Source organism: Xenopus laevis, chromosome 3S (assembly GCF_017654675.1).
Source record: "Xenopus laevis strain J_2021 chromosome 3S, Xenopus_laevis_v10.1, whole genome shotgun sequence".
NCBI classification, from domain to species: domain Eukaryota; kingdom Metazoa; phylum Chordata; class Amphibia; order Anura; family Pipidae; genus Xenopus; species Xenopus laevis.
This window is the reverse complement of record NC_054376.1, coordinates 131,395,700-131,467,788: the sequence shown is the minus strand read 5'-3', so window position 1 is coordinate 131,467,788 and position 72,089 is coordinate 131,395,700. Positions and strand designations below refer to the sequence as shown.

The following is a 72,089-nucleotide window of genomic DNA, read 5'->3' as shown; positions in this document are numbered from 1 at the left end:
AAGGTCGTGGTACAAGGCGTAAGACAAAATTGTAGTCAGAACAGGCCGGGTTGGGGCAGGCAGAGAATAAACGTAGTCAGGCAGACACGGGTCAAAACCAGGTAGTCAATCAGAACGATGAGGCAGAAGAAGTAGTCGAAATTCAGGCAAGGGTCAGGATACAAGAATTCAGAATAGTCAATAGCCAGGCAGGGGTCAAAACAGGATACAGTTCAGGATCAGGAACAGAAAGCTCAAAGCTTAACACCCCCAGGATAAACCTATAACGGGCAAGGTCTAGGAGCCTTTTACAGTGCTTTGAATTTCATGCCATTGCGCGCCTGCGTCATTATGCCAGCGCGTCCATGTCTATTTTAGAAACGAGATGCGGCCGCGCGCCCTAAGTAACAAACATGGAGGAGGAAGAAGCATGGCGTCCCCGCCGAACCACTGGACTACCAGGGCAATTAGTTTTTATTACAAAAACTTGAATCAATCTGATTTTTTGAGTTTTTGCCAAAAAACACTCGGATCACCAACATACCTTGACCTTGAAGCGATGAAGTCTACCCACCCATTTATTCTGATCCACAGAAACATGTATCTGCAAAGGAAATATTGTACTTTACATCTGTTAAGAAAAAGTATAACTAAGCTCAAAATTGATCATTTTCTCTAAAAACCAGGTGTTATAACAGATTTGCATCTTCATGCTATTCAGGTTGTCAGTTGTTGTGTGCAGGAGAATCATCCATAAAAACAGAAAGGATAAAGCAGGGAGTAAAAAGTTAGGGAATCGGCAGAGTTCATAGTAACTAGTAGCAGGAATATAAATGTTCTAGTCTCTCTTGATCTACATGATAAAAAATATGTTTCCTCATATAACGTGTGGAAGCAGAAATTCCCCATCACGTGACTCACCAGCAGGACAGACACCATTAACTTCATTGCTCAAACTGATTAAAACCAATTTTATAAATAACAACAATGAATAGTTTATGGAAGCAAAAAATTAGACAAAAAAATGACAACTGTATCACAAACCCACTGTCTACTTCATAATGAAATAATGAGTTTATATGAACCCCCCTATTGTGTCTCCCAAAATATTTAAATGAATCCATAGCAGTGTTAAAATAGGATGTTTATTTGAATAGAAAAACAACTTGTACAATGACTAATTATCAGATTTCCACAAGGATTGGCAATTAACCCAAATACCAGAGTCTCCTGGAGATTTCTCAGTAGGTTTCTCAGCTGTTGATGTTACTGACACTGGTTAATAAAAGGAGATCTGTTCTTCCCTGTCCAGTCAGTATCTGGGGTGGTTCTGGTAGGTGCAAATCAGGTGAGTATAATATTCCAAGAACATCTTTCCTGTAAAGTGATTTCATTGGAAAGAAATGGTTGGGATTGTGTTGAGAAAATGGCATAAGAAATGCAGAGCAGGTTACACATTGGGAGAAGCTCATGGATATCTTCCTATGGTTCCACAGTATCTGGGGTGGTTCTGGTAGGTACAAATCAGGTGAGTATAATATTCCAAGAACATCTTTCCTGTAAAGTGATTTCATTGGAAAGAAATGGTTGGGATTGTGTTGAGAAAATGGCATAAGAAATGCAGAGCAGGTTACACATTGGGAGAAGCTCATGGATATCTTCCTATGGTTCCACAGTATCTGGGGTGGTTCTGGTAGGTACAAATCAGGTGAGTATAATATTCCAAGAACATCTTTCCTGTAAAGTGATTTCATTGGAAAGAAATGGTTGGGATTGTGTTAGCAAAATGGCAGGAGAAATACAGAGCAGGTTACACATTGGGAGAAGCTCATGGACATCTTCCTATGGTTCCACAGTATCTGGGGTGGTTCTGGTAGGTGCAAATCAGGTGAGTATAATATTCCAAGAACATCTTTCCTGTAAAGTGATTTCATTGGAAAGAAATGGTTGGGATTGTGTTGGCAAAATGGCAGGAGAAATACAGAGCAGGTTACACATTGGGAGAAGCTCATGGACATCTTCCTATGGTTCCACAGTATCTGGGGTGGTTCTGGTAGGTGCAAATCAGGTGAGTATAATATTCCAAGAACATCTATCCTGTAAAGTGATTTCATTGGAAAGAAATGGTTGGGATTGTGTTAGCAAAATGGCAGGAGAAATGCAGAGCAGGTTACACATTGGGAGAAGCTCATGGACATCTTCCTATGGTTCCACAGTATCTGGGGTGGTTCTGGTAGGTACAAATCAGGTGAGTATAATATTCCAAGAACATCTTTCCTGTAAAGTGATTTCATTGGAAAGAAATGGTTGGGATTGTGTTGAGAAAATGGCAGGAGAAATGCAGAGCAGGTTACACATTGGGAGAAGCTCATGGACATCTTCCTATGGTTCCACAGTATCTGGGGTGGTTCTGGTAGGTACAAATCAGGTGAGTATAATATTCCAAGAACATCTTTCCTGTAAAGTGATTTCATTGGAAAGAAATGGTTGGGATTGTGTTAGCAAAATGGCAGGAGAAATGCAGAGCAGGTTACACATTGGGAGAAGCTCATGGACATCTTCCTATGGTTCCACAGAATCTGGGTTGGTCTTCCCATAATTCAGAGCTATTTGGATAATGGCTTTCTGGTTAAGGGATTCTACACCTATATCTATGTTCAAGCTTCATTTTATGCCCCTACTAAAGGGAGAAATGGGGGTATGATAAAGACTTTGGAGATTTTCAGGGAAAGAGCATTTAATTCCAAATATGTAAAAGGTCTATGTAATTACTTATTTACCAGTATTTTATTGCTAGGATGGGTGAGTAGACAGGTGATGACAAACACAAACCTTCACTGCTCAGTCAGTGTCTCCGTTTTGTTGAATAAAAGAGTTTAAAGGAGAAGGAAAGGCCTATTTATTCTAGAGCAACACAGAACGATCGGCTTCCGGCTTCTTCTTTCTTCAAATTCCGCGGGGCAGACACAATCACAGTAGAATGAAATAGTGACTTCTTTGTTCTGCTTTTTGTGCTACTGCCCATTCATAGTCACGAGAAGAAAGAAGAAGCCAGAGGAGGTCTCACTCCGAGGTACTCACTGGTATAACCCCCGCAGCAATGCAGTTTTCTGCTGATAGGAAGTAAGTAGATACAATCACTTGGGGGTGCCAAACTTTTGGCATCCCCAATTAAATAAGCCTTTCCTTCTCCTTTAAAGCATTAATATGAGTCTTCTATCAATAAGACTATTGATTCACATGTATTGCTATTTGATATCATTGACCACTCCTCCCTTTCTAACTGATCCGTCACTGTCTGATACTAATGGAACCTCATCCCCAGTTGCACCTAATCACTAGTTTTATCTACTTCAGAGTCAGTTTATAATATATATAGTAGTATAGTATAATAGTATAATTCCCACAGGTCCCATGGATGCAGGACCAACTTCTATTTATAATACTCCCAAAACCCAGTAAACACTGATCTTACTCAAGAGACACAATAAATGCAATTCTGTGTATAATGCTTTGAGAACAGAGCCGGTACCAGGAATAATCACACTGGGAGAGCCTATGATTAAATGTTTATGACACGAAACGCATAAGGCTGTGGACACAATAAGCTTTCTTCACTTTTTTCACTATTTGCCTGGTGGAAGTTTGCCTTTTTTGAGTGTCTGTTCTCAATTGGTTATTTTGGTTTGTCCGCTCCCCGTACGGAGGGCTTAGGGCGGTGCACTTGGGTCACTTCCACTTTGTGGTGAGTAATCATTTTACTGTTGGAGACCCTAATACCATAGATGCACCAATCACACTGGGATACCCCTGTGTTACACCCCCGCACATACTGCTGAATAAATGCTAAATAAGTGCCAAGTTTACAACTCAACCCACAACTTGGTACATAGAATGTGAATTTCACTAGTAAACAATATCATCGCTAGTGGTCGTTCACACTTCATCACCAGGCCAACGGTTTTGCTTCATTAAATGCAAATTTTAGTGAAGCAAAGAGTTTGCTTTGTCAAGTCAGACCAGTCAATCTGATAAAACAAGGATTCATCTTCCTCAATCTTATGTCAGTGACATCATATCTTGTATGCCAGAGATGCGTTAAAGTTGCAAAAAATGCTGGTGACTTTTCCTTTTTTAAAGTGGGATTTCCGTCAAATGTCCAAACTATTAAAAATTTATGTGTGAACAATTTTTAAAAAAATTTTGAGGGGCATGCAACTACATTTGTTTTTGGATGAGCTCATGTCTAGGACATTAGAGGATCTCTTCTGCCTTTATTATGGCTCATTGGACACGGCCACTTCAAGCATTTGCACCAAAATTAATAAATACCCGTCCTATTCGAATGAACCTAAATGCAAGAATGCTAGCCAAGTTTCGCTTGGCAGAACCGAATGCTAGTGAAAATTCCCTATGAAATGCTCGCCCAGCAGAAGTAGTATTAGCGAAAATTCACCAGCATTTGGCTGCTAAGACGCATTTTAGTGAATAAGCGTAGTGGTAAGGAATTTGCGCCTGGTGAAGTGGTGCAGAGTGTGGCAAAGTGGTCGCTGATGACTATTAGCACTTTAATGAATTTGCCCCAAAGCTATACATGTCTGGATTACAGTGGATCCTCTTCTCTCCACCTGATACGGCCTAAAGGTACAAACATAACTGTTTATTTCTCAGTACTGGGACAGGAAAAATGTAGTTTGGAGGTCCTGGTTTGGAGTCTTTATTCAAAATGTTCCTATCTAGGTGGGTGACCGAATTGCTCATCTGAATGAAACCTGAATGACCTACCAACCTGATCCATTATGGACATTTGTTATTTATCTGCTCATTAACTCTTGTTGGCATATCCCCAGACAATGCATGAGAAGAACCAGACGTTGGTCACTGAGATCTTTCTCTTGGGATTTCAGAATCTCCACAACTTCAAGATTCCCCTGTTCTCGCTGTTTCTTCTGATTTACATTATGACAGTTTGGGAGAACGTTCTTATCATAGTGTTGGTGTCCTCCAGCCGGAATCTCCAGTCCCCCATGTACTTCTTTCTCCAGCAGTTGTCCCTGTGTGATCTTCTGGAGTCCTCAAATATTGTCCCCCTCCTTCTCCAAACTGTAATTCATGATGGAATCACATTGTCCTTTTTTGGTTGTATGATGCAGTATTATTTTTTTTCCACCACAGCATCATTTGAGTGTTTGCTTCTAGCAGTAATGTCCTATGACAGATATGTGGCCATCTGTATCCCACTGCGTTACTCTTCTATAATGTCCCACAGGGTTTGTGTTACATTTATTTTTGTATCATGGGCTCTTGGGTTTGGCCTTACAGTGATTACAGTGGATCTTATTGGGACACTACAGTTCTGTAACCAAAATACCATCAATCATTTCTTCTGTGATTTCTTACCACTTCTTGAGCTTTCCTGCTCAGACACTTTCTCACTACAAATTGAAGTATTTTTTCTGTCAGTTCCTTTGGTTTTTCTACCATTTACACTCATCGTTATATCATATATGTGTATTGGCCATGCAATCCTAAAGATAGTGTCCAATACTGGGAGACAAAAAGCCTTCTCCACCTGCAGCTCCCACTTGGCTGTGGTCTCCTTATTTTATGGGACTCTAACTGTTGTTTATGAAGTTCCATCACAAAGGCAATCACAGACAATAAGCAAAGTTCTGTCTCTGTTGTACACTGTAGTGATTTCTTTAGTTAACCCACTGATTTACAGCTTGAGAAATAAAGATCTAATTATTGCCTTTAAAAACCTCAAAGTAAATTTAGTCAACCTTTTGGTAAGGTAGAAATTAGGATTCTCTCAAGTATCTTCTCTGTTCCTGAGTTATATTCTTTGTGTATTTGTAGATTACCGTATATACCCGAGTATAAGCTGACCAGAGTATAAACCGAGGTACCTAATTTTACCTACGAAAACTGGGAAAACTTATTGACTCGAGTATAAGTCTAGACACAACTACAGCCCTGTCTCCCAGCAGCGCACATTCTGCCAAAGTGACCCCCCCAGTGATCAACCGGACTTCTTTGCAAAGTTGATGGTGACAGAGAATTGCCAAATGGATTACTGTGTGCATTGTCCCACTGTCCCACTACCATGTGCAGAGGGTGCTGTGTGATATTGCCATCACTGTTAATCTTTCATATAACCAACAGAGGGTGCTGTGTGATATTGCCATCACTGTAAATCTTTCATATAACCAACAGAGGGCACTGTGTGATATTGCAGTCACTGTTATTCTTTCATATAACCAACAGAGGGCGCTGTGGGATATTGCAGTCACTGTTATTCTTTCATATAACCAACAGAGGGCGCTGTGGGATATTGCAGTCACTGTTATTCTTTCATATAACCAACAGAGGGCGCTGTGTGATATTGCAGTCTCTCCCCAAGGGAACTGTTGGTATAGGAATGATTAAAAGTGTCTGCAATCTCAGCTACTGCCCACTGACTTGAGTATAAGCCGAGGTAGACTTTTTCAGCACATTTTGGATGCTGAAAAACTCGGCTTATACTTGAGTATATACGGTAAATCTTTTTACACTGTATATCTATATATCACTTTGAAAATTACCCATAATATCTAGTTTAGTGTTTTGATGCCTAGGGTTACTTTCTTGTTGCTGAGATATTAATCACCTCCATGTGCATTATAAATCCTGCCCTTGTGATGTGCCTTATTATCTATTTTTTATATATCGCACAACATTTGTTGTGTCCATGGAATGTAGGAAAACACACAAGTAGCTGCTGGAGTATTTGCTGTAATGCTCAACAAGCAACACAATAAGATAAAGTAGCAGAGAAAAACAAGCAACAGATTCAGCATAGAGCTTCATACAATAGACTCTAGTAACTAGAACAGCATCAGCAAATTCAACAATGATATATGTGCACCTAGTTTACAATTCTCTTCCAGTTCAAGACTTATGGTGGATGGTAGAATCACTCAACATCATAGTCATAACAAAAAAGAAACAAAGCCCAGAGCTGAAGACATGCAGAAACTCATTTCTTTATGTGAAGTATTGTGACCAATGGTTGATGGTCTGATACGAGTGTCCAGCCATATAAGAAATGATTAAATCTTTTCACACTCCAGAAAAGCTAAGGGCTTCCTTGTCTAGTTGTGTTCTTCAACTAATCTGAAAAAGTCACAGTTTTTTGGGGTCAAATCCAAAAAAGTTGTAGGTTTTGGCGACAAATCCGAAAAAATCTTATTGATTTTATTGAGTCTTTTCCTGCACAAGAAATTTTCGTGAAAATGTATTGATATATAGTGGGGGAAAGTCTGTGCGGATTTGGTTGGAGTGGTTTTCAGAAAATAGTGAGAAAATGTCAGATTTTGGTAAATAACCCCCTAAGTCAGTTGTTGTCATTTATTTACATTCCGATGCAGAAGTCGTTTAAGGAGGAGCCCTGCTGACAATCACAATATATGGAACTGTCAAGTATATGTATCACTTGTCTGGTCATCTAATTTGACATATGAGACCACAACGTGTCCTGGTACTTGTATACTCACCTACCTGCAAATTGTCAGAAGTGCAATACTATTAATAATGCTTATATGGAACCTGGAGGGAGCAGGGCTGGACATAATAACACAGCATGGTTCTGGGCTTAACCTAGAGCAACATAGAGTCGCCGTCTCACCTCTATCTCTGCCTCACTACAAGAAAACAAAACAGGAGTACAGTGGAGCTCTATTATCCCCTGGTGTCCCTCCAATGTATTGCTGGCTTAAATTATACAGCTGCTCACACCTCAATCACATCCACCACCTCCACTAAGGTGTCCAAAATAATATAAACCCCCCTCCCCAATGCAAAAGCCTGACACAAACAAATATCTTTGTCAAAGGCACTTGGTGGCTGTTGGCATTGCCTTTAATTTGTAAATCTGCTTGGGGCGGAGCCAGGATATGAACATGATCAGACATGTGGAGCCGAAAAATTAGCGAATTTCGCGCGAAATTCGCGAAACGGCGGAAAATTCGCGAAACGGCGCCGGCGTCTCGTTTTTGACGCCGGCGCCCGAATTTTTTCCGCGGATGTTCACGGGCGTTTCGCGAATTTATTCGCTGGCGGCGAAACGCGCAAATTCGCCACGAATTTGCGCCTGGCGAATAAATTTGCCCATCACTACTTATAAAGGCTCTGTGAATTGTTTGAATGAATTAGAGAGCAGAGAATACGCAATGTCCAAGGGGTGTCTGACTATGGGAAGAAACACTAAATGAAACTCAGAGTATAATATTATAAGAAATGATAGAATATAATTCCTGTTTATAATGGGGAAGCAAAGCTTTTGTATCCATTCAATGTGTTTGGGAAGACTCCATCATAATTACTGAATGTTAAGGGAAGGTAGGAATTGTTCATACCAAGAATAGGAGAGTAAATGGGGCAATAGGATGAGCAGACAGGCACAATTGCTTTATAAATATTGAGATATTGGAATCATTGGAAAAGCCATAAGGGATTGAATATCCTACACCAGGGATCCCCAACCTTTAGAACCCGTGAGCAACATTCAGAAGTAAAAGGAGTTGGGGAGCAACACTAGCATGAAAAATGTTCCTGGGTGTCAAATAAGTGCTGTGATTGGCCATTTAGTAGCCCCTATGTGGATTGTCAACCTACATTGAGACTCTGTTTGGCAGTACAACTGGTTTTTATGCAACTAAAACTTGCCTCCAAGCCTGGAATTCAAAAATAAGCTCCTGCTTTGAAGCCACTGGGAGCAACATCCAAGGGGTTGGGGAGCAACATGTTACTCACAAGCTACTGGTTGGGGATCACTGTCCTACACCATATAAGCTGTGCATCAATACTCTTTGCTCTTTCTCAGGGGACACTAGGGGGTCCATTTACAGACAACCGACTTGTGATTTTTTTCCATGAATCATGAACAATTTGTGGTTTTGCTGTATTTCTAAAAAAGCTCTAGAATTCAAAATTCATTAAGTGAAAAAACCACAAAAGACTTCAATGCTAGACTTTGCCAAGAACAAGTTGTTGAGGTGCTATAGAAGTAAATGGAAGCTGCTTTGATCCTATTGGGTCATTTTTAATCCAATCAGAATTTTAGAGGTTTCTGAATTTTAATCGCTACGAATTGTTTACATTTGTATGTTTTACCATTTTTTTCATTCATACTTTTATATTTGGAACTTTTAATAATTTCAATGACAATCCTGGTCTTAAAGTTTGTGAGTTTAGTTGTGGTTTCAAAAAACCTAAAATCACTATAATTCCACCTTTAATAAATAGACCTCTAGTAGTGAAAGCAGCCAAACATGGAAGTTCTCACTCAACTGGTACTTCAATTGACTTGAATCTTGCCAGCCAATAATATGTAGGTATAACTTTATCTGTAAAGTGCTGTTAAGGAGCTGCATCGCTGTACAGTGCATAAAAGTACAATTTATATATATATATATATATAAAAGTATACATGGGGGAGACAAATCACATAATATAGTGAATAAAGTACCCCCTCTTGTAAAATATAAGGATATTATAAGTTACCGAGGAGTCTCATGACCATATAAAAGTACGAGGCTGAAGGCCGAGTTATACAGGTCATGGAACTCCGAGGTAACTTCTAATATCCTTATATTTTGCAACTGGGGGTACTTTATTTATTATAATACACAAGTTTCAGTGAGTCATGTGACAGAAATGACATCAGAACTCACCGTTTATAACTGATGACATCAGAACTCACTGTTTATAAGGATATAATTTACAAGATATTCACAGCTTTTGTGTATTATAAATATATACAGAATCATAGGACAAAGAGCCTAATATCAAAAACAGAAGCAGGAGAGGGAAGTGCGAGCACATTCTACTTTAAACATTCCAGAAACAGACTCGACCTAACTCCCATCCATGAATTTGGCTAATTTACTAATAATTAAACTTGAAAAAATTGGATTGAAAAAAACCCAGAGTTTTCTTATATTTCATATATTTAGATTTTTTGAGTGTATATGCTTAAATCCCTCTGATTTATTTTTGAGTTTATAGGCTTTAAAATCTTGAAAACTGAATTCATTGCATTTTCAATGCCATTGACTTTTACATGAATTTGAGAGGTTTTAGATGGAGTATTTTAAATAAATCTCTAAAAAAATTCAACCAGCAGTTAGGAATGGTATATATAGACTTTAAGGGGCACATTTACTTAGCTCGAGTGAATGATTAGAATAAAAAAATAAATAACTGAATTTCAAAGTTTTTTTTGTGGCTACTTTGACCATCGAATTGGCTACTTCGACCATCGAATTGGCTACTTCGACCTTCAACTATGACTTAGAATCGAACGATTTGAACTAAAAATCGTTCAACTATTCGACCATTTGATATTCGAAGTACTGTCTCTTTAAAAAAAATTTCGACCACCTACTTCGCCACCTAAAACCTACCGAGGTACAATGTTAGCCTATGGGGAAGGTCACCATAGGCTTTCTAGGCAATTTCTGATCGAAAGAAAATCGTTCGATTGATGGATTAAAATCGGTCGATCGAACGATTTTTCCTACGATCGAACGAACGAACGAATTGCTGTAAATCCTTCAACTTCTATATTCGAAGTCGAAGGATTTTACTTCGATGGCCGAATATCGATGGTTAATCAACCCTCGATAGTTGACCAATAGTAAATGTGCCCCTTAGCATTCCCTTACATTTATATTGGGATGTTGTGGTAGTATAGTTGAAATCAAGACTTTATAATATGCAGCTACATTTTCTTGTTTAACCTCTTTGGACTGTACATGTTTTTTGTGCAGCTTGAATTTCATCAGTTTTAGTGTCCAATGCTTCTTCTCTAGTGTCCATGTCAGTAATCTCTAAAGACAATTTCAGAGGCATTGTCTGTGTCCATTTTCAGCAATAATTTGGCCTCTACTAGCAAGTTCCTTATCATTTTCACTGTTATGGGGGCTGAAGAGGACTCATTCTGTGTTGGTTTTTCCAATTCTGCCGCCACAATTTCTTCTTCTGTTTGTAGCTGTTGTAGGAGAAATTTGTGTCAGAAGGTTTAGTTGTATTTTCATAAGGACTTTGCTAAAAATGTTTGTAACTACAATTGATTCAATCTTTTAACTGCTTTGGGTGACATTTCTTGAAGTAGTGAGGCAATCCATAAATATTGTGGAAAGGGGGTTATTTATCAAATTTCGAGTTTGGGTTGATATTACAATGAATTTCATAGGAGTTCTGTAATAAACATCAGTCTTATGTCTGTGTCTTCCACAAAGTGAAGGTGGTGCCTTGAAGTGTGTAATTGACTCATAGGAGGACCTTTCCTCTTAAATGTTGTTTACTGTATATTCTTACAATAAAGGCCGTTTCAAATGAATCCACTGAGTTTTGATCCAAACCATAAAGTGCTGTTCATTCAGAACACCTTATGTCATTTGCTCTAATGGTCAGAGCCAGACAGAGGGTTCGTATTGTACCAATAAGCAAACAATAATATTTGGAAATAAAATTGGGCAAGTAATAGAAAAAAAACCCAATTACTGTACATAATCACGGCTCAACACAAAGTCTAAGAACCTAAATAAAGAAGATTTTTGCCTGGGATTTAAAAGCATCTTGTGACACATGATGAGACACAGAAATGTCTACCCATATACAATTAGAGTAGTTAACTTCTAGTTCAGCATTTTAAGGTGAGCTACAGACATATTTAGAGAATTTTCAATATCTCTGTTTGATGTGAAGACAGACTATAAACTCCCCCAAAGGGCTGGTAATTATCCCAAACCCCTGAGTCTTCTGGAGATTTCTCAGTAGGTTTCTCAGCTGTGGATGTTACTGACGCTGGTTAATAAAAGGAGACGTGATCTTCCCTGTCCAGTCACTATCTGGTGCCATTCAGGCCTGATTATTATTACAATAATGTCTTACTTTGAAATGAAATGTCATTGAGGTGCTTGAATGAGTTGCCAAGAAGAAGTAATAATAAATCTTTATGAAGAACAGTGATGGTGGGTTTTAATAGTATCTTCTCTTTAATTCCTGTTATTCAGAGTCTGTTGATGTTTTCTAAAAGTGCAAAACCATTGAAACATTTATCAGATATTTTGTTTTCATGTTTTTCTTTTCTTTTAAATATTACTTACAAAGAACAATGTTATTCCAAACATATGGAACGATGAGAAGAATCTTAAAGGCAGGTTAATAGTTACACAGTCTTGGTTGACAAAGGGAATTGTTCAACCCATCATCACTGTTCCACTGACTCAAACAATGAGAAAAATATCTAACCTAGAACCTTGTTCTCATTTTTTTTATCTAAAAACATACAAATATTTTTGTGTTCATTTCAATTTTTTCCAAATCGGTAGCATCTGGGGCAGTTTTAGTAGGTACAAATCTGGTGAGTATAATATTCCAAGAACATCTTTCCTGTAAAGGGATTTCATTGGAAAGAAATGGTTGGGATTGTGTTGAGAAAATGGCAGGAGAAATGCAGAGCAGGTTACACATTGGGAGAAGCTCATGGACATCTTCCTATGGTTCCACAGTATCTGGGGTGGTTCTGGTAGGTACAAATCAGGTGAGTATAATATTCCAAGAGCATCTTTCCTGTAAAGTGATTTCATTGGAAAGAAATGGTTGGGATTGTGTTGGGAAAATGGCAGGAGAAATGCAGAGCAGGTTACACATTGGGAGAAGCTCATGGACATCTTCCTATGGTTCCACAGTATCTGGGGTGGTTCTGGTAGGTACAAATCAGGTGAGTATAATATTCCAAGAGCATCTTTCCTGTAAAGTGATTTCATTGGAAAGAAATGGTTGGGATTGTGTTGACAAAATGGCAGGAGAAATGCAGAGCAGGTTACACATTGGGAGAAGCTCATGGACATCTTCCTATGGTTCCACTGTATCTGGGGTAGTTCTGGTAGGTGCAAATCAGGTGAGTATAATATTCCAAGAACATCTTTCCTGTAAAGTGATTTCATTGGAAAGAAATGGTTGGGATTGTGTTAGCAAAATGGCAGGAGAAATGCAGAGCAGGTTACACATTGGGAGAAGCTCATGGACATCTTCCTATGGTTCCACAGTATCTGGGGTGGTTCTGGTAGGTACAAATCAGGTGAGTATAATATTCCAAGAACATCTTTCCTGTAAAGTGATTTCATTGGAAAGAAATGGTTGGGATTGTGTTAGCAAAATGGCAGGAGAAATGCAGAGCAGGTTACACATTGGGAGAAGCTCATGGACATCTTTCTATGGTTCCATAGTATCTGGGGTGGTTCTGGTAGGTACAAATTAGGTGAGTAAAGTATTCTATTGGTAAAACGTGTGTCTGTAGCGAATATCTGATTTCTACGTGAAATAAATTGGCATCATGTATTTTCTATGGAACTTTATTGCTGGGCGGTGTAAGTGAGCAGAGACAAGTAAATATGAAATTCTTTTCTAGACAAGATTATAATGTTGCTCTGTCCATAACTCAATTTATCATTGTTAAAAGATTCTTAATCTTATCTATGTAACCCGAATGATAAAAACATTTGTTCTAATTTGGTAATAATTAACCTGGTCATATTTACTTCTAAAATTCATCCAGCAAAATACATTTTCATTCAAAGTATCTGCTGTGAAATATATAGGTATTTTCTTGGCCATCCCCTGCCAGCATAATCTATGGGATAGCGCCTTCCCTAGCCAGTCACAGAAGGAGAACCTCCCCAAACGTATTAAATACCTCCCTTTGCCATCCAGTCTCCATCTTTATTCTTCTTCTGATTTTCTGATTGCCAGTGCTGCACCAGGTTTACCTACAGTAAGATTTGGTGAGCACAGGTGGAGTCTGGACAAGAGACACAGAAGTTGAGAGGAAAGCGCGCAGAGCATGTTATGAGATGGTCCTTCCTGATAATGTATTATGTGCAAAGTGCAGATTTGTTGTCTACTCATAAAGGGGAAATTGTGCAACAAATTCAACAAACAGTACCACAAAATTTGCAGGATACAGTTCTTGGGAAAAGAAGGGCCAACTTGGTTTTTACTAAGGAATTATTATGTGAGGAGTCAGAATCTGCCTCAGAATTGATTGTGGATCTGCAGAGGATGAGGATGAAAGCCTGCTACAGGTGGTTTTGATTACAAACTGGTGGAGCCATTGATCAAAGCAGGCAGAAAGGCCTCAATCATCCACTTTGGCCACTTTATTCTATTCTGATAAGAAAGTGTTGTTTTCCAGTCCATGAGGAGGTGGAAAATGAATTGGTTAATAGGTGGCAAAAGACTGCTAGGAAAGTGCCTATTCAGGGAAAATCCACTAAGCTATATGTTTTCAAGAAGTAGCATGTAATATTTGGGACAACCTTCCTGCAGTTGATGCAGCAGTTGCCCAGATTCAAAATAAGACAATTTTCCCTATTGATGTGGTTCCTTTTTTCCATCTTTCAATGGAAAAGGAGATGGAGCTGATCTTAAACAGAATTATGTGGGTGCAGGGGCAATGTGTAGAGTGTAGAAATATAGTGTGTAGAGTGTAGAAGTATCCACCATGCAAACTATTGGAGATCAAGTTGGTGGCAGCTATTTCTTGAGAGGCTTCTACTGATATGGCCAAGCTTGCTATGAGAACCATGTCTTCAAGAGGACATTATGGTTAAAGACCTGAGTAGCAGATATGACCTTCACGTCAGTCTTATGTTTTTTTGGGAATGGAGTGGATGATATAATGTAGTTGCAAGGTGTTGTGGGGGAGGATACTTAGTAGTCTCCTTCATTTGCAAAGAATTTTAGAAGAAAGACTGATTACAGATCCTATAAACTGGAAAAAAAAGTATATGTGCAATTCATCGTGGTGGTCAGGTCAGTATTCTTCCATCTTTTATTCTTTTTTCCAGGCAAATGGTCTAGAGGAGAACAGCCTCCAAAGTGGGGGGGGGAAGTCATTCTGGACTAGAGGGTGGTCCAATCTCTTCAGATAGGATTGGTGGCTTTTAAAGAGATCTGGTCAACAGAGATTCAGGGAGCCTGGACCCAATCTGTGATGTCGGAATCGCACAGGCTGGAATCCAGATTAGTTACAAAAGCTTCATTTGTCCTGCCCTATCAAAATTCCAAGGTCTATAGACAGGGACATAACTAGAGTGCACCGGAGCCCCCTGCAAAAAAATCTTGAGAGGGGCCCAGTGCACTCTGATCCCCACCCTACCGCCGACTTCCTGCCTCCACCCCCCCCTGGACTCTGTCCACTCACTGCCTGGACTCCATATATAAATATGAAAATGAAATTGTCCCAGATTTGGTACATGTAAAAAAAAAATTAAAAATTCAAAGGTTGGAAGGTTTAGCCTAGATCAATTATCCAGAATAATAATCAGAATTTAGTCTTCTTTATTCTTGCAGCACAATGTTAATATGGTTTACTCTATATGCATAAAAACATTCCCCAACTCATAAATATATGAGAAAACAAATAGTCCAATGGTATCAGTTCCAAAATATGGAGCTACCAAAAACACTTCTTTTATTATAAGTACTGTAGGATGAGGTTGGCAATGCCTCTATTTTAAAAGTCCACGGTGTGAGTACTGTTTGTAATGTATACTGTATTTTTACTACTAGGCAATGGGCATGAAGAACCAGACGTGGGTCAGTGAGATTGTTCTCTTAGGATTTCAGAATCTCCACAACTTCAAGTTCCCCCTGTTCTCTCTGTTCCTTCTGATTTACAATCTCACAGTTTGGGAGAACGTCCTCATCATAGTGTTGGTGTCCTCCAGCCGGAACCTCCAGTCCCCCATGTACTTCTTTCTCCAGCAACTGTCCCTATGTGACCTTCTAGAATCCACAATTATTTTACCCATCTTGCTCCAAACTGTATTTTATGATAAAGTCATATTGCCTTTTATTGGTTGTATGATACAGTTTTCAATTTTTGCTGTTCCAGAAGCTTTTGAGTGTTTGCTTCTAGCAGTAATGTCCTATGACAGATATGTGGCCATTTGTAACCCACTGCGTTACTCTTCTATAATGTCCCACAGGGTTTGTGTCAAATTAATTCTGATATCATGGCTGCTAAGCTTCATGTTTGCATTGCTTCTTGCCAATACAGTTGTTACCCTACAGTTCTGTAACCAAAATACTATAAACCATTTCTTTTGTGATTTCTTTCCACTTCTAGAGCTTTCCTGCTCAGATACTTATTTAGTACATTTAAATATTATCTTAGAATCTATTCCTGTTGTTTTCTTCCCCTTTATATTTATAATTGTATCCTATATGTGTATTGGCCGTGCAATCAAAAATATAACGTCCAATACTGGGAGACAAAAAGCCTTCTCCACCTGCAGCTCCCACTTGGCTGTGGTCTCCATATTTTATGGAACTATAATCGCTATTTATATGGTTCCCCCCAGAAAGGAATCCCAGACTATAAGTAAAGTTCTGTCTCTGTTATACACAGTAGTGACCCCATTGGTTAACCCACTTATTTACAGCCTGAGAAGTAAAGATATCAGAGATGTCATTCAGAAATGTATAAATAAAATAGAATATTCTGTAAATAGGCAGAAGGCCTTGAAAGGTTTAAACATGTAAATATCACCGGCCCCTGTTGTTTCAAGGGATAAGACATTGATGTTATTGAATTACTTTTATATAAAACTAGTCACTGCCAATGCTCATGGGGGAAATTAGTTGTACTGGAAACTGACACTTTATTTTATCTAGTTTTCAAGGCAATGGTTTCTTGAAATGGACTGTGTTTTACATGATATGAAATCAACTTGTGCCAAATCCTAGTGACAACAAAGTATTCTTGTGTATATACATAATACATTCTCCTTATAGGAATGAATTAAAGAGTATCCTCCGTGCCCATGAGGTGTCTGACTATATAATACCAGTATATATGGGGAAAACAAACGTTTTGTATCTGTTCAATGTGATCATTGGCTCCCATCATAATTAGTGATGAGCGAAATATTTTGCCAAGTTTGAATGACAATGACACCCATAAACTCTAATGGGTGAAAACATTTGTCACCCACAGACTTCAATTTATTTCTGTGAATTTTTCACCATTTCACGAATAGCCCCTATGGTTTTAAGTCCTTCATTTTAGCTCATTTGCATATGAATACTATTGGCTAGCAGGTGGGGTGACCACTTCCTGCCTCACTTTGATATAGTACTGGAAAAGGAGTGGCACTTCCTCTTTGCCTTCCATCTAAGGAATAGAGTGGGTGTCTGCCCTAAGTTGGGGTACAGGGCCCCGTGAATAAGGCATTAGATAGTGGCAGGTGTAGCTCAAGTACCAGGACACTCTAGGAGTGTAAGTCAGTAAGGGTTGAGCTAAAAACAACAGTTCTGAGCTTCAACATAGGAGTGGCAGCAGGAGTGGAACAAGGGGTGGGCAGAAGAGGCACCTGCCTAGGGCTCAACAATAGGGGGGCGCTAGGCAGGTATCTTTTAAATTGTCTTCTGCCTACTCCTATTCTGTTTTTGCAGCCCTCTTGTTTTTGCCTCTGCCCCTCTCTTCCCCCTCCCCTTTGTCACTCTTCCCCCCTCCCCTCCATCGCTTTTTCCCCCTCCCCTCCGTCGCTCTTCCCCCTCCCCTCCGTCGCTCTTCCCCCTCCCCTCCGTCGCTCTTCCCCCCTCCCCTCCATCGATCTTTCCCCCTCCCCTCCGTCGCTCTTTCCCCCTCCCCTCTGTCGCTCTTCCCCCTACCCTTCTGTCGCCCGTCCCCTCCAACTCTCAAACCCCTAGTAGCAAGAGAGAAGTAGTTTCACAACACCCTCACCTTCCTCTTGCACTTTACGTAGGTTAGGGTTAGAGTCCAGTGTAACCCGTTTTCTACTGGAACAAGTCCAAAAAGTCCTTTACTGAGAGGTTACACAATATCGACCCCTGTTAACAACAAAGATTTTAACTTTTTTAACCAAGAAACTGTTTCTAAAAAGAATCATTTTTTTAATTGGATATTAGAGTAAAGATGTATTTCCTAATTACAGAAATGTCTGCATTAACACTAGAAATAAGAGACGTTAAACCTGATTTAAGAAGAGAGATATATGTGTCTGTGGTCAACTATTGATTTGGAAGCACTCGTTATACGTCATAAAGCCAACTGGGGGGGACAAGACATTGAGATCTCATCAGTGCAACATGGTGATTGAACCCCGGGCTAAAGGAAGAATCATGAAGTTGTATGGGTACAATTTTCGGGTAATTGTAGAAGTATGTAAATGAAAAGAACTTTTGGTGGGGTCAGCCTATTGGTGGATATTTTTTCTACCCTTAAGGCAGTGTCATTTAGTTTGTGTAGCTGTTGTGTCAGACATTCAAATCTCTATGAATTATTTTAATTTTGGGTCCTCTTTTTGCAAAAAACATGTATATTGGGCATCAACTGTTCAGAAGACCCCCCTGGAAATCATACAGGGAATAAGATGCTGTAATTGCAAACTTGGGTGTGATTTTCAGAAACTTCATAAAGAATAATAATAATAATTCATCAGAGATTTGCCTTTTGGTAGTTTGATATATTTGTGTTTACCTATTTGAATAAATCAGAACATGTGTGTTTTTTAGGGTCAGTAACACCCACTCTTACATGTGTCCTCCTTAATAACCATTTAATCACAAATAAATCCCCTTTAATCTTACTCCTAATCTCCACTGGTCACATCCCAATACCTCATTGTACCAGAAATCATGATACAAAATCTTGTACAGTGTGAAAGACAATAACACTGCAATACAGAAGAGTGTAACAAGTGAGCAGTACGGTATTTAGTATATTACTGTAGTACAGGTCAGTTCTGTTTATTGTCATGTTCATCAGTGTGTAGCAGTGAGTAATGTAACAAATGTTTTACATGCCCTGCACTAGATTATTTACAGGGGATTATAGGGGTTTGAAATAACATCGTGTAAGATTGTGAGGTCTACAATAGACACAGTTTATGGATACACAATGGTGCTTATTTAAGTACACAAATTATAAAAAATAACTACTCCCCTCTAGATCAGGGATCCCCAACCTTTTTTACCCGCAAGCCACATTTAAATGTAAAAAGAGTTGGGGAGCAAAACAAGCATGAAAAAGTCCCTTGGGTGCCAAATAAGGGCTGTGATTGGCTATTTGTTCCCTATATGGACTGGCAGCCTACATGAGGCTCTACTTGGCACTTTACTTAGTTTTTATGCAATTAAAATTTGCCTCCAAGCCTGAAATTCAAAAATAATTGCCTACTTTGAAGACACTGAGAGCAACATACAAGGGGTTGGAGATCAAATGTTACTCACGAGCTACTGGTTGGGGATCACTACTCTAGACGTTACCTTTACACATCTGATGAGTTTCCTCATTACACACACGTATGTTGGGGTCACCCCTATACTCACTATACTTCTTCAGCCACCTGAATATTCCTCAGTCACCCCATCTTCATTACACAGACATTTAGCCTTCTTGCACACACACAATTTCACTGCAATTCAACTAAATGTAATATCTTTCCATTCGATAGCCTTTCTGTTAGCACTCATTCAACATTACAATTATATATAAAATCAATTGGCACTCAAATTTGCTAGAGAATACTAAAGCTTGACTAAAATGACCCAATTTCTATCAGTAACCACATGCAGAAGAAGGAAACAGAAAGGAAATACAGTAACAACCAACTAAATTAACCAGGAAATGAAACCAAAACCAGACAATTTAGAGATTTAGCTTAATTCTGTAAGGGTTACAGCGTGGAACCGCTGTGATAGTGGATAGCCATTCCATTGGGAGAGGATATGGCGGAAGCCCAGGGGTGTACCCATAGATGGTAAGGGAGGCAGACATGGTGAAAATAAAGCAGGTTTACTTGGAGCTTGCAAATAACACAGGAACAGTTCAAAATAAGGTAATTACCAGGAAGGTGAGGATAAGGAAACAATGCTGGTACAAGGCAACACAGGAGCTTGGAATCCAGGAGCTTGGGATACAGGTAAGGAATCACTGGAACAAGATACAGCGACCAGATACAGGATACGATTACAATTAATAACTCAGCCCTGAGCAAGGCTCAGGGCGGGGTTAATAAAGGGACGGTAATTGGGAATGGGAAACACATGAGGGTAAACGAGGTGGGTGGAGAATGGGGAGGAACACACTAGAAACTGACAGGTACATGAAACACAAGACACACAAGGGTAAGGATCAGCCTCAAAGAGCCCCCAGTGGCTCAAAAGAACACACAATGTCCAGAATCTGGGAAATAAAGGTTTGAGTCCCGGGCTGATCCTTACAGTACCCCCTCCTTAAGGGTCGACCTCCGGGCGACCCAACGAAAGACCCCCATCCTTTTTAGTCCAATGACTGGAGATGGGGACAAAAGTTTGCCAGGGTCAAAGGCTGGAGAGCCGCCAGGGTCAAAGGCTGGAGAGCCGCCAGGATCGGAAGCCAGATCAGAGAAGTCGCCAGAGTCAGTAGCCAGATCAGAGAAGTCGCCAGAGTCAGTAGCCAGATCAGAGAAGTCGCCAGGGTCAGGAGCCAGATCAGATGGATGGCCAGAGTCAGCCTGCATAGCAGAAGAACCAGCCAAGGCACCCATTACAGGCGGCGGACCAGCAGAGGCACCCATTACAGGTGGCGGACCAGCAGAGGCACCCATTACAGGTGGCGGATTGCCCAGGACAACAGGAAGACCACCACGAATAGCAACAAGACTGGTAGACTCTGGAGCACCAGAACTATCAGATCCTGCAGCAGGAATGGCAGGTCTAGAAGTAGATTTGTCCGTGGGCCCAGAGGCCATGGTACACAGGTCCTCACAGGCTGAACCCAGCAAGGCTGTTGGCACAGAGGCTGGAAGCGGCAAGGCTGCTGGCAAGGCTGCTGGCACAGGAGCTGCAGGCGGGACCACTGGCACAGGAGCTGCAGGCGGGACCACTGGCACAGGAGCTGCAGGCGGGACCACTGGCACAGGAGCTGCAGGCGGGACCACTGGCACAGGAGCTGCAGGCGGGACCACTGGCACAGGAGCTGCAGACACAGGAGCTGCAGACAGGACCGCTGGCACAGGAGTTGCAGACTGGACTGTAGGAACTGGAGCTGAAAACGTAATGGGAGACATGGAAATTGACAGAGACAGCTTTCGGGGAGCCGGCACAGGAACAGGCAGCTTTCGGAGAGCCGGCACAGGAGGCAGCTGCTGGGGGCCTGGCATTGGAACAAGAGGCAGCTGCTGGGGGACCGGCACTGGAGCAAGAGACTGCTTTCGGGGAGCCGGCACTGGAGCAGGAGGCAGCTGCTGGAAGACTAACACTGGAACAGGAGGCAGCTGCTGGAGGACCGGCACTGGAACAAGAGGCAGCTTTCGGGGAGCCGGCACAGGAGCAGGCAGCTTTCGGAGAGCCGGCACAGGAGGCAGCTGCTGGGGGTCTGGCATTGGAACAAGAGGCAGCTGCTGGGGGACCGGCACTGGAGCAAGAGACTGCTTTCGGGGAGCCGGCACTGGAGCAGGAGGCTGCTTTCGGGGAGCCGGCACTGGAGCAGGAGGCAGCTGCTGGAGGACCAACACTGGAACAGGAGGCAGCTGCTGGAGGACCAACACTGGAACAAGAGGCAGCTTTCGGGGAGCCAGCACTGGAACAAGAGGCAGCTGCTGGGGGACCGGCACTGGAGCAAGAGACTGCTTTCGGGGAGCCGGCACTGGAGCAGGAGGCAGCTGCTGGAGGACCAACACTGGAACAGGAGGCAGCTTTCGGGGAGCCAGCACTGGAACAAGAGGCAGCTGCTGGGGGACCGGCACTGGAGGCAGCTGCTGAGAAGTCGGCACAGCAGACAGGCTGGGAAGCCGGCACAGCAGACAGGACAGGCTGGGAAGCCGGCACAGCAGACAGGACAGGCTGGGAAGCCGGCACAGCAGACAGCCAGTTGGGAGCCAGTCGTCGGGAAGGTCCAGCTGGACACTTGGGTAGCCGATGCTGCTGCGAAGCCTCCTCTCTTGGGGGTACTAGGCACGGCAGAAGCCCCATTTTGGGAGGCACAGAACATGACAGAAGCCCCTCTTCTGGGGGCACAGGACAAGGCAGAAGCCCCTCTTCTGGGGGCACAGGACAAGGCAGAAGCCCCACTTCTGGGGGCACAGGATCAGGCAGAAGCCCCACTTCTGGGGGCACAGGATCAGGCAGAAGCCCCACTTCTGGGGGCACAGGATCAGGCAGAAGCCCCACTTCTGGGGGCACAGGACAAGGCAGAAGCCCCACTTCTGGGGGCACAGAACAAGGCAGAAGCCCCTCTTCTGGGGGCGCAGGACAAGGCAGAAGCTGGGCCAGGACTGGAGGTAGCTGTTGCAGAGGGGTAGCAGGACCGGGAACTGAAGCAGACCGCTGTGGGGTAGAGGGCCCAGGAATAGACTGCGGAGGGATGGCTGGTGCTGGAACAGGAGCAGACTGCAGAGGCATAGCTGGCCCTGGAACAGGAGCAGACAGCGGTGGGGATTTCAAAGGCCAAGAAACTGGAGGTGGACGACCAGACACAGGCCAGATAGCAGTTTGTAGCTCATCTTCGCTCGAATCTGAATCTTCCCAGCCCACATCGAAGACTGAATCCTCCCAGTCATCGTCAGAGAGAAAATCCTGATAGACATCATCACAGAAATGGGAGCTGACTTTTGCCTCATTCTCCCCACCCCAAGGGAGTTGTAGTTCCACATCGGGACAAGAAAGCATGGAGGGCTTTCCCAAGGGCTTCTTGTTTGGCTGAGTCATTCTGTAAGGGTTACAGCGTGGAACCGCTGTGATAGTGGATAGCCATTCCATTGGGAGAGGATATGGCGGAAGCCCAGGGGTGTACCCATAGATGGTAAGGGAGGCAGACATGGTGAAAATAAAGCAGGTTTACTTGGAGCTTGCAAATAACACAGGAACAGTTCAAAATAACAGAAAATCTTAACATACTTACCGTGATTTTCATTTCCTGGACTGTAGCATGGCAGTGGGCCAATAAGGGGTTAATCCCCCGCCGGAAGGCGGCACAGGAAGTACAATAAAAGTCCATCCGGGTCCCCCCGCGCCCATCTCAACGACTGGAGACAATACCCCCTAATAGGGAGGGAAACCCCTGCCCACTGCCATGCTACAGTCCAGGAAATGAAAATCACGGTAAGTATGTTAAGATTTTCTGTTTTCCTGTCCTTTGCATGGCAGTGGGCCAATAAGGGGATGTAAAAAGCAGAACACATAGGGAGGGATTATTCAGGAACTTTTATTGCAGCAGCTGAGAGGACACTTAGCCCAAACCCAGCTAGGTTTTTTGAATAAACATCGAAACAGTAGTGTTTTGAGAAAGTATGTAAATTTTTCCAGGTAGCAGCTTTGCAGATCTCGTCAGCTGGAACTTGGGCATGGAAGGCCCAAGACGCCGCTATACCTCTGGTGGAGTGTGCTTTGACTGATGATGGCCCAGGTACTGTTTGAGAGGAATAGGCCATGAGAATGCATTCTTTAATCCATGCTGAGATTACTTTTTTGGAAGCTCCCATGCCTTGTCTAGGACCTCCGAAGAGAATAAGAAGATTTTCAGATTTCCTGAAACTTGACACCTTGTGTATATAGCGCTTTAGGCATCTCACCACATCGAGATTGTGGAGTCTATTCTCTTCTTCGTTCTTGGGATTCTCAAAAAAAGTAGGAAGCACTATGTCTTGGGACATGTGGAATTTTGTGGCAACCTTGGGAATGAAGTTTTCTCGAGTTCTTAGAGTAACTTTATCATGAAGGAACTGGATCTTAGTTGCATCAGATGAGAGAGCGTGTAGTTCTCCCACTCTTTTTGCTGAGGAAATGGCAAGTAGGAAGACCGTCTTCAACGTCAGGATTTTTAATGGTAAATCATCTAAAGGTTCAAAGGGTGCTTTGGTCAGTGCATCCAGTACTAGGGAGAGGTCCCAGGGAGGGACTGTGTCTTTAACTGGAGGATGGATTCTGATGAGGCCCTTGAAAAACTTTTTGATCAGAGGATATGAGGACCATTGAATGTCCGTATAAGCAGATATGGCAGAAATCTGACCTTTCAAGGTAGAAGCGCTGAGACTGGCCTCTAAACCTGACTGCAGGAATTCGATGATGGTGACCTCTGAGATGAGGAAAGACGATCCAAATTTCTCTAACCCCCAGCTGGAAAATTTCTCCCAGATTTTGTTATATTTGGAAGAGGTAGACATCTTTCTAGAAGAAATAAGAGTGTTGATTGCTCCCTCTGAGAGTCCTTCCTTTCTGAGTTTTATCCTTTCAATCTCCAAGCAGTCAGGGCCCAGTACCCTGGGTCTGGGTGCAGTAGGGATCCCTGGTGTAAAAGGTTCGGAGTTACAGGGAGTCTGAAGGGCTCCTCCTGAGACATCTGAAGTAAGAGGGGGAACCAGAGTCTTCTCGGCCACCAGGGAGCTATGAGGATGACTTGAGCTTTGTCCTCCTGAATTTTTTGATGGTTTTTGCTAACATCGAGATTGGAGGGAAGATGTAAGCCAGTTGAAAGTTCCATTGGAATGAGAAAGCATCCCAAAAGGTCGCTCTGGGGTCCTTGTCCCACGAACAGAACACTAGATTCTTCTTGTTCTGAAAGGTAGCCATCAGGTCTATGGATGTGTGACCCCACTTTCGGCATATTAGGTCGTAAATCTGCTGGTTCAACTCCCACTCCCCGATAGCCGGAAATTTCCTGCTGAGGAGATCCGCTAAGGTGTTCGATGTCCCTGGTATGTAGGAGGCTTTGAGGTGGTTCGCATTGTTTTGAGCCCATTCGAAAATAGTTGTGGTCAAGCACAACAGTTGTTTGGATCTGGTTCCTCCCTGGTTGTTTATATAACTCACTGTGGTTAGGTTGTCTGATTTGATCAGTATAGATTTTTTTCTGAGGTGTTTTTGGAAGTGTAGGATCGCTAGTAGCACCGCCTTCAGTTCCCTCCAATTGGAGGATTTTTTGCTTTCTATGGGTGTCCACTTCCCTTGAATTTGGAAGTGTTTGAAGTGTGCTCCCCACCCCGCTCTGCTTGCATCCGTGGTCAGTGTTTCCCAAGTAGGGGAGGCGATAGATACAGGAACTTGCAAGTTCTCTCTCCTGAGCCACCATGAGAGATGAGTGATCGTCGTCTGTGATAGGTGAATCAACTGGGAGTTTTCCAGGTGATTCCTGTTCCATTGGTTCAAGAATTCTATCTGGAGAGGTCTTGCTTGAATTCGTGCCCATTTCACCGCCTCTATGGTGGACATAAGTTTCCCCAGAATTTGTTGACATCTCTTGGCAGTCAAGGATGGATGACGAGACAGATAATCTGCTTGGTGTTGTATGTCTGAAATCCTTTCCTCTGTTAGACTTACTTGAAGTTTTTTGGAGTCTATGATAACTCCCAGAAATTGAATCTGTTGTGTTGGCTCCAACATGGACTTTTCCCAGTTGACGAGCCACCCCCATTTTTTCAGAGTATCTAGAACTATACTCAGGTGTTGTAGGAGGAGTTTTTTGGAAGGAGCTTTCACCAATATATCGTCTAGATATGCGAAAATCTGGATCCCCTTTAGCCTTAAGAAAGCCATCATGGGAGCAAGCACCTTGGTGAAAACTCTTGGGGCTGAAGCTAGTCCGAATGGGAGCGCTTGGTATTGAAAGTGCTTTCCCAGGATCAGGAACCGTAGGAATTGTTTGTGTGGTTCCCACACTGGAACATGCAGATAGGCATCTTGTATATCTATCTTGAGCATCCAGTCTCCATGGTTTATGAACTGGCATATAGACCTCAGTGTCTCCATTTTGAATTTTTTTGTTCTGAGGAATTTGTTCAGATGGCCTAAGTTCAGAATTACTCTGAAATCCCCATTCTTTTTTCTTCTTAAGAATAGGTGAGAATATATACCTCTGTAATGTTCTCTTTTGGGGACTTCTGTGATGATCTTTCTGTCTAGTAGGTCCCCAAGGATCATCTTTAGGGTAGAAACAGCTAGTGGGGATCGAGGCTTTTCTGAAGACACAAAGTAAAACGTCGGAAATTTTTGAAGATCCAGGGCATAACCATTGCTTAGGGTTTTTACAACCCATTGATCTGATACGTGTTGAGCCCACACTGTCCTGAAATTCTGAAGTCTTCCTCCAAGGCAAGACAGAGGGGCTCGCGCACCCTCATGCCGATTTTTTGTCCTGTTTGAAGTCCCTTCTTCCAGGTGCCCCTTGTCCCTGGGTTCTTCTCCAGGGTTGCCTAGTAAAGGGCTTTCCCGGTCTATACTGTTTGGCCTCCTGCAGGGGATTTTTTCTAAAGGGCCTCTTGTCTCTTTTGTCCTGAGGAAGAAAAGCCGATTTTCCTGCAGAGGCTTTGGATATGATTTTGTCGAGTCTTTCACCAAACAGAAGTGACCCTTCAAATGGGAGGGAGCAAAGGTTATGTTTACTTTGCGGGTCAGCATGCCAGTGGCGCAGCCAGAGAGCTCTACGGGCCGCCACACTAAGGCCCATAGCTTTGGCCGAGAGTCTGACAAGATCCATGGATGCTTCCGTAGTGAATTCGTTTGCGGTTTTGACATCTTGGATCATTTCAATAAGCTTTTTTCTGTCTGTTCCCGCTTTGACAGCTTGTTCCAGTTCTTCTATCCAAATGTGGTTGGCTCTGGCCAGAGTGGTAATGGCTATGGAGGCTTGGTTGGACATTCCACATGTTAGATACGATTTTTTGAGTGTCATGTCTTGTCTTCTTTCCATCGCATCTTTTAGCGAGACTCCTTCGTCCACAGGCAAGGTAGTACGTCGAGCCACTCTAGTGATGGCCGCATCCACCTTAGGGGAGGCTTGCCAGAGTTTTGAGTCCTCTTCTTCGAATGGATACATCTTTTTAAGTCTTCTGGAGAAATTAAGTTTTTTATCTGGCGTCTTCCATTCCTCTAAAATGGTTTCTTTAATGACTCTGTGTACCGGGAATTTTTCTCCTTTTTTGACCGCTGATCTGAACATTTTGTCATGTTTAGGAGTATCCTCAGTATTGTCAAGTTCCAGAGAAAATCTCATTGCTTTGATGAGTGGCTCTAGGTATTCAAGGTTGAAAGAACAGGTATCTTCAGACTGTTCTTCTTCTTCTTGATCGGTTAAAGATAGCTCCCCTTCAGAAACACTGGAGTAGTGCGTGTTCCTGTGAGGTCTGTCACTGACCTCAGTCATAGAGGAGGGTGCCTTGTGTCTTTCATCTAGATTGTGTAGTACTTTCTCAGTAACTACATTGACCATATCACTCATAGATTTTTTTATGGTAGTCTGCATCCAGTCTTTAATAGAGTGCAGTTGATCAGAGGAGGGCCCAGCCACTTCCTGCAGACACTTCTCACAGAGCCTTTTGCCTAGAATTGCTGCTTCTCCGCATGCAATACAATCAGTTCTGGGAGTCTTCCTTCTTTGAGATTCCTCTCTTAATGGGGGACTCCTGAAAAATAAGGTATTATAATTACTCACCGCTGCTTGTAGTTTGTATCAATCACGATGGAAAAAAACTCTCTTAGTGCCTTACCCCCTGGAGCCTGAGCGTCTGCAGCTCATAATTGACAGTCTGGAGGAAATAAATAACATTGTCAAGTAATTAAAAAGATATTCCAAAGAATAAGGCTCCAGCGTTTAAAACCTCCATGTAACTTACACCTGGGATCAATCGAGAATACAGGTGCACACAGATTCCTCAGTCTTGTCTTGCCAGAAAAGAACACCAGCCAGTTCGTTTGAAATCATAAGAGGAACTAACCTGTGATGCGCTCGTCCTTTTAAACCGGCGCGAAAAGGCGCGTGCGTAAATTCGCAGCGTGAAAACGTAGGCGCCATTAGAGAGATGGGCGCTGGCGTCTTATCGCGCATGCGCTACCTCCGTTAAGGCAGCATTGCGGCTGATTGCGCCATCGGCAACAAAGGCCAGAAGCCCGCCGGCTTCCCCTGGAACACACACAAGGTAAGAACCTCGGTCCCAGGCGCTTCAGAGGGAGAGAGTAGCACCTCTGGTATGGGGGGTATCTTCGACAGGAAAATTGAGATGGGCGCGGGGGGACCCGGATGGACTTTTATTGTACTTCCTGTGCCGCCTTCCGGCGGGGGATTAACCCCTTATTGGCCCACTGCCATGCAAAGGACAGGAAAAGGTAATTACCAGGAAGGTGAGGATAAGGAAACAATGCTGGTACAAGGCAACACAGGAGCTTGGAATCCAGGAGCTTGGGATACAGGTAAGGAATCACTGGAACAAGATACAGCGACCAGATACAGGATACAATTACAATTAATGACTCAGCCCTGAGCAAGGCTCAGGGCGGGGTTAATAAAGGGACGGTAATTGGGAATGGGAAACACATGAGGGTAAACGAGGTGGGTGGAGAATGGGGAGGAACACACTAGAAACTGACAGGTACATGAAACACAAGACACACAAGGGTAAGGATCAGCCTCAAAGAGCCCCCAGTGGCTCAAATGAACACACAATGTCCAGAATCTGGGAAATAAAGGTTCGAGTCCCGGGCTGATCCTTACAAATTCATAGTAACTAGTCGATATTAGGAAACAGGCAAATAAGGGTTTTACTCTCTCTTTGTCTAGAAGGAAAAATACAATTGTTTGCTCAGGTGTTAAAACTCCTTCCCATCGCATGATTGGCCGGCAGGATGGACACCATGATCTCCTCCATTACTCAAACAGATTCAAAGGAAATTACAACAGAGAAAGCGCAAGCAAATTAGATAAAAGATAAGTCAACCACTGCCCCACAACCCCCGGCATAAACGTCATAGAGAAAGTTCATTTAAACTGCCCTTTTAGATAATAGATGTACATAGAAAGTCTGTTTTTAACCTGCCTGTCAGTTGATCCAGAGGAAGGTGAAAAACCCCACCTGAAGCCTCTCCAATTTGCCTCAGAGGGGAAAAAAATTCGTTCCTGGCTCTAAAATCTTTTTTTAAACTTTTTAATCGTGTGCTTACTCAGTCCCCATAATGTGTTATCAGCTCCAATGTGGAAAAAGTGTGAGCAAGGAGCGGTAAGTGTCATATTTAATATGATGAAGTTCTATACCCAGACTGTGATTATCTGGTCCTGAGAATGAAGAATAGGCCCTAAACCAGGGATCCCCAACTTTTTCAACCTGTGAGCGACATTCAGAAGAAAAAAAAATTGTTCCACAGCCTTGCGCATCAAAAAACTGTCGTCCATAGACTTTAATGTATTTTGTCAAATTCTCGCCATTTCACCGGTTTTCGGCAAAATAAAACTGGTCGGATTCGCCCCTGTCTAACCCTGTTATTTACAGCCTGAGAAGTACAGCTATAAAACAACATTCGAACATTTGAAAAACAAAAAAGAGACTATTGGAATGTATTTATCCAAGAGAAGAAAATAACATTGAGATACTTGTATGTTTCATTGTTGGATTGGAACAAATATCCTACTTATAGTAATGTCTACACATCGAGTCAAATCATGGGATTTCCAAACAACCCGTTACAGTTGCTAAAAAACAGCTCTCTTCCATGACAAATGGGGGGGAAATTTGGGGTACGCTGAATAGATATTGAGCATATTCCTTTTTTTAATCCTAATCTGGTCAAGGGTTTTTATTGGAACTCACAGACACAGAAGCTGCTTTATGACAGTACTTGATTGTTGGATCAAGTACTGAATACTAAACAGGCTGAGGATTTCTAGGTTTCTTAGTGAGATGCTCAAAAAGGGGGACACATGAGAATGTGATGAGAGACATTCATGAGGCTTTGAAAACATGGCCCACAGCTGCTTTCAGCACAAACTATACTTTACACAGCAGGGGGGCCTGGGGAAAAGGGGGCCTGGACGCTTCCTCAATAGCCAACAAGAACCCACCCACCAGTAGCTTTCTTACCTGCTGTGGGGAAGCAGAGTGTGTTGGCATGGGGCAGACAGTGGTCAGAGTCTGGGTAGGGAGTAGGTGGCATCTGGGTGGGCAGAGTCCAGACGGGGAATGGGCAGAGGAGGGAATTGGGTAGGATGATGAGGATCAGAGTGCGCTCGGCCCCTCTGAAAATTTTTTTGAAGGGGGGCCCGGTGCACTCTAGTTACGCCACTGACACCTCCCTTTGGCACAACTAACATAGAATAACAGAAATGTGGTATTTCTACAAGGTTGGCTTACTAAAATTATTGTTAGAGGCCCAGTGAGATTATACATGGAATGGATTATATACGGAATGGATTATATATATATGGAATGGATTATATATGGAATGGATTATACATGGAATGGGTTATATATGGAATGGATTATACATGGAATGGATTATATATGGAATGGATTATACATGGAATGGATTATATGTGGAATGGATTATATATGGAATGGATTATATATGGAATGGATTATACATGGAATGGATTATATGTGGAATGTATTATATACGGAATGGATTATATATGGAATGGATTATATACGGAATGGATTATATATGGAATGGATTATACACAGAATGGATTATACATGGAATGGATTATACGTGTAATGGATTATACATGGAATGGATTATATGTGGAATGGATTATATGTGTAATGGATTATATATGGAATGGATTATATACGGAATGGATTATATATGGAATGGATTATACACAGAATGGATTATACATGGAATGGATTATACATGGAATGGATTATATGTGGAATGGATTATACATGGAATGGATTATATGTGGAATGGATTATATGTAGAATGGATTATATACGGAATGGATTATATATGGAATGGATTATATACGGAATGGATTATACATGGAATGGATTATACGTGGAATGGATTATACGTGGAATGGATTACCGTATATACCCGAGTATAAGCAGAGTTTTTCAGCATCCAAAATGTGCTGAAAAAGTCTACCTCGGCTTATACTCTGGTCAGCGGTACCCAACCCGAGTAGCTGAGATTGCAGTCACTTTTAATCATTCCTATACCAACAGTTCACTTGGGGAGAGACTGCAATATCCCACAATGCCCTCTGTTGGTTATATGAAAGAATAACAGTGATGGCAATATCACACAGCGCCATCTGTTGGTTATATGAAAGAATAACAGTGATGGCAATATCACACAGCGCCATCTGTTGGTTATATGAAAGATTAACAGTGATGGCAATATCACACAGCGCCCTCTGTTGGTTATATGAAAGAATAACAGTGACTGCAATATCACACAGCGCCATCTGTTGGTTATATTAAAGCATAACAGTGACTGCAATATCACACAGCGCCCTCTGTTGGTTATATGAAAGAATAACAGTGATGGCAATATCACACAGCGCCCTCTGTTGGTTATATGAAAGAATAACAGTGACTGCAATATCACACAGCGCCCTCTGTTGGTTATATGAAAGAATAACAGTGACTGCAATATCACACAGCGCCCTCTGTTGGTTATATGAAAGAATAACAGTGACTGCAATATCACACAGCGCCCTCTGTTGGTTATATGAAAGAATAACAGTGACTGCAATATCACACAGCGCCCTCTGTTGGTTATATGAAAGAATAACAGTGACTGCAATATCACACAGCGCCCTCTGTTGGTTATATGAAAGAATAACAGTGACTGCAATATCACACAGCGCCCTCTGTTGGTTATATGAAAGAATAACAGTGACTGCAATATCACACAGCGCCCTCTGTTGGTTATATGAAAGAATAACAGTGACTGCAATATCACACAGCGCCCTCTGTTGGTTATATGAAAGAATAACAGTGACTGCAATATCACACAGCGCCCTCTGTTGGTTATATGAAAGAATAACAGTGACTGCAATATCACACAGCGCCCTCTGTTGGTTATATGAAAGAATAACAGTGACTGCAATATCCCACAGCGCCCTCTGTTGGTTATATGAAAGAATAACAGTGACTGCAATATCACACAGCACCCTCTGTTGGTTATATGAAAGAATAACAGTGCGCCCTCTGTTGGTTATATGAAAGAATAACAGTGACTGCAATATCACACAGAGCCCTCTGTTGGTTATATGAAAGAATAACAGTGACTGCAATATCACACAGCGCCCTCTGTTGGTTATATTAAAGCATAACAGTGACTGCAATATCACACAGCGCCCTCTGTTGGTTATATGAAAGAATAACAGTGACTGCAATATCACACAGAGCCCTCTGTTGGTTATATGAAAGAATAACAGTGACTGCAATATCAGACAGCGCCCTCTGTTGGTTATATGAAAGATTAACAGTGATGGCAATATCACACAGCGCCATCTGTTGGTTATATGAAAGAATAACAGTGACTGCAATATCACACAGCGCCCTCTGTTGGTTATATGAAAGAATAACAGTGATGGCAATATCACACAGCGCCATCTGTTGGTTATATGAAAGAATAACAGTGACTGCAATATCACACAGCGTCCTCTGTTGGTTATATGAAAGAATAACAGTGACTGCAATATCACACAGTGCCCTCTGTTGGTTATATGAAAGAATAACAGTGACTGCAATATCCCACAGCACCCTCTGTTGGTTATATGAAAGAATAACAGTGATGGCAATATCACACAGCGCCCTCTGTTGGTTATATGAAAGAATAACAGTGACTGCAATATCACACAGCACCCTCTGTTGGTTATATGAAAGAATAACAGTGATGGCAATATCACACAGCGCCCTCTGTTGGTTATATGAAAGAATAACAGTGACTGCAATATCACACAGCGCCCTCTGTTGGTTATATGAAAGAATAACAGTGATGGCAATATCACACAGCGCCCTCTGTTGGTTATATGAAAGAATAACAGTGATGGCAATATCACACAGTGCCCTCTGTTGGTTATATGAAAGAATAACAGTGATGGCAATATCACACAGCGCCCTCTGTTGGTTATATAAAAGAATAACAGTGACTGCAATACTATATGGCAATCACAAAACATTTAATAAGTAGTTAAAACAACCGAGAGACTGCTGAACAAGTGGGAAGCAAGTGGGGTACTTTCTCTCCTTCCAGAATCAATTTAAACTTACTGACTCAGGTCAGACCTCTGCTTCTACCGCGGGATAAATTTAAGTTTTAAGGGATCACCTTTGTTTTTGTATTTTATTGTTTCTACTTCATTATGCTACGAAATGATCAAAGCCTTAATTCAAATCAGAGTCTTAATTCTATTAGTTGGTATCAGTTATTATTATTGTGCTGTGTAACTTCCAAAGTGTTGGCACGAGGGAACAAGAAGAACTAGAGGGTGTCGTTTCTGAAGAAACCACAAGATGTTGGTTTTGAAACGCAAGAGGTGTTGGGGCCAGTCACCCCTGGTGCATAGAGAGTACACAAAGTTGGTAGAATCTGGTTTAAAACTGTGAAAATTGAAGCAGATCAAATTGTACCATTAAAATCAATCAAAAAACCTGATTGGCTGTTTTTGGCTCCACCCACTTTTAAAATTTGAATCCCAGTCCCCCTGTGACCAACTGTGCCAAGTTTGAGGACCCTCCCATTAACAATCTAAGAGCGGCGACAGTCTTAACTTTTCCCATTGAAACAAATGGCTAATATTTGATTGGCTGTGGTAGACTCCGCCCACTTTTCAAAGTGGGCGCCCACTTTTCAAATAGGGAAAATCTGATTGGCTGTTTGTTGCTCCTCCCACTTTTTGGAGTCCCCAAAATGTGACAGAACTTTTCAGGTTGACCCCTGACTAAGTGACCCAAGTTTGGTGAGTGTAACTTTAATGCTGTACGAGTGGCAAAAGTTTCAAATTTTCCAATAAAAGTCTATGGGAAAAAATGGGGTCTTTGGGGGGCCACCACAGGGCCACGGAGGGTGGGATTGCTTAACAGAGCACAAGCAACCTATTCGGGTATGAGCCCAACAAGTGTGCAAAGTTTCATAATTGGACTCCTAAAACTCTGGGAGGAGTAGCGTTTAGAAAATTGCTCCGCCCACTTTGGGGTGCCCCCCCAAAATACATATTTTTATTCGGGGTGGCACCAACAATCTGGGGTGTATCTGGTAGGTATCCACAGTATCTGGGGTGGTTCTGGTAGGTGCAAATCAGGTGAGTATAATATTCCAAGAACATCTTTCCTGTAAAGTGATTTCATTGGAAAGAAATGGTTGGGATTGTGTTGAGAAAATGGCAGGAGAAATGCAGAGCAGGTTACACATTGGGAGAAGCTCATGGACATCTTCCTATGGTTCCACAGTATCTGGGGTGGTTCTGGTAGGTACAAATCAGGTGATTATAATATTCCAAGAACATCTTTCCTGTAAAGTGATTTCATTGGAAAGAAATGGTTGGGATTGTGTTGGCAAAATGGCAGGAGAAATGCAGAGCAGGTTACACATTGGGAGAAGCTCATGGACATCTTCCTATGGTTCCACAGTATCTGGGGTGGTTCTGGTAGGTACAAATCAGGTGATTATAATATTCCAAGAACATCTTTCCTGTAAAGTGATTTCATTGGAAAGAAATGGTTGGGATTGTGTTGGCAAAATGGCAGGAGAAATGCAGAGCAGGTTACACATTGGGAGAAGCTCATGGACATCTTCTTATGGTTAATATCCAACATATAATAGTTCAAGATTCTCTGTATAATATGCCGTGGTGCTCAATCTGGAAACCTTGCTGCATAAAACAGTTCCAATGATCCATATAATGTAGAAAATCAGATGGCACACACTATGGCAAATACATTTTCATAATTTATTGAGATCTCCACACAACGTTTACGAGGTACAACCTCCTTTCTCAAGTGCTCTGTGAGATGTTGAATCAATTAGAGCTGAATAGAGGAGGAGCATCTTAGTCCAAATTTAGATAATCCCCTCTTCTTTTAGTCTATATGGATTATTTATTTATTTAAGTAATTCTACAAATCTTGTGAGAGTCGCATGAATTGATGTGTGAAGTGTTTTGAAACCGCTGGGGTACAGATGTTAGAACATTATATGTAGCAGACAGGCCCCCGTCTCTGTTTAGGGATGGTTTCTCCACCTTGACATGAATCTCCTCTTTCACATCTCATTCAAACCAGCATCTTCATTGCACAAGATTTGGACCTTGGTATCTTCAAAGGAGTGTCCCTTGTCTTTTAGGTGTAGAAAGACAGCTGAGTCTTGTAGAGTTCACCCTCCTATGCCAAGGACTTCCAATACCAGTCAGTTGAACTGAAGAAGCTGCTCAGATGAGTAGTGAAATGTCTTCAACGATTTCTGAGCAAGTCCAGTTGTTTTACAATGACTTATACTAGATAAACCATGACCAGGATGAATGAAAATCTTCATAGTCATATTTAGATTATTTATGTTTTTATCTGTTGCAGATTTCTTTGAACCGGATCTCTACACTTTTTCCATATGGAGCACGTATGTTTGGATGTATTGTTTGAACTCTTTGTGCTATTGATGATTGTTGTAAGCTGTTTCTTGTAAACAAAGGGTTTACTTTACTTACTTTCACATTTCTATTTTCCCCACAAATTGAGATTTCTACATTTGGAACTTTTAAAGGGGTGGGTCACATTTAAATGAAATATGTATGTATATATAGAATTTCCAAGTCTAAGAAAGTTTTCAACTTAATTTTTTTTACTTTTTATTGAATTATTAGTCTTCTTCTTCTTCTGACCCTTTCCAGCTTTTAAATGGGGACGCTGACCCCATCTAAAAACAAATGCTCTGTGAGGCAACACATTTAGGGGCACATTTACTAAGGGTCGAATATCGAGGGTTAATTAACCCTCGATATTCAACCAGGAACTAAAATCGTTCGACTTCGAATATCGAAGTCGAACGATTTAGCGCTAATACTTCGATCGAACGATTATTCGTTCGATCGAACGATTAAATCCTTCGAATCGAACGATTCGAAGGATTTTAATTCATCGATCGAACGAATATCCTTCGATCCAAAAAACATAGGCAAGCCTATGGGGACCTTCCCCATAGGCTAACATTGAGTTCGGTAGCTTTTAACTGCCGAACTAGGGGGTCGAAGTTTTTCTTAAAGAGACAGTACTTCGATTATCGAACGATCGAATAGTCGAACGATTTTTAGTTCGATTCGAAGTCGAAGTCGTAGTCGAAGGTCGAACTAGCCCATTCGATGGTCGAAGTAGCCAAAAAACCACTTTGAAATTCGAAGTTTTTTTTATTCAAATCCTTCACTCGAGCTTTGTAAATGTGCCCCTTAATGTTATTGCTAGTTTTTATTCCTCATCTTTCTAATCAGGCCTCTCCTATTCATATTCCAGTCTCTTATTCATATCAATATATGGTTACTAGGGGAATTTGGACCCTGAATAAAAATCATAACTCAAAAACCACAAATAAACAATGAAAACCAATTTCAAATTGTCTCAGAATATCCCTCTCTACATCACAGATACTGTTCATTTAAAGATGAGCAATCCCTTTAATAACTTTCATGGCATTTGGTTTCAATATGCGCTAAAACCACTAAATTTCGACCTGCTGGGCCAATTGGGTGCCATTTGGGGAGCATGCCCAGTTTAGTCTGCATGTAGGATCCAGACAGTACACAGTTCTTACAGTGGATATTGAGTTACAAAGGGTTCTGGTTTGTTTGCCTTCACAGTAGAGGTCAGTTACCTGGAGAGAAAATGAATCTACACAACATTAAACACATAAAGCAAAGGTTACTAATTACAATACCATTTGGTGCATAGTAGTTACGATGTTTCCCTCCAGTTTAGAAAAGTTGTTTTATCACAATGACTACTTGCACAAATTAATTTGAATCTGCCCAAGTGAGGTTATGGTTATTTCCTTACCCTGAACTTGACTATCTCTGCTTGAGTTGGTACCAGAATGTCTGTATTGCATTTTACTCTTTTTTTGCTTTATTTTTGGAACCAGTCTTCAAACCATCACATCTCCCTGTATCTGCTCATTTTTGCTTTTGATTTGCATTATTGGGCTTTGGCAATTCATAGACACGTTTATTTAAATCTTGTCATTTCCCCCAGGCAATGAATGAGAAGAACCAGACGTTGGTCACTGAGATCTTTCTCTTGGGATTTCAGAATCTACACAACTTGAAGATTCCCCTGTTCTCTCTGTTCCTTCTGATTTACATTATGACAGTTTGGGAGAATGTTCTCATCATAGCATTGGTGTCATCCAGCCGGAACCTCCAGTCCCCCATGTACTTCTTTCTCCAGCAGTTGGCTCTGTCTGATCTATTTGACTCTACAATTATTATGCCCACCCTGCTCCAAACTGTAATACATGAAGGCACCACAGTGTCCCTTGTAGGCTGTATTTCTCAATGGTATTTCTTTTCCAGCTCTGATGCATTTCAGTGTTTCCTTCTAGCAGTAATGTCCTATGACAGATACGTGGCCATCTGTATCCCACTGCGTTACTCTTCTATAATGTCCCACAGGGTTTGTGTTACATTAATTCTCATACCATGGGCTCTTGGCTTTGGCCTTACAGTGATTACAGTGGATCTTATAGGGACACTACAGTTCTGTGACCAAAATACCATCAATCATTTCTTCTGTGATTTCTTCCCACTTCTTGAGCTTTCCTGCTCAGACACTTTATCACTTCAAATAGAGACATTCTTCCTATCAGTCCCCATGATATTTGTTCCCTTTATACTGATCACTGTATCATATATGTGTATTGGCCGTGCAATCCTAAAGATAGTGTCCAATACCGGGAGACAAAAAGCCTTCTCCACCTGCAGCTCCCACTTGGCTGTGGTCTCCATATTTTATGGGACTATAATCGCTATTTATGTGGTTCCTCCCAGAAAAGAATCAGAAACCATTAGCAAAGTTATGTCTTTGTTATACACTGTAGGGATTCCTTTGGCCAACCCAGTAATTTACAGTTTGAGAAGTACAGATATCAAAGAAGGTAAATCTGGGAGGGAAAGCTACAATATGTTTATATGTAACTACCCTGTTCTGCAAGCCCCTTAAGTAGTATGTAAATATACCTTGGAAGAGTGAGTTAGGGAAAGAACAAGAGGTTGAATATGAGTAGGGTTTTCAATGTGCTCATACTACTAATCCTAACCCCTATTTTTTATATTTTAGTGAATCCAATGTAAGTGACATTGATCTCTAAATGTATTTCAGTTTATATATGGCACAGAAATATAAATATGTATGGACCCCAACTACATTTAGCAGAAATATTGTATTTTATACAAGGTACATCGATGATTTACCTTATTTATACTTTATGGTTATTTATATGGGATGGTGACAGAAGTGCTAAAGAATTTGTTAAGTTATTGAATTTAAAATGATTGGCATTTGATTTTTACAGCAGAAATGAAGGAAAGCTAAATACAGATGAATCTTACAGGAATTCCCATTTTGTCGCACCATCTAGAGGCAAGAATTAGCACTAAAAAATGTTGTCTGGACACGGTGTGAAAAACTGTGAAATGTTGATGCTTCATCTGTACACTGTAACTTGAATTGTCTGATTATCTATCTGATTATAATTGGTCTTGAGCTACACGTTTCTCACCAACCACTTGGATGATGCTCCCATTGGCCTCAAAGATGATTATTTTGCAATTTCTGGCTTGTACAGCTAAACAGAACTGAACCTCCTATAAACTGCCAGTCCCATCACAGTCTTTATTCTCCCTCCCCCCAAGAACTTTTCTAATGCTTGTGTTGCTCCCCAACTTATTTTACATTTGAATGTGGCTTACAGGTATAAAAGAAAGGGACTAAAGCTGGCCATAGACGCAAAGATCCGATCGTACGAATCGTGGATTCGTACGATTTTCGGACCATGTGTGGAGAGTCCCGACATTTTTCGTCCGTCGGAGATCGGTCGTTTGGTCGATCGGACAGGTTAGAAAATTTCTGTCGCCTGCCGATAATATCTCTGCGTGTATTGCCGATCGTACGATTTTCAGTGGGAGACTGTCACTAGTGTTGTCAGGCATAAGTATCGTACGATTGCTGTCAGGGGCAGAACATTGGGTGATCTGTTCTTATTTGATCGGAATGGTAAAGACTTTGATCTGAATGGTTAGTGGAGGGTCGGGAGATGGGAAAGTCCGATCGTACGTTGATTCGTACGATCGGATCTTTGCGTCTATGGCCAGCTTTAGTTTTACCTGCAACTTACTTGCTGCTTTCAAAGTAAAACTCCCAAACTTGGCTGCCCTTTTATTAGACACCAGTGGGATCACCTGAAAATGTATAATGAGGCAATAGAATTCTTAAAGAATCAGATGAAAATTGAGCGTAGGACTGGCCAGATATGGGATGAGTTTGACGTAGTTGTTCAGCTTTTCATATATTGCAATATATGGACAAACAATTGTATTTTGTGGTCACAGCCTCATTGCACCCCGCCTAATGGTTTTAAAAATTTGTGGTGAGCACAACTTTCCGTTGTTTCTTATGAAAGGGGCTAATTTATCAAAGGTCAAGGTGAATTTTCGAATAAAAAAATTTGAATTTCAAGCTATTTTTTGTGCACTTCAACTAGGGAATAATCCAATGATTCAAATTTGAAAAAAAATCAGAAAATTAGAATATAAAAATTCAACTTTGACCATTCGCCATCTAAAACCTGCCGAATTGCTGTTTTAGCCTATGGGGGACCTCCTTGAACCTATTTGAAAGCAATAGGTGGACTTTGAAAAATCAACTTTTTTTGGGGAATGCGCTATTTGTATGATTCGAATTCGGTCGAATACGGACCTATTCGATCAAAAACGGCCCTATTCGACCAAAAAAAAACTTCAACTTTATTTCGGTTGGTCTTTTTGAATTTCGACGTTTTTTCAATTCGAGATTTGACCCATGATAAATATGCCCCCTGATGTCGCTACCAACCCAAGTAACCCTCACATGCACAGACCTTACAAAAAAATAGGTCCATAAATGAAGTTACGTGTAGTAAAGTGGAATGACCCAGGGAATAAGTATTGAACATGCTAATTAAATGTATTTAATACTTACCGTATATACTCGAGTATAAGCCTAGTTTTTCAGCCCCCAAAATATGCTGAAAAACTCTACCTCGGGTTATACTCGGGTCAAGCGCAAAAACGGTCGCCGGCGCCTAAGAATAGTCACCGATGCCTAAGAATAGTAGCCGGCGTCTAAGAATAGTCGCCGGTGCCTAAGAATAGTCGCCGGCGTCCAAGAATAATGGCCGGCATCTAAAAACGAGACACCAGCACCTCCAATGGGAGCAGAAACCCTCAATTTTTTGATTGAAACTTACCAGAAGCTGCTGCATTTCTCACCCTAGGCTTATACTCGAGTCAATAAGCTTTCCCAGTTTTTTGAGGTAAAATTAGGTACCTCGGCTTATACTCGGGACGGCTTATACTCGAGTATATACGGTATCTATTTGCTGCTATTATAGCAGGAACATTGGTGGATGTTGTTTTTCCATTCAGCCTTTACCTCGGAGGAGTGACCAGCAGTGTTCCATTAGTGTTCCATATATAGATCACAGGTGGAATTGGTCAATGTTTATTGTGCTGGTTACAGGTATACAGTAAAAATATTTGGACATTAGACTAATGAATGGGAATATGTAAAGCAGAAATAGCTGTTTCTATTAATTATATTGACTTGGGGCCTATGAGTAAGCTCCCCACCAGGCACAAAATGGGTTAGGTTATCTTGGATACTGAATAAAATTCAGATTTGTCTCTATAAGTAAATTACGGTTTCCTGCAATTAGGAATATTCCAACCGCAAAAGATAAGAAATGCGGCAGCTGCATGAAGCATTTAAATAGTATAATCGTTAGAATTAGTACGTAACTGAATCAAACTTCTTCCTATAAAGTCTGCCCAGTATTCCTAGTACTTCACATTATTCCATCAAACGTCTCTTTTAATGGATCAAAGCTATAAACTCTAGTCTTTGAATTTAGAAAATGTGGATCTTGAGCCATACTGTATTAAGGCTTCCTCCAAAACATCAGTAAACTGGCTAAATTGACCAAGATGTATTTAAATGACCCATTAATATGGATCTTACTGGGAATTTCTTACCTTAGATTCCCCCCCCCCCAAACAGTGGAATAGTGTTCGTTTGTGTTCCCTGTTAATCTTTCCTGGTACAGAGAGTCAAGAATAAATCCTCAATTCTGATTTTAGAACTTGTCTGATGGAATATTGGAGATACAATTGGAGATACAATTCGAGATACTACGTATACAACTACACATTATTAGACCAAACAGGGGTCATTACAATAATTAATACAAAGTACAGTAACAACAAAGAGTGTCAGAAAGACAAGAGGGTGGAGTTCCTTGTCCTGTAGAGCTTACAATCTAAATGGAAAGGTAACTTACAGATACAAATAGGAGGGTGGGTAGGTTACAGTGTGTGACACTGCCATATAAGTACTAGTCCCCAGTTTAGGGTTTATGCGAGTGCCCTAAGAGGGAGTCTTTGAGTTTAGATCTGAAGAGAATGAGGGAGGAATTCAGGGATGACCTTCCCAATGTCAGGAGAAGCAAGACTGAAAGAGTTCTCTCTAATAAGAAGTGGCCATAATACTACAAAAATGGAATTTGCAGAAAGGGCAAATACTTGTGCCATGTACTGTAGGATTTTATTTATATATAATGTTTGTCCATTGGATATATTAATTGAGTCAAGTATTTTTTTAACACCGTTTTTGTTTTTTAAGGGCTTTTTTTACATTTGTATTTCTCCAACTGTAAATGAGTGGGTAGACCAATGGGGTCAGTACAGTGGATAACAGAGAACTTTGCTTATGGTCTGGGATTCTTTTCTGGGGGGAATAATAGTCTCATAAAATAAGGAGACCACTGCTAAGAGGGAGCTGCAGGGGGAGAAGCAGGGTCGGACTGGACCATTGGGGGCCCACTGGGTTCCAAACTTCCGAGGCCCCACAGTGTACATGAATGATCGCCGCCATGTGCATTTTTATATGGGACCAGCCTGTCAGACTGAATCAGTTTGTACTGCAGAGGTGCGAGAGCAGCCAAAGGTCAACTAAAGTAACTATATCACAGAAAAAAATCATGGAAAATTATGAAAAGAAAAATTTGCTAAATAAATAAATAAATGATGATCTCTGGCATCAGAGAGTCCACTGTATAATTTATACCCATTCTCTGGCACACACACAATTCCATCTTGGTCAGTCTTTTACTCCACTTTAGGTTTTGGTTCTGTTTTTGGGTGAGTTGTATGGTGGATCTGTGGCTTAGAGCAGGGAATGTTTGTCAGTTAGGGGCTCAGGCCCGGGGGTACTTATGGAAGCTTGGTTGAGAATATACAGTGGGCCCACAAGGAGTTTCCGGTTACTCACTTGCCCAACTAACCCTTCCATTGGGTGGCCAGAATGACAAGTAGCCCACAGTTTGGATGGAGTGGTTAATTGTGGCACTTTATTTGTAAAATGTAAATTTGTTATTAAATCTGGGGCCTTTTAATCCCAACCCTGGTGTCCTTGTCTTATTATAAGATATATTATAAGTGCTAAATATACCTAAACAAGTGAAAGGGGATATTATGGTTAGAGGTAAAGAGTTGATACACACATCCCCCACCCCTCATTCATGATACCAAGTCATCAAGTTCCTCATGGGTCTTTCAATGAGTTTCCAGACAACAGATCAGAGGGAGGGGATTTCCAGCTGTTTAAAATGAAGAACATGGTTTAGTATTTCCACCAATTTGTACCCAATAACTTTCCTTTGTTCATGTTTTCAGTTGTCTGTAATGGAAGGGACAGACAGTTTATTCAGTCTATTCAATGCCTTTATTCACTAATCTCCTGTAAATGGGATATTCACTTTGTCTTTGCACTTTCTCATTTACCCGATTCAGCTAAAAGCCTTTTCCCCATTAATAGGACCTTTCACGTTTTCATTTCATTGTTTTTATTCCTATTAATGAATTGGGGATTTAAACCATTGTACCTTTAACCTCATATTAATTTCATAGAAAGAATATTAAGTTTCCCAGCTCAGTCCAACATATTTTAGTATTGGATCCAATTTTATATTTATCATCGATATATATAAAAATAGTTATATATATATAAATATATATATATATATATATATACCTGTATATTTCTGTCTTTTTATTTCTCATTAAATAAACAAAATATCAGTTTCTGCAGAAGAATGGAAGAGAATAATTGCAATGAGATTTGCGTGGTCATAATGATGTCATTGATCATAGTGACCAAATATCTGATGAGTCTCACAGTAAACTGGATCTGATTGAACCAGAATTCACAAGCCCTCAAATAAATCAAATGTTAAATACAAAGAACCAGGGGTGGAACTACAGAGGAAGCAGAGCCGGCAGTTGCAGGGGGGCCAGTAATTATAGGGGCCCCATGAGGCCCTCATTGATATACGATTTCAATAAATATTGGCCCCCAAAATAATTTGCTGTGGGGCCCAGTAATATCTAGTTATGCCACTGCAAAGAGCTGCCACATATACCGCCATTCTAACTGGTTATTACGTCTGTACCTTGGTGTCCATATTGGGTTAACCCTTTACTGCCAGACTGTAGGTGAAGCAGCCTTATCTGTCGAACTATAATAGTTTATCTTTACACTAAACACAACCGGGATCGTAGACGTCTTTAAAATGAAGAAGATTTTAAGCTATATACACATATTAATGCACATGACACTTTGCCAATTGATTTGTACCTTTGGAATGTTCTTTTTAGTAAGGGGCCCCTTTAAAAACCTGTATTGCCTTAAGTTTTATGGGTTAAGTTTTTTTTTAATTGTGCCAGTGTGTAAAATTCCTACCGGTATTAATTGTGATGTATGTAACTCCATATGTTCTATGTATATAATTCATGTGATGTAGTTGTATAATCACATTTACTTTACAGTGCTACGCAATATGTTGGCGCTATATAAATACATGTTAATAGTAATAAACAATGTTCTTTTTTTTATTGTTGTTGATTGATTAACAGTCATCAAGGGGTAAGTCCATTTATTTTGATTTGGTGTCATACAGTTTATAATTTGAACACCCTTGTGTAAGAAAACCTACCTGCCCTGGTGGTCTAGTGGGGCGGCGGGGACGCGTGGTCCTCTTCAGGTGCCATCTTGCCTGCCTTAGGGGGCGAGCGGAGCGCCTGCGCATTGTTTATAGGTGCAAACACGCTGGTGTGTTTGCGCCAGCGCGTTTTGGCGCGAATGGGCACGTTTTTGGCAAAAATTCTGTCCCCTATAAAAGGCCCTTTCTAACTGCAGACAGATGCCCGTGATAGAACTTAGTTTCTAGTAGTTCCTGAGCCTTGTGCATCTGATCTGTATTCTGTCTGTTTGATTATCCGGTTTTGACTCCTGCCTGTTCCTGATTATTCTGCATTCTGTATCCGACCCTTGCCTGCCTATTACAACTCTTCCTGCTTAACCCCTTGATTGATATCCCGGTTTGACCCTTGCCTGCCTGACGATTCTGATATCCGCCTGCCTCGGCCCAGCCTGTCTGACCATCCTTCTGCCTAATCCTCTTGTACCGTGACATTCAGACCAAAAGACTCTGCTAACAGCCGTGCCCCTTTACCAGCCAGAACATCTCGCCTTGTACCTCTCGTTAAGTCCAGGTGGCACCCAAGTAAGCTGAGGGCTCCTCCTCCCAAAGCCCAACGGTGGTCACACTACTGGTGAAGCCGAGACCAGGGTGCTTGGCTCTTGTTCTGGTATTGGGTGCCGGGCGTGACACCTTGTTTACTGTATATTTAGTTTATTATTTACTAGCAGGGAATTTCAAAGTTAACAGTAGTGTAAATCCAAATAACTTGTTTACAAAATTATCAGGAAATTATAAAAATTCCACAAGGACTGGTAATGGTAATTATGCCAAACCCCAGAGTCTCCTGGAGATTTCTCAGTAGGTTTTCCAGCTGTGGATGTTACTGATACTGGTTAATAAAAGGAGATCTGTTCTTCCCTGTCCAGTCAGTATCTGGGGTGGTTCTGGTAGGTGCAAATCAGGTGAGTATAATATTCCAAGAACATCTTTCCTGTAAAGTGATTTCATTGGAAAGAAATGGTTGGGATTGTGTTGAGAAAATGGCAGGAGAAATGCAGAGCAGGTTACACATTGGGAGAAGCTCATGGACATCTTCCTATGGTTCCACAGTATCTGGGGTGGTTCTGGTAGGTACAAATCAGGTGAGTATAATATTCCAAGAACATCTTTCCTGTAAAGTGATTTCATTGGAAAGAAATGGTTGGGATTGTGTTGGCAAAATGGCAGGAGAAATACAGAGCAGGTTGCTGGTATCTTTCTATGGTTTTAGAAGACTTTATCACTTCCCTTCTCACTTTATATTTCATATTCACATATAATACATAATAGGATTTTATTTGGAAACATTACCATTAAATAACCTGTGTCTCCAGATATGGTCAGTATAATATTCCAAGAACAAGATTTAATTGGAATGAAATGGTTGGGGTTGTGTAAGCAAAATAGCAACGGCTAAAATAAAAACATTCTTTACATTATGGTTTGTGCAAGAAAATAAGATTGTTCTTTCTGTATTCTGTAAATTTCCAATACTTCATATTATATAATATTCTAATATCTGCCGATTCTTAAAAGTAATTGTAATGCAATGATTGCCATATTTGATTGTTTTCTTTATTTGTGTTTTAAAATCTCTTGTTTGTTTGTTTTGTTTTGGTGTAAACCATAAATAACATGACAATAAATATGGGGGATGATTTCTTAAAAGATGAAATTTGTGTCAACTTTGGTCCAGAATACTTTGAATCTGAAGTGTGCCATTCATTAAAAATGATCATCAAAAATAACTTTAAAGTCTGATTCCTTTCTATTTTATTTTAAGGAAAAAATTAGTAAAAGATGTATTAAATCCCCTTGATAAAACCCTAATACCCTGGTCAGAACTTAAAGAAAAACAGAAGTTACAGAGATATTATTACCTAGCAGTCTGTCGTTGATCTGGATTATCTGGACACGGGCTAGCTGAAGATTTGGTAGAGTTTATGGAGCTTCATTCTAAGATATCAATTGAATCGCTATCTAAAAAATTCTGGAATGATTTTGGGTCAGACCTACACCCGTTAAAAAAAGTCTCCACCAAATGGTTCAAATTTTTACATCACCAAATGTACCGATCTGATTTGGTGAAGTCTATTTACAATTATAATTAGCTAATCTTTGCAGAGAGTTGGAGGATACAGCAGTACACTTAGGGGCAGCTTTATTAAGGGTTGAATATTAAATTCGAATTATTGAGTTTTTTGGTGTTAAAATTCACACATTCAAATTTGAATCCCCCAATTCAAATGTAAATTCTAATTTATCACACCTCAACCATGGAAACAGTTCTAATTTGAATATTCACCATCTAAAACCTGATTATTTCACAAATCAATGGCAGAGGTCTGTTGATTGAACCATTTGAATGTGTTAATTAACTTCCTGACATTCGGGAAAACTCAATTCAAATTTGATTCAAATTCAGTTCGAATTTTCGGGTCGGGACTATTCGTTCGAATATTAGACGTTCAAATTTTCCTTAAATAACCTCCCATTTGAGTTGTGAGTATATTCAAATTTAAATTAAATTTAATTTAAATTAAATTCGACCTTTGATAAATCTGCCCATTAGGCTATGGAATTTTTTTTACTAAAGATAATTTTTAATTAGTTATTGTTATGTTTTTTCTCCATTCAGCATTGTTGATCTTTTGATAAATAGCATGGTTTTGTGTTTGCTGTCATGTTGCTTTGCCGTCATGTGTAATTTTTTTTTTTTCCAACATGTTTTTTATTCATTAACAACATATATAGTATACGTTCATTCGTTGCATTGATATACATAGTTAGATCCAATATTGCGGAAGCTGAACAGTGTGCATAGATGATGTATCAACAATAATAACAAAACATACAGCTCTAACTATAGTATTAGATTTTAAGAGGGACTCGGTGGGTACGTTGCCAACATTCTGTTTATCTGATGACTCCTGGGGGGTGCAAAGGCCAGCCCTTCTTGTTCGCGCTGCCAGTTGTCGAGGTATTGGGATGACTCCATCACAAGTGGGTGCTCTCTGAGTGTTTCCACATCGTACCAAGTAGTTCATCTAAATGTGTAGACCGTAAGATATCTAGTGTGATGTGGGAGTGACATTATGTAGGACATCCAGGTGTCAAAGAATTTTGAAGCATTGTGTTCCTTTCTGGTCATTGCTTCCAACCAATCCATATGGAACAAATGGTGTAATTTTTGTTTGACTATCAGAATAGATGGGGATTCCACAGCCAACCATTGTTGTAAGATCGTTTTTCTTGCCGCTGCAGCTAATCTGCCCATTAGGCTTTTCTCAGATTTCGACAGCTGGGTATAGTATGCAGTGTGGCTAAACAACGCCCATTCAATTAGTGGTTGGAGGGGTTTCCCGATTATCTGGCCGCCGTATGTGACCACCTCTTGCCAAAATGTTTGCAGTTTTGAGCATGACCAGAGGTTATGTAGTAAATTAGCTTTCGGTGAGTGACAGCGCAGACAGTTGTCAGAGGAGAGATTTCCCATTTTATGTCTTCTAAGGGGGGTAAGATAGGAGTTGTGTAAAATTTGGAGGGACATCTCTTGATATCTACTCGCTGGGAGTAACTTCATTACTCTCGAGTGATAGCTTAAAATATCTGATTGTGTTACGTCGGGGATATCCATGGTCCATTTAAAGATTGGGTTGTCCTCATGTCCTGTGTCTATTATTGTCTGTATAGTCTGGTATATTAGTGATGTGGATTGTTTGATCACTGTGTTTTTCCATAGGTTATAAAGGGGGTCTTCCTTATCCTTATCATTTAAGTGAGGGAAGGTGTGGGTTGCGAAATGAAGGAGTTGAAGTCTCAAAAAGACGTGTTGCGTAGTGTATGGGTATTTTTCTATAAATTGCGTTTGAGTAATTGGGGAGTATTCATTCGTTAATAAGTCTTTAAGGATAGAAAATCCATTATTACGCCATTGTAAGAGTATCTGGTTATGTAAACCTATGGGGAATTGTTTGTTTCCAATCCAAGTCAAACATGGAGATACAGTCGGTGATAGACCTTGTTTTTTCCTGGTAGTGTGCCATGCTTTGTATGTGTCAGCAAAAAGAGGGTTGTCACGGAGGCATGGAGGGGTTTCGGTAGGTGAAATATGTAATAGATAATTAAGCGAGTAGTTTCGGCTTAAGTATTGATCTAAGGAAGGTGACGCATACTGATCTTTATGAAGGAGCCAATTCCCTGCATATCGTAGTAGTGCTGCGGTGTTGTAATCTGCGATATTAGGGAAATTGACACCCCCCTGAGCTTTGGGTTGTTCCAATCTGAATAAACTGATCCTGGGTCGTTTCTTGTTCCAAATAAAGGTTCGGAATATATGGTTGATCCGTTTGATATCTGTGGGTTTGATGTAATAGGGTAGCATTTGTATGGGATATAAAAGCTTTGGGAATATGATCATTTTTATTAAGTGTATTCTGCCTAAAAAGGTTAGGTGTAGATGTTTCCATTGTTGAGTTTCCCTTTGTATTCCATCAATTGTCTTCCTAATGTTTAGTTCATATAGACGGTTATGGTGTGATGGAATCATGATCCCTAGATATTTTATGTGAGTTTTGGTTCTTTTAAAGGGAAAGTGGGGGAGCCAGTCCGTGGGATCGGAATGATGAAGTTGAAGTGCCTCCGATTTAGTTAAGTTTATTTGGAATCCAGCTATGTTCCCGAATCTCTTTATGATATTTAATAATATCGGTATGTCAGTTTTGGGTTGCCCGAGAAAGAGAAAAATGTCGTCTGCGAAGGCTGTAACTTTAAGGGTAGTTTGGCCTATTTGTATACCCTTGAACGATGTATTTTGAATCATATGTCTAAGTAGCGGGTCTATGGCAATGTTAAAGAGAAGTGGCGATAAAGGACAACCTTGTCGGGTACCCCTTTTGATTGGGAATCTTTCAGAATTTATGTTGTTTACAGTTAGAAAAGTTGTGGGTGCGGAGTTTAAAGTTTTATATAAGTTGAATATATTGAGGCCGAAATGTTGGAATTTTAATAGACGTCGAAAATGAGCATGTGATATTCTATCAAAAGCTTTGTCTGCGTCTAGGTTTATTAACATGCCGTGTCTTCTTTTTTCCAGGTTGCTGTAATAGACTGCCGTCACGATTTTCCGAAGTGCATTAACTGGATGTCTGTTTCTAAGGAAGCCTACCTGATGCTCGGTGAGTATATTGGGTAATATTTGCTGTAATCTATCCGCCATGATTTTAGTCATGATTTTAACATCTTGATTTAAGAGTGAAATCGGTCTATAAGAAGCCGGATCAGTCAGGTCTTTATTTTCTTTAGGGATTAAGATTATTCTAGCTACATTGGCTTCTTGCCATAAAGGTACACCCCTCAGGGTATCGTTATATAGCGTAACTAGGGTTGGGGTTATGTCGACAGAAAGAAGTTTGTAGAATTCTGCGGTCAAACCGTCTGGTCCTGGTGATTTCCCGTTTTTTAGGTGTTTAATTGTGTCTAATATTTCCTTCTCCGTTACAGGTTCGTCCAGAATTTCCCTGTCCTGGGCCGTTAGTTTATTCAAGTTGGCTTCCCTGAGAAATTGTAAACCATCGTGGGGATCATCTGTAGTGCTATCATAGAAAGTTTTGAAATAGTCAGTTAAAGTGTGTGTAATATGTTTAGGGTCATGTGTCCATCCATCTGATGTTTTTATTTTTTGTATGAATGTATGGCGAGTTCGCCTTTTGGCTATTTGCGCCAGAAGTTTACCCGATTTATTTCCGTATCTGTAGTATTTGTTTGTTGTGTGGCATATGGCTGTGTATGCTTTTTCCGATATTAAAGTGTCAAAAAGTTGTTTCGTCTCTTTGTATTTATTTCTGTCGTCTTGGGAGTTGGTTCGTTTAAAATCTGCGTAATGTTGGGTTAGCAGTTTTTGTAAGGTATGGTATTTTGCGTTATAACTCCTTCTTAGTTTGATTAGGTAGGAGATGATCTGACCTCTTAACACCGGTTTAGCCGTTGCCCATAATAGTTGTGGATTATCCCAATGGTCAACATTGTCGTCCATGTAATTAGCCCAAGTTGTTTTTAAGAATAATTGAAAGTCTACATCGGCCGCCAGGTAAGCCGGGAATCTCCAATTATAGGATTGGACTCGAGGTATTTTCAACTTAATTGTTGTTAAGATAGGCGCGTGGTCAGAAACGTCAATATTGCCTATAGCAGCGGAGGATAGGGTTGGAAGCAATGTCTGTGATAGGAATATATAATCAATCCTTGAATGTATGTTGTGGACTCCTGAGTAAAAGGTATAATCTATTGTCGTAGGGTGTAGGTATGTGTCATATAGTTGTAGAACATCACATAAATTATGGAGTGGTTGTGCTCTAGTGCGTGAGTGCGGAGTTGATTTACCTGATTTGTCGATGGAGTCATCCCAGACCACGTTGGCATCGCCACCAAGTATTATGTTGGAGGCCTCCCAGGAATTTAGTCTTTGTAGCACATCTGTGAAGAAACATTTATTATCAGTGTTTGGTGCATAAATATTCACAATAGTATACACAATCCCTTGTATATCAAGATTCACCATTACATATCTGCCATCTCGATCTTTGTAGGTTTTCAAGACTTCACATTGAAGAGAGTTTTTAATGAGTATTGCTACCCCTCTCGATTTAGATCTATAAGGGGCGTCAATTACCAACTGTAACCATCTATCTTTTAGCGTTTGATTATCTTTTTTACGCCAATGGGTTTCCTGCAGGAGAATTATTTGTGCTTTTTCCCTTTTCAATTTATCAAGCACTTTTCTCCGTTTCGTCGGGGAATTTAGCCCTCCCACGTTCCAGGAGAGTATTTGGAGATCATTATTAGACGTGTCGGCTACGGGAGTAGTCATTTAATATTTTAGGCAGTCTGGTGTATTAACCCACTCCCCGTCTAGGATAGGGTGTAGTATGGAATGGAATAGTAAGGGAGTCAAGTCTGTCCCAGCGAGCAGACCTGTACTTTTGGTATTGGGATCGAGGGTGTCCCGACTTTTTTGGAGCCTCTTTCGATTCACAAGAAAATATTAGAGCTGCAAACATTAACATAAACATCAACATTATGTTAAGAAGTAAATAAAGGAGAGAAAAACAGAAAAGAAGAAAAAAGTAAGGATAAGGAAACAATAAAACAATTAGGTAAGAAGGAAGGTAAAGGATAGGGTGTTCCGTATCGTGGGTAAGGGGGTGGAGGGAGGGGGGGGAAGGTAAGTTAAATAAACATAAGTCACTTCTCTCTCTGCCTGAAGAGATCAAGGTCAGGTGAGGTAGTTTGGAATGCAGGATGTCGGAACTTTATAACCGATGATCAAAGTTAGTGGTAAGTCCCATTATGTAAATATGGATGAGCAAAGTCCTCCATAGATAGAGTTAGTCTCTGCAAAACAACTTTAAAATGAAGTCATTTTTGTTCATGTGACAGATGTCTTGTCTTTGTAATATGCCATGGCCTGTGTAGGGTTGTCGAAAAACGTGGGTTTTCCGGTGTCTTTATCAATGATCTTTAGGCGTGCCGGAAATAGTAGGGAGAAACGAAAACCCGAGGTGAAGAGATGGGTGCAGACTGGTGAGAATTCCTTTCGTTTTGAAGTCACCGAGGCTGAGAAGTCTTGAAAGATCAGTAAGCGGTTGTTCTCGTACTGTAACGCTTTAGATTTTCTGTAAGCTGTCAGTATGTTGACTTTATCTGCGTAATTGAGCAGCTTGAAGATGACTTGTCTCGGTCTGGCATCCGCAGTGGTGGGAGGAGGGCCAATTCGGTGAAATCTTTCTATGATGAAGTCAGATTGGGATTCACTCATGTTGAGTAAGGTCGGAATTTTCGTAGTCAGCAGTAGTTCAAGTTCCGTTCCCTTGATCGATTCTGGGATATCCACAACCCTAAGGTTGTTGCGTCTGCTGCGATTTTCAAGGTCATCCACTTTTTCGGCTAGGATAGCGATTTCTTGCTGTTGTGTGTCTACCGTCTTTTGCGTTTTGTCCAATACGTCTTCTAGGTTGCTGATTCGTTGTTCTGCTTCGTTCAATCTTTGTGATTGGTTGGTTAGCTGTTGGAGTACCTCCGTAAGAGATTCCTTTATACCCGCCAGTTTTTGATCTAATAGAGGCCCCAGCAGTTGTGCCAGGTCTTGGATCTGGATCTGTGGTGACATGGGTGGATTGGACGATTCTGATTCTGATTCCAGTGCGTCACAGTCTTGTGATCCTTTTTTCCCTTTAACCTTAGCGTTCAGCAGTCGCTGTGATTTGGATGCAGAATTACCCAGATATTTTTCCATGGTAAAGAACTAGGTCCACTAAGGAAAGGCGTAAGTTGACGGTGGTATTGAGAGGTACTAGAGCGGGTCTGTAATGTGGAGCTAGGTTTGTTGCGATCAGGGTATAAGTGTCCTGTGATAAGGCAGAGGAGAGGTGAGCATGAATTGTAGTTACATGAGCGCTTATATAGTCAAAGTGTCCCCTTTATATGCGGGGTATGAACCAGGGTGGCTTGGCCGTTGTTAGTATTGGCTTGGAAGATGCGGTCGTAGTGGGCCAAATAGGGTTAATGCCCTGGCCCGGTTATCAGGGCAATCAAATCTGGTAGCATGGCCTGTGATGTCCAGATTCAGGTCTAAAGGAGTAAACAACCCCAGTAACACTGTCAGTTCACAGTGAACAAGCTTTGCTGGGGTGGCAATTGTCCGTGTAGGCATATATTTTGCAGATATTAACAGTCTTGAAACTGGGCCCAAGGGACAGGAAAGTAGGCTTTCCAAATGGTAGGCCCGTGGTCGTAGCTAAATAGGCCCAGGAGTAATGGTGAGGCCCTTATGTGCGCCGTCTTCCCGTGGCCAGGGTCCCCCTCAGTGGGTATGAATCGAAGTCGGGAGGATTATGACTTACCGAACCTTCGGTTGCGGCAGTGGGGGCTCCGGTCCGGGTCCGCGGCCTATTTGGGTAAGTGCGTCAGCTGTACTGAGACGCTGGTATCTCGCCGAACAGGCGTGGAGCTTCCCCCCCACGCAGCGTTATGGTGCGCCAGGCAGGAGAGAGTGAGGATCGCTGCTGCCGCTGGACGGCTTCGTGCCGTTTGCGCACCTTACTTAGATGGGTCTGGGGTTCCGGCTAGACGTTTCCAGCTGCAGGCCCGAGCCTGCGGCGTGGGACTGCGGTTCTTTGCAGTATGATCCGGGGCTGCAATAAAGGGACGAGCCAGGGGATGTTATCGACCCTTTTCCCCAGTTATCCCTATAACAGGCAGGGATGGAAACCGTCACTGTGGCTTTTTGGTGGCCGTGATGGCTCTGGATTGTGCTGCCTGGTGCGGGAGCTCGGTTACAACGCGGCCATCTCTTGGGTCCGCCCCCCGGAACTCCGTCATGTGTAATTTAATAACATATTTTAAATAATAAAAATAACTTTAATTCCACCACTTAAAAGCTGTAAAAATGCCATAAACATCAGTAGGAAGTGTATCTTGATAATAAACTTGATAAAATATTTATTTTCTTTATATCCACTGCTTTGATTACAGTTGACTGTCTGGACCTTTATGACAAATTAAATAGAATTTTAATTTATAAAAAGAAGAAAGTAAATAATAAATGGACTTTTCTGCTTTAAGAAATAAGTTAAAATTGAAAACTATTGGTTACTTTGGGGTAGATTTAGAATTAGAATGTGCGTTTGTTCCAAAACCAAAATTGTAAAAAAAAAATCTTAATTGTGGAAAAGCTTGGAAAATCTTCAAATTAGAAAATGGAGTTTGAATTAATAAATAATAATAATTAACAATAATAAATCTGGCAACAAAGTTAGTGCTCTTTTGAAGCTAATTAGGAATTATGAAACAATGGTTTATATATTTATATTCATGGCACTAGACCAAAGTTGGCAGATGGGAACCTTGCAAAGCCCAAGATGTTGTAGCAGCCAGTCTATGCGGTCCCAAGAACTGAAGTTTCTGGCAGTATCAGTCATAGAGTATATAATCAGATAATCTTAATGCTAACTGATCCTGAACATGTCAATCATGTGATCCATGTGATCAAGGGCTCATTTACATTGATAAGAACAACTGCACATGAGCAGACTTCTCCAAAGTGGAGTGGAGCATTATACCCCTTTCACTGAAGGCATTTGCATCAAAATGTTCTTCTTGTGCTTCCACAAACATGTGCATATGTTGTTGCACATTCCTTCCTGCCTTCTCTCCCAAATCAAGCACCACCATGCCTATTGATGCAGGAGAACCCTGGGGCTACTGTTAACTCCTCACCAGGTGGTACCTCCCAGGGTTCCCCAAAGATTTCTTATGTTAACTAAATTGAGGATGGCAATGAATTTAGCTAATAATCCAACATCTTAACTCTGAGAACTTTTTCATAATGGACTTTTCCCACCAGGAGATGTCCATGAAGAACCAGACGTTGGTCAGTGAGATTGTTCTCTTGGGATTTCAGAATCTCCACAACTTTAAGATTCCCCTGTTCTCTCTGTTCCTTCTGATTTACATTATGACAGTTTGGGAGAACGTCCTCATCATTGTGTTGGTGTCCTCCAGCCGGAACCTCCAGTCCCCCATGTACTTCTTTCTCCAGCAGTTGTCTGTATGTGACTTCCTAGAGTCAACAATTATTGTACCTATCCTGCTCAAAACTATAATTTATGATAACGTTATATTGTCCTCTGTCGGTTGTATGATCCAATTTTTTTTCTTTTCTGCCACAGAAGGTTTTGAGTGTTTCCTTCTAGCAGTAATGTCCTATGACAGATATGTGGCCATCTGTATCCCACTGCGTTACTCTTCTATAATGTCCCACAGGAGTTGTGTTATATTAATATTTGTTTCATGGCTGCTTAGCATCACGGCCGTACTGATTCTTGCCAAAATCATGGCTACCTTACAGTTCTGTGACCAAAATACCATTAACCATTTCTTCTGTGATTTCTTTCCTATATTAGAGCTTTCCTGCTCAGACACGTTCCTGGTGTATATAAATATTATTTTACAGTCTATCCCTGTGGTTTTCTTTCCCTTTATACTAATCATTGTATCATATATGTGTATTGCCCATGCAATCCTAAAGATAGTGTCCAACACAGGGAGACAAAAAGCCTTCTCCACCTGCAGCTCCCACTTGGCTGTGGTCTCCATATTTTATGGGACTCTCATTGCTTTTTATGTGGTTCCCCCCAGGAAAGACTCACAGACCATAAGCAAAGTTCTGTCTCTGTTATACACAGTAGTGACCCCATTGGTTAACCCACTTATTTACAGCCTGAGAAGTAAAGATATCAGAGATGTCTTACAAAGAGTATTAAATAGAATACAAGAAGCTCTGAATATGCAGCACTAGATATATATATGTGGATAATTCATTTTCATCTGAAGCTGATACATGACATGAGCACAGGGGGACAACTTCTTCAAATGGACTTTAATACTTCTCTACATGAAATCATCTTCTGCCAATGAACTCTATGGAGCACATTTGTTTAACTCTATTGGCCCAACTGCAGCATACGGTATTCCGATCTTATTACTAGCCAAATACATTTCATCTATATATCATAACCTTTAGTACTTGAGTGGGGTGTTGAGTCTTCACATATGTAGAGCTGAGAAAGGTTGAGGGTTATTTTCATCGGCCAACCCTGAGAGACAAATGTTGACATATATTTCCATATCATTCTGTAACATGTAGATTAACTTGTCATTGGTGGCAATACTTTTAACTTTCAAAGTACTTAGGGGCCCCTTCACTAAGCTCGAGTGAAGGAATAGAGGGAAATAGAGGGAAAAAAATTCAATTTTCAAATGTTTTTTTTGGCTACTTCGACCATCGAATTGGCTACTTCGACCTTCGAATCGAACGGTTCGAACTAAAAATCGTTCGAATATTCGACCATTTGATAGTCGAAGTACTGTCTCTTTAAAAATTTCTTCGACCCCCTAATTCGCCACCTAAAACCAAAGGCCAATGGCCAATGTTAGCCTATGGGGAAGGTCGCTATAGGCTTCCCAAGTTTTTTCTGATCGAAGGATAATCCTTCGATCGATGGATTAAAATCCTTCGAATCGTTCAATTCGAAAGGATTTAATCGTTCCATCAATCCAAAATCCTTCGACTTCGATATTCAAAGTCAAAGGATTATAATTCGGCAGTCGAATATCGAGGGTTAATTAACCCTCGATATTCGACCCTTGATACATCTGCCCCTTAATGTCTTGAGTCCAAGTTTTTCCCAGTTACAGGCTATTATTAACCTCACTGCCATCAGAATGTGTTGGCTCAATCTGGGCATCAAATTGGTGAATTTCTGTCTTTTTTTCCTAGTCGCAAGTGGATCCTGGGATCCTTGAGTCTTGCATTCCCACCATATTTGGAGTAGGGTTCCATTGCCCCTATAGCACTGTGATTGCAAGTTGGATACATTTTGTGTAGCCCAGCTGGGACTAAATACTGGGGCTCATTTATCAACACTGGGCAAATTTGCCCATGGGCAGTAACCCATGGCAACCAATCATATTGCTGCATTCATTGTTCTACTTGCAGCTGGTTTCAAAAAGCTACTCACTGATTGGTTGCTATAGGTAACTGCCCATGGGCAAATTTGCCCAGTGTTGATAAATGAGCCCCAGTGTGTTCTATAGAGCAGGGACTCCATTTATTCGCCGTCAGGCTATAGTATGACTATTGCTGGGTTGAAAGTGTCACGTTGAGATCTTTCTCCTATTTCAACATACAACTGTCCTTTTTGGGTGGGGGGTTGTTTTTGCTTTTAAACTTTTTATTAAAAAAAAGTTTTGTACATTACAAAGTGTTTCATATAAATGCTGATATAACATGTTAATGTGTAAATTACATCAATAAAGGTACAATTCAAATTGGCACGTTTCATTTTGTTTTTGGGAAAGGGGGATAAGGGAAATGAGAAAGGAAGTGGGAAGGTATTGGGAGACGGGGACTGTATTTTACAGGCGTCCGACTTCCAATTATATCGTTGTCCACCTTATTGTAACATAGTGATTTGTTATAGTATGTACTAAATCTAAACCTAATCAGTGTCTCCTTAAATTCTACCCTGGTTTTAACTGTGATTGGTTGTTATGAAAATTACTCGAGTATAAGCCGTCCCGAGTATAAGCCGAGGTACCTAATTTTACCTCCAAAAACTGGGAAAGCTTATTGACTCGAGTATAAGCCTAGGGTGAGAAATGCAGCAGCTTCTGGTAAGTTTCAATCAAAAAATAAGGGTTTCTGCTCCCATTGGAGGTGCCGTCGTCTAGTTTTTGGACGCCGACGACCATTCTTGGATGCTGGCGACTATTCTTGGAGACTATTCTTGGATGCCGGCGACTATTCTTAGATGCCCGCGACCGTTTTTGCGCTTGACCCGAGTATAAGTCGAGGTAGAGTTTTTCAGCATATTTTGAGGGCTGAAAAACTCGGCTTATACTTGAGTATACACGGTATATATTATATTTTATTGCTCTTTGCCCTGTATCATATCTTTTCTTCTCATTATACAACTTTCCCTTGTTTCTTCCTCATATATTTGTATTTATGATTCCCATTCTTGTCTAGCCATTCAGTTGGAGAGGAGGGCACGGCCTGTACCAGACGGGGGAGTGTATAGTACCCAGGGGACCCAAGTTTTTTGGAATTGTATTTGTCAGTCTTGTAGGATACTCGCTAATTTCTCATTAACAAAGATCCAATTTAGTTTATTTTTGAGTTGCTGTATTGGTAATAAGAGGGATTTCCAGGCCTTGGCTATAGTTAGTTTAGCTGCTGTAAATATGTGGGTAATAAGTTTTCTTGCATATTTATTGATGTTTGGGATTCTATTCTCTAACAGGGCTTGGTCCGTATTTTTACTTAAATTTATTCCTGTTACTGAGTAGATCATACTGTCATTGGTTTCAGCTCTGCCTTAAAGAAGCAGTAGGCTATTTGTCCAAGAAAACAGGGTCCAAACAATTTCCAAGTAGCCACAGACAAGGAACTCAGGGCATAAAAGCATAACAGTGAATAGATTGTTGGCACATCATTTTAATGGAGCTGGACAGATACACAGTTCATGTGGTGCCACAAAAAGTTCACCTGTGTTTATATTGGCACCAGATTCCTTGTACCCTTTGTGTTTCCACATTGTAGTGGCTCGTAGAAGCACTAGAAGGCATTGCAGTGTTAAAGGGATACTGTCATGGGAAAAATTCTTTTTTTCAAAATGAATCAGTTAATAGTGCTGCTCCAACAGAATTTTGCACTGAAATCCATTTCTCAAAAGAGCAAACAGATTTTTTTATATTCAATTTTGAAATCTGACATGGGGCTAGACATATTGTCAATTTCCCAGCTGCCCCCAGTCATGTGACTTGTGCTCTGATAAACTTCAATCACTCTTTACTGCTGTACTGCAAGTTGGAGTGATATCACCCTCTCCCTTCCCCCCCCAGCAGGCTAACAACAGAACAATGGGAAGGTAACCAGATAGCAGCTCCCTAACACAAGATAACAGCTGCCTGGTAGATCTAAGAACAACACTCAATAGTAAAATCCAGGTCCCACTGAGACACATTCAGTAACATAGAGAAGGAAAAACAGCAGCCTGCCAGAAAGCATTTCTCTCCTAAAGTGCAGGCACAAGTCACATGACCAGGGGCAGCTGGGAAATTGACAAAATGTCTAGCCCCATGTCAGATTTTAAAATTGAATATAAAAAAATCTGTTTGCTCTTTTGAGAAATGGATTTCAGTGCAGAATTCTGCTGGAGCAGCACTATTAACTGATTCATTTTGGAAAAACATGTTTTTCCCAAGACAGTATCCCTTTAACTTTAGGACGTTCCCACCATATATGGAAGGCCATACCATCACTTCCACATCTTCTAAAGCATGTTGGGTCATATTGATTGTTTAGTTTGTTCAATCTGGATGGAACCAGATACATCTCATAAGAACTTTGTATCCCGCTTCAAGTAGGGATTTGTTTATTGCACAGTGAGCTGTTCCATCCCATATTTTGAACCATTCCTGTTCATCCAGAGATCTGCCTATATCTCTTTCCCATGCCTGTACTTAGGGCAATATTGCTGGGGAGTAACTTCAGTAAGTATCTGATATAGATATAGGCATAATATAGTAACAAAGTAAGTTAGGTTGAAAAAAGACACAGGTAAGAGTCCCAGGCAACAGTGGGGTTTGTTGTAATATGAATTCCTAACTCAGCGACTTGCTGTTGTCTTACATAATGTGAGGCCCAATACTTTGCTTGAGGAGGGGGGAGATATATGTCAAATGGCTGAGATTGGGTTAGTGAGTATAAGGTAGTCCCTCTACTAGACCACCATGAGAAGGCACGTTTTGAAAGCCCAGGTGGGAAGTCTTATTGTTAAAGGTTCAAAAGTGAAGGAATGGGGGTAAATTGGTATTTTTTCATTAGTGTGAGACAAATGTTTAGCATATAAATATGTTGTAATATGAGATGGTTCCTTTAAACTCTGGAAAGGATTTTTTGTAGACAGAACATTTGATGAAATGGAATATTAGATTGTCTTCTTTCTGTACCCAAAGTGACTATGAGGTCCTGAATATGTGGGGGCCAGTTGTGCTCTTCTGGAGGTGCAATAGTATTTTATCATATTAAGGACTAAGAGGCCTCCATTGGCCTTATCCAGACAGATTCTAGAGTGCTTCTTCTACCATATGAGGTTATTGATTTTAGACTGAAGTTTATGGAGATCTTGCAGTGGCACTTTCTGAGCGTAGATTCGCGCAGGCGCCACTACTGCCCGGCTTGCCTAGGACGCCTGGCCAGCGTGGCCCACCTCTGGGATTGATAGGTAATAATCCTGTAATGTTGTATTAACTGATGGTCTTATGTCAGCCAATCCCTGTTTTTACGCCAGTGTTTTTGTACGCCGGCGCAAATTCGCTGGCGAATTTTCGCAGCGGTTTTGCAAATGTATTCACCGGCAGCGAATTGCGGGAATTCGCCGTAAATTTGCGCCTGACGAATAAATTCGCCCCTCACTGCTTCCCAATGTTTGTTTATTATTTTCTTCACCTCGTTTGCTAAGGGGTGGTATGTTGTAGAGAACACTATTGTGTCATTTGTCTCTGGGTTCCTTTTTTTTGGTTCTAACAGTTCTCTATTTACTAATAAAATCTGTTTCGAATTTTTGGCCTCTTCTGTGCAATTCTTTTTTATCCTACACATCTGTCCGAAAGGGATATTCCTCACCCACTGTGGATGGTGGTTACTTATCAGAAGTACATAATTGTTTGAACCCACTTTCTTAGACAAAGTCTTTACATTAATCTCCATATCTTTTATATATATTTCTAGATCCAGGAATTCAATTGATTTGTTGCTATGGGTGAGAGAGAATTCTAAATTTAAGTCATTTTGATTAAGATTTTCTATAAACTGCAAGAGTTTCCCTTCCATATAATTATAATTATAATTTCGTCTATGTAGCGCCGCCATAGGGATAGGTCACTACCCAGTTCTGTATGGGGGAGTATATGGTGTTTTTCCCAATGACCCATATGTAGGTTGACATAACTGGGTGCGAACCGAGTCCCCATGGCGGTTCCACATGTCTGAAGACCTCATACAAGAAGAAGTTGTGTTCTAGGATAAACTCTATCCCTTTTAAGATGAACTCTTTTTATTCATTGGATATATTCCCATCACTTGCTAAAAAATGTGATATTGCCTTTAATCCTTGTTATGTCTAATGGAATTATAAAGTGACTTCACATCTAAAGTCGCTGAAATCATGTTTGGCTCCCAAGTGAATTTTTGTAGAATATTTATTAGTTGGGTTGAATCCTTGCACATTTGCTATAAGTTTAAGTGTTACTACATATTTCTGTAACATTAAATCTAAATAATGTGACCAATTGCTGGTCAATGATCGTATCCCCGACACGATAGGTCGCCCAGGGGGGTTCGTTCGATTTCTATGTATTTTTGGAAGACAATAGAATGCTGGTATTACAGCATGTTGGATTTTCAGATATTTCCATTCTTTGTCTTCCAAAATGCCTTCCTCTCTAGCATTGTCTAGTATGCATCCCAATTTATTACTAAAAGGTTCCATAGGATTTGTTTTGAGAACCTTATACGTACCCACATCGTCCAAAAGAATTTGACACATTTGAAGATATTGTATATATATTCTTTGTCCATCAAGACTAAGCCCCTCCTTTATCTGCCGGCTTAATGACCAGTGTTTCATCTTTTTTTGATGTTCTCAAGAGCTAATTGTTCTTCTTTAGTGAGGTTTGTTTTTCCTTTAATTGTCTTACACTCATATCTTTCCTGACATTTTCCTAGATCCTTTTTAACAAATTCTTCATATGTTTTTATGTGTGAGGATTCAGCGCGCATGAGCGCAAACGCCAAGACGAACGCCGGCGCAAATGCGTGTGCGTCATCTCGCATTGCGCGCCTAAACGGACGTGGGCGCAAAAACGCCTGCTAAAGTGAACGTGCGCGGCGTTATGATGCAGGACACAGGCGTCATTACGTTTGGCGCCAAAATACCCCTTTAAATGGACGCTCAGGGAAAGGCTAATTGTTTTTTGATAATTTAACCTGCTCCTGAACTTTTCGGAACCCTGACTTCTTGATTCTGGTTTTGACTCGGCTTTGGATATCGACTTCCGACTGAACTCCGCCTGCATTTGACCTCGGCCTGCCTTCCGACTATTCTTCTGGCTGCTCCCTCTTTGTCTGCTTGTGACACTCCTGCTGGACCTCGTCTCCTCACATCTGGACAGGTGAGGCCTGACATTATGTAAATACTTTTAGCTTGTGTTGGAATGTATTCTGATTTATTGTTTAATGTGGTATGTATGTCATTTTGAACTTAGATTAGTGCTTTGCCCTCGCAGTTACACGTACGTCTACCTGGAAGTAACTTCAGCATCTTCGTTTCGCGGGATTTCTTCGGTTCTGATCTTCGGCTTGTTCTCAGATTTGGCTTCGGTTCTTCTCTTCAGGCTTGACCCATTTTTTTTTCTTCCCTTGACTACTCTCACTCCTTATCGGCTTGGTTACCTGGATGGCGCTCCCTAGCAACGGCTCTAGCTTCTCTCCTCCTGACAGTTAGTGAGTTAAAAGTCACTCAAATGTGCATTATTTTCTGCCTGAACTCACATATCATTACAAAGGAGGATTCTAACACAGGTTATTCGCTACAAGACTATGTATTAACCCTTGCAAGCCTAACAAACATTTGTATATAATTTGTATCTTGATTAACTATCACAAGCCCGTGTCAGCTTTCTCAAGAAGGTGCCGTTAACCCTTGTCAGCTGTGCTATGCTTGTTTCCCTGCAATCACCAATTCCTGCTACAGACTCCTGCTGTTAACCCTTGCTTGTCTGTGTTGCCTCGCTTGGCTAATTTACTGCATTATTTTATATAAACTTTATGGTTATCTAACTAAGTGGGGGCAAATACCATAGACTGGCTGCTAATTATTTCACTGGTTAATAACTAACCTTTGCAACGGTCCATATTCCCTACCCCCAACCTTACCTTTTGCCTTTTGTACCCCCTCCCCCCATTTTTCTTTTTTTATGGTATCCGCAATATTATAAATAAAGAATTGTAAAAAAAAATAAATGTTTCCATTGTTACCTCTGTAACGATCAATTATTCCCAGCTGCTCCCAAGGATTAACTTGTTCCCTTCCGGTTGAGAAATCCCAATGTGAAGGATCCATTCCTCAGAGAACCTGTGGGAAGATCTTATCATTAAAACCACATTAATCCTATTGGAATTATCTGAGAGTTTGTAAAGGGAACATTTTTTTTAAAACGTTAATAAGGGGTCGTTATTTTACAGCATTTTTTTTGCTTTCCCTCTTTCTGCTAATTAAGGGGGAGGAGTTAATCAGGTCAATTCTGATCAGGTTTTGTGTTCTGTGGTTTGAAACCTTATACGGGGCAAAAAGAAATGAGGCCGCTCCAAACTCACTCCCTGTGTGTTCTTATTAGTGTAGCTCCATTCTTTGGTTGTAGTAGTCCGTGTGCTCTGCCATCAGCTCCCCCTGAAATCACAATTGCTGAAAGGATGAAAAGGCGACACCTGGAAAGATAAAAAGATGGTTTATTCCAACAGGTCCCTGAGCAACATCCCCTGATGCTTTTCATGAGTAACTCCCTTAATTATAGGCATTCAGGCACAGTCTCTTCTGTAAATAGGTCACACAACAGTGACCTCTACTGGTCTACTTATAGAACTACAACTTGTCTATCACTTAACCCTATTAGTAGTCTAATCATCAGAAAAACAGTTTTATTTCACCCATTAAAATCAAGTCATGTGTATTATAAATATAGTAGGATCCAAGGGGAGCCTCGTTTTGCCATAAGCTGAGAAATGTGCCAACAAAGGATTTTAGGATCTCCATTACATTTGTGGTTTTCTCTCCCATAGAAGTTGAAAGTCTTTCTAACAAATATATATAAACATAATGAATATGTGTAAATCTATGTAAATGTACAGTTCTGAGGGAAACAATTGATTAGGGCCATGTAGTAACTTTATTTGGTAAACACAGTAAATATATGTAGATATATGATTCTAAAAGGGACATTATTGTTAGAGCCATATTAGAACCTTATTTAGAAAGAAGAGAGTTCTTTTGTTGAATATAAGGTACAAATTGGATTATTTATATATATACTTCCATCTATGAGTCAATATAGATACATAAGATCATGTCTTTTGTTTACCTTTCGATGTTCTGGAGTCTAGTTCCAGGATCCACTATTATTCCCTTAGGTTCAAGGGGCGCAAGGTGTCACCCCCTCTCACGGACATCTTTACCTGTTCAATGACTTTTACACCCAGATCTTGTGTGAGATCTTGTGTGAGATCTTGTGTGAGAACTTGTGTGAGATCTTGTGTGAGATCTTGTGTGAGATCTTGTGTGAGAACTTGTGTGAGAACTTGTGTGAGAACTTGTGTGAGAACTTGTGTGAGATCTTGTGTGAGAACTTGTGTGAGAACTTGTGTGAGAACTTGTGTGAGAACTTGTGTGAGAACTTGTGTGAGATCTTGTGTGAGATCTTGTGTGAGAACTTGTGTGAGAACTTGTGTCAGATCTTGTGTCAGAACTTGTGTGAGATCTTGTGTCAGAACTTGTGTGAGATCTTGTGTGAGAACTTGTTTGAGATCTTGTGTGAGAACTTGTGAGATCTTGTGTGAGATCTTGTGTGAGAACTTGTGTGAGAACTTGTGTGAGATCTTGTGTGAGAACTTGTGTGAGATCTTGTGTGAGATCTTGTGTGAGATCTTGTGTGAGAACTTGTGTGAGATCTTGTGTGAGAACTTGTGTGAGATCTTGTGTGAGATCTTGTGTGAGAACTTGTGTGAGATCTTGTGTGAGAACTTGTGTGAGATCTTGTGTGAGAACTTGTGTGAGATCTTGTGTGAGATCTTGTGGGAGATCTTGTGGGAGATCTTGTGGGAGATCTTGTGGGAGATCTTGTGGGAGAACTTGTGGGAGATCTTGTGGGAGATCTTGTGGGAGAACTTGTGGGAGAACTTGTGTGAGATCTTGTGTGAGATCTTGTGTGAGATCATGTGTGAGATCTTGTGTGAGAACTTGTGTGAGATCTTGTGTGAGAACTTGTGTGAGATCTTTTGTGAGAACTTGTGTGAGATCTCGTGAGCCCCTAGAGGAGCATGAAATTGAAAAGAAGGATGTCAAGACACTAATAGGTAAACACTTTCTAGCATGTTCCTCTAGGGACAATCTGTGGGTTCAGGCAAATACCAGAGGGGCTGCTATAAAGTCCCATAGAAAGTCAGTATTTAGTGGGCTGGTGGGGGGTGATTGGGCCTCTGTGTGTCTGAAATGCCAGGGCCTATTTTAATTCTCAGTCCGGACCTGACTGATGTATATGGGGCAGACTGACTCTCGGAGCACCCTGGGGCAGTGTCTCTAATATGGGTGGTGGGGGGAGTGCAAGGAAGGAAAGGCAGGTTCTAGTTATAGGGGATTCAATTATTAGAAAGGGGAATCTGTCGTAAGGCCCCTACATGCCCAACAGTCTGCTGCTTGCCTGGTGCTAGGGTTCTGCATGTGGTGGAACGAGGGGACAGATTATTGGGAGGGGCTGGGGAAGACCCAGGAGTTGGGGTACACATAGGTACCAATGAAAAAGTTAGAGGAGGTGGTGAAGTCCTCAAGAACAATTTTGAAAAACTAGGTGTAAAGTTGAGGTCGAGGACTTCCAAGGTAATTTTCTCAGAGATATTCCCTGAGCCACGAGCAACACTAAGGAGACAGCGGGAGCGTAGGGAGATTAATGTGGGGCTGAGAGATTGGTGTAGGGAGGAGGGTTTTGGGTTTTTGGAGAACTGGGCTGATTTCTCAGTCGGCTACAGGCTCTTTGCTAGGGATGGGGGCACCTCAATGATGATGGGGCAGCTGTTTTGGGAGAGAAGATGGCTAGAGGGTTGGAGGAGATTATAAACTAGGTGTGGGGAGGGTTCAGTATGTAGCGCACCCGTAGGTGTTGGCAGTAGTCTATATGAGTCTGCTTTTCTTAACCAGGTGACACCCCAAGGCCCCAGTAACCAGGCACACAAGATGGCAGTGCAACAGGCACAACCTGACTTTATTAAACAGCTGCAGCTGTAAGAGATGATTGGTTAGAAATAAAACAATAATATGACAATTAGTATTCTGCTAACACTGTAGTAAACATGACAATTTAACAAAGACAACCCCTGTAAGACCCTTCAAACCCTGGTGTGCACACCTAAGTCCTGAAACAGTTGTGTACCGATGGGGGGCCCCCTTACTGGGTTGAAAGAACTGGATGGGCTGCAAATAGCACAGCAGTCTAAATGAATGGCAAATTCCACCTTAGGTTGCTGCTGAACTGTGCAACTGGATTATCTCCCTGGATGGAACCCCAATAAAAGAACTGGTGATGTGTCCCTTGGTAAGGGTATAGATGGTGCAATGCTGTCAGCTCTCCTTGCACAATATGTCTCACCCTCCAATGGACTAGCAGGATAATGTCTGTTTTATAACTCCCAAAGTTCCTTAAACTGGCAGCACAAAGGGTTAATAACTTACAGTTGACAAGGAACCTTGCTTCTCTCCACACTGTGGCTTTCTCCTTATCAAGATGTCTGACTGTTGTACTCCTGGATCACAATGGTGCAAAACTTCCTCCAGGGAACAGCAGCACACAGCTTCAAGCAGGCTGCACACTAGTGTTCTCCCCTTGCAGGTTAATAGCAGTCTCTCTCTCTCTCTCTCTCTCTCTGGCTGGTCACTCAGCAGGCTGGAACACAAACCCAGTCTCTAGATCTCTCAGCACATCTCTCCATGCTGGCTGCTCTCTCCTCCTCCTGTTCCAGGCCCTGGTTCCTCTTCCTGTTCCTGGCTGAGAGGGCACAGACTGTCTCCTTTATCATTGGCTGGAGAAAATCCCTTCCTTCCTGCAGTCTGAACATTAACTAGTTCCTCTGTACTGTAGTGGAAGGCACGGGGGACTACATTACCCAGCAGTCTTACAGGTGCAAACATTAAAAGATTCAGTGGAAGACAGGTTAGATGAGATAGTGGGCAAAGAAAGGGAAAATGGGGGAGAAGATTTGGCTGGGGGTTAAGGACAGGGAGGAGCACATGTCATATGTTCAATATGGTGCAGGGTCGGACTGGGGGGCTTCGGGCCCACCGGGGCTATTGCCCCAGGGCCCCGCTGCCTCTCCGGCGTGCTTCAGCGGAGCAGTGCGCATGCGCGCGGGGCGCGTTTGTGCGCACGCGCGCTGCAATACCTTTGTGCGCATGCGCAGATCCTCTATTCTAGCGCGACCCCCGACAAAGTGGGGTCGCGCAGCCAAACTAAATAGCGGATCTGGGCCGGCGGGGCCCACTAGAGCCCGGGGCCCACCGGGTTTTTTCCCGGTGTCCCGCCGGCCCAGTCCGACACTGATATGGTGCCAGTATTAAATGTATGTTTGTAAATGCAACGAGTCTGACTGGTAAAATGGGAGAGCTGGAGCTGCTGGTGATGGAAGGAAAATATGATGTGATTGGCTGAAACATGGCTGAATGAGTCACATGACTGGTCAGTTAATATCAGTGGCTATACTTTGTTTCCCAGGGACAGAGGCAATAGAAAAGGAGGAGGGGTCTGTCTGTATGTTAGGCAGGATTTAAATCTAATATAAAGGAGGAGGTTATGTTAGAAAATGAGGGGGCAGAAGTCTTATGGGTGGAGTTCTTCACTAATTGTAAAGAGTCCAGCAAATTGACCCCCTAATGTAAGTGACGAGGATAAGCTCCTGATACAAATAGAAAAGGCTGATAGTTTAGGTAAAGTAATGATAACGGGGGATTTTAATTAGCCAGATATTGACTGGAGCAACGGTACTGCCAGATCAGTTAATGGGAACAAGTTTATAAACTGTTACATGACAATTTTATGGCACAGGTTGTTGAGGAGCCAACCAGAAAAAATGCTATTCTGGATCTAGTGATCTCTAATACATAGTAACATACTAACATAGTAAGTAAGGTTGAAAAAAAGAGACATATCCATCGAGTTCAACCTTTTTTATTTTTTTATTTTTATTAACTACCTATCTGCCAGTTGATCCACAGGAAGGCAAAAAAAACCATCTGAAGCCTCTCCAATTTGCCTCAGAGGGGAAAAAATTCCTTCCTGACTCCAAAATGCAATGGGACCAGTCCCTGGATCAACTTGTACTATGAGCTATCTCCCATATCCCTGTATTCCCTCACTTGCTAAACACCATCCAACCCCTTCTTATACCTATCTAATGTATCAGCCTGTACCCCTGATTCACTTCCCAGCTCTCCCTGTAACACCCCTTTCCCTCCTCTAATCTCATTGGCTCCCTCCTGTCTGCTGGGAGGAGCTACTGGTGAATAAAGCATCCGACCCTTCCTTATACCTATCTAATGTATCAGTCTGTACCACTGATTCACTTCCCAGCTCTCCTTGTAACACCCCTTTCCCTCCTCTAATCTCATTGGCTCCCTCCTGTCTGCTGGGAGGAGCTACTGGTGAATAAAGCATCCAACCCTTCCTTGTACCTATCTAATGTATCAGCCTGTACCCCTGATTCACTTCCCAGCTCTCCCAGTAACACCCCTTTCCCTCCTCTAATCTCATTGGCTCCCTCCTGTCTGCTGGGAGGAGCTACTGGTGAATAAAGCATCCGACCCTTCCTTGTACCTATCTAATGTATCAGTCTGTACCACTGATTCACTTCCCAGCTCTCCCTGTAACACCCCTTTCCCTCCTCTAATCTCATTGGCTCCCTCCTGTCTGCTGGGAGGAGCTACTGGTGAATAAAGCATCCGACCCTTCCTTGTACCTATCTAATGTATCAGCCTGTACCCCTGATTCACTTCCCAGCTCTCCCTGTAACACCCCTTTCCCTCCTCTAATATCATTGGCTCCCTCCTGTCTGCTGGGAGGAGCTACTGGTGAATAAAGCATCCGACCCTTCCTTATACCTATCTAATGTATCAGCCTGTACCACTGATTCACTTCCCAGCTCTCCCTGTAACACCCCTTTCCCTCCTCTAATCTCATTGGCTCCCTCCTGTCTGCTGGGAGGAGCTACTGGTGAATAAAGCATCCGACCCTTCCTTGTACCTATCTAATGTATCAGCCTGTACCACTGATTCACTTCCCAGCTCTCCCTGTAACACCCCTTTCCCTCCTCTAATCTCATTGGCTCCCTCCTGTCTGCTGGGAGGAGCTACTGGTGAATAAAGCATCCGACCCTTCCTTGTACCTATCTAATGTATCAGCCTGTACCACTGATTCACTTCCCAGCTCTCCCTGTAACACCCCTTTCCCTCCTCTAATCTCATTGGCTCTCTCCTGTCTGCTGGGAGGAGCTACTGGTGAATGAAGCATCCGACCCTTCCTTGTACCTATCTAATGTATCAGCCTGTACCCCTGATTCACTTCACAGCTCTCCCTGTAACACCCCTTTCCCTCCTCTAATCTCATTGGCTCCCTCCTGTCTGCTGGGAGGAGCTACTGGTGAATAAAGCATCCGACCCTTCCTTGTACCTATCTAATGTATCAGCCTGTACCCCTGATTCACTTCCCAGCTCTCCCTGTAACACCCCTTTCCCTCCTCTAATCTCATTGGCTCCCTCCTGTCTGCTGGGAGGAGCTACTGGTGAATGAAGCATCCGACCCTTCCTTGTACCTATCTAATGTATCAGCTTGTACCCCTGATTCACTTCACAGCTCTCCCTGTAACACCCCTTTCCCTCCTCTAATCTCATTGGCTCCCTCCTGTCTGCTGGGAGGAGCTACTGGTGAATAAAGCATCCGACCCTTCCTTGTACCTATCTAATGTATCAGCCTGTACCCCTGATTCACTTCCCAGCTCTCCCTGTAACACCCCTTTCCCTCCTCTAATATCATTGGCTCCCTCCTGTCTGCTGGGAGGAGCTACTGGTGAATAAAGCATCCGACCCTTCCTTATACCTATCTAATGTATCAGCCTGTACCACTGATTCACTTCCCAGCTCTCCCTGTAACACCCCTTTCCCTCCTCTAATCTCATTGGCTCCCTCCTGTCTGCTGGGAGGAGCTACTGGTGAATAAAGCATCCGACCCTTCCTTGTACCTATCTAATGTATCAGCCTGTACCACTGATTCACTTCCCAGCTCTCCCTGTAACACCCCTTTCCCTCCTCTAATCTCATTGGCTCCCTCCTGTCTGCTGGGAGGAGCTACTGGTGAATAAAGCATCCGACACTTCCTTGTACCTATCTAATGTATCAGCCTGTACCACTGATTCACTTCCCAGCTCTCCCTGTAACACCCCTTTCCCTCCTCTAATCTCATTGGCTCCCTCCTGTCTGCTGGGAGGAGCTACTGGTGAATAAAGCATCCGACCCTTCCTTGTACCTATCTAATGTATCAGCCTGTACCACTGATTCACTTCCCAGCTCTCCCTGTAACACCCCTTTCCCTCCTCTAATCTCATTGGCTCTCTCCTGTCTGCTGGGAGGAGCTACTGGTGAATAAAGCATCCGACCCTTCCTTGTCCCTATCTAATGTATCAGCTTGTACCTCTGATTCACTTCCCAGCTCTCCCTGTAACACCCCTTTCCCTCCTCTAATCTCATTGGCTCCCTCCTGTCTGCTGGGAGGAGCTACTGGTGAATAAAGCATCCGACCCTTCCTTGTACCTATCTAATGTATCAGCCTGTACCCCTGATTCACTTCCCAGCTCTCCCTGTAACACCCCTTTCCCTCCTCTAATCTCATTGGTTCCCTCCTGTCTGCTGGGAGGAGCTACTGGTGAATAAAGCATCTGACCCTTCCTTGTACCTATCTAATGTATCAGCCTGTACCCCTGATTCACTTCCCAGCTCTCCCTGTAACACCCCTTTCCCTCCTCTAATCTCATTGGCTCCCTCCTGTCTGCTGGGAGGAGCTACTGGTGAATAAAGCATCCGACCCTTCCTTGTACCTATCTAATGTATCAGCCTGTACCCCTGATTCACTTCCCAGCTCTCCCTGTAACACCCCTTTCCCTCCTCTAATCTCATTGGCTCCCTCCTGTCTGCTGGGAGGAGCTACTGGTGAATGAAGCATCCGACCCTTCCTTGTACCTATCTAATGTATCAGCTTGTACCCCTGATTCACTTCACAGCTCTCCCTGTAACACCCCTTTCCCTCCTCTAATCTCATTGGCTCCCTCCTGTCTGCTGGGAGGAGCTACTGGTGAATAAAGCATCCGACCCTTCCTTGTACCTATCTAATGTATCAGCCTGTACCCCTGATTCACTTCCCAGCTCTCCCTGTAACACCCCTTTCCCTCCTCTAATCTCATTGGCTCCCTCCTGTCTGCTGGGAGGAGCTACTGGTGAATGAAGCATCCGACCCTTCCTTGTACCTATCTAATGTATCAGCTTGTACCCCTGATTCACTTCACAGCTCTCCCTGTAACACCCCTTTCCCTCCTCTAATCTCATTGGCTCCCTCCTGTCTGCTGGGAGGAGCTACTGGTGAATAAAGCATCCGACCCTTCCTTGTACCTATCTAATGTATCAGCCTGTACCCCTGATTCACTTCCCAGCTCTCCCTGTAACACCCCTTTCCCTCCTCTAATCTCATTGGCTCCCTCCTGTCTGCTGGGAGGAGCTACTGGTGAATGAAGCATCCGACCCTTCCTTGTACCTATCTAATGTATCAGCTTGTACCCCTGATTCACTTCACAGCTCTCCCTGTAACACCCCTTTCCCTCCTCTAATCTCATTGGCTCCCTCCTGTCTGCTGGGAGGAGCTACTGGTGAATAAAGCATCCGACCCTTCCTTATACCTATCTAATGTATCAGCCTGTACCACTGATTCACTTCCCAGCTCTCCCTGTAACACCCCTTTCCCTCCTCTAATCTCATTGGCTCCCTCCTGTCTGCTGGGAGGAGCTACTGGTGAATAAAGCATCCGACCCTTCCTTGTACCTATCTAATGTATCAGCCTGTACCACTGATTCACTTCCCAGCTCTCCCTGTAACACCCCTTTCCCTCCTCTAATCTCATTGGCTCCCTCCTGTCTGCTGGGAGGAGCTACTGGTGAATAAAGCATCCGACCCTTCCTTGTACCTATCTAATGTATCAGCCTGTACCACTGATTCACTTCCCAGCTCTCCCTGTAACACCCCTTTCCCTCCTCTAATCTCATTGGCTCTCTCCTGTCTGCTGGGAGGAGCTACTGGTGAATAAAGCATCCGACCCTTCCTTGTCCCTATCTAATGTATCAGCTTGTACCTCTGATTCACTTCCCAGCTCTCCCTGTAACACCCCTTTCCCTCCTCTAATCTCATTGGCTCCCTCCTGTCTGCTGGGAGGAGCTACTGGTGAATAAAGCATCCGACCCTTCCTTGTACCTATCTAATGTATCAGCCTGTACCCCTGATTCACTTCCCAGCTCTCCCTGTAACACCCCTTTCCCTCCTCTAATCTCA

The 72,089-nt window shown here is 41.8% G+C and overlaps 5 protein-coding genes across 5 annotated transcripts; 4 read left to right on the top strand and 1 right to left on the bottom strand.

Annotated features, from left to right (window-relative positions):
* Positions 1-4,832: 4,832 nt before the first annotated feature.
* LOC108703471 (olfactory receptor 11L1) lies at positions 4,833-5,777 on the top strand. The gene has a single exon (XM_018239597.2). It carries the CDS (start codon positions 4,833-4,835, stop codon positions 5,775-5,777), a length of 945 nt encoding a protein of 314 aa, XP_018095086.2.
* Positions 5,778-15,532: 9,755 nt separating this feature from the next.
* LOC108703445 (olfactory receptor 5) lies at positions 15,533-16,575 on the top strand. The gene has a single exon (XM_018239574.2). It carries the CDS (start codon positions 15,604-15,606, stop codon positions 16,573-16,575), a length of 972 nt encoding a protein of 323 aa, XP_018095063.1. The 5' UTR covers positions 15,533-15,603.
* Positions 16,576-26,149: 9,574 nt separating this feature from the next.
* On the bottom strand, positions 26,150-28,126 carry LOC121402061 (lamina-associated polypeptide 2, isoforms alpha/zeta-like). Its single transcript, XM_041587797.1, has 3 exons — positions 27,645-28,126; positions 27,519-27,557; positions 26,150-27,434 (listed from the first exon to the last, which is right to left on the bottom strand). The coding sequence occupies exons 2-3, from the start codon at positions 27,545-27,547 to the stop codon at positions 26,150-26,152; spliced, it is 1,314 nt and encodes a 437-aa protein (XP_041443731.1). The 5' UTR covers positions 27,548-27,557; positions 27,645-28,126.
* An 8,863-nt stretch (positions 28,127-36,989) lies between these two features.
* Positions 36,990-37,955, top strand: LOC108703470 (olfactory receptor 5G3). The gene has a single exon (XM_018239596.2). It carries the CDS (start codon positions 36,990-36,992, stop codon positions 37,950-37,952), a length of 963 nt encoding a protein of 320 aa, XP_018095085.1. The 3' UTR covers positions 37,953-37,955.
* Positions 37,956-54,469: 16,514 nt separating this feature from the next.
* LOC108703444 (olfactory receptor 11L1) lies at positions 54,470-55,420 on the top strand. The gene has a single exon (XM_018239573.2). It carries the CDS (start codon positions 54,470-54,472, stop codon positions 55,418-55,420), a length of 951 nt encoding a protein of 316 aa, XP_018095062.2.
* The last annotated feature ends 16,669 nt before the right edge of the window (positions 55,421-72,089 follow it).

What these genes read in the sequence shown, in the direction of transcription:
- LOC108703471 (XM_018239597.2), top strand. Translation starts at nt 4,833, where the DNA reads ATGCATGAGAAGAACCAGACGTTGGTCACTGAGATCTTTCTCTTGGGA.
- LOC108703445 (XM_018239574.2), top strand. Translation starts at nt 15,604, where the DNA reads ATGGGCATGAAGAACCAGACGTGGGTCAGTGAGATTGTTCTCTTAGGA.
- LOC121402061 (XM_041587797.1), bottom strand. Translation starts at nt 27,547, where the DNA reads ATGAGCTGCAGACGCTCAGGCTCCAGGGG. An exon ending in AGACGCTCAGGCTCCAGGGG is followed by an intron (nt 27,435 to 27,518) that starts GTAAGGCACTAA and finishes CTTATTTTTCAG; the next exon opens with GAGTCCCCCATTAAGAGAGG.
- LOC108703470 (XM_018239596.2), top strand. Translation starts at nt 36,990, where the DNA reads ATGAATGAGAAGAACCAGACGTTGGTCACTGAGATCTTTCTCTTGGGA.
- LOC108703444 (XM_018239573.2), top strand. Translation starts at nt 54,470, where the DNA reads ATGTCCATGAAGAACCAGACGTTGGTCAGTGAGATTGTTCTCTTGGGA.